General features: G+C 42.0%; 2 protein-coding genes across 8 annotated transcripts in view; one reads left to right on the top strand and one right to left on the bottom strand.

The window, feature by feature from the left end:
• Positions 1 to 4460, top strand: part of SLC15A2 (solute carrier family 15 member 2) — an 83880-nt gene extending 79420 nt beyond the window's left edge. The window contains exons 24-25 of the transcript XR_010155315.1: positions 2416 to 2508; positions 4008 to 4460. The gene's annotated coding sequence lies outside the window, so the exon portion shown is untranslated. The remainder of the gene's footprint in view (positions 1 to 2415; positions 2509 to 4007) is intronic.
• Positions 4461 to 12061: 7601 nt separating this feature from the next.
• ILDR1 (immunoglobulin like domain containing receptor 1) lies at positions 12062 to 60606 on the bottom strand. 7 transcript variants are annotated; one of them, XM_063806164.1, is made up of 8 exons: positions 60483 to 60606; positions 32038 to 32208; positions 30301 to 30450; positions 26804 to 26923; positions 26367 to 26513; positions 18927 to 19058; positions 17936 to 18715; positions 12062 to 13154 (listed from the first exon to the last, which is right to left on the bottom strand). In XM_063806164.1, the coding sequence occupies exons 1-8, from the start codon at positions 60490 to 60492 to the stop codon at positions 13135 to 13137; spliced, it is 1530 nt and encodes a 509-aa protein (XP_063662234.1). In that variant the 5' UTR covers positions 60493 to 60606; the 3' UTR covers positions 12062 to 13134. The 7 variants fall into 7 exon arrangements, with proteins under 7 accessions (XP_063662234.1, XP_024211381.1, XP_063662233.1 ...); XM_024355613.3 differs by having other exon boundaries at positions 17895 to 18715; positions 60483 to 60593; XM_063806163.1 differs by lacking the exon at positions 60483 to 60606 and adding an exon at positions 47778 to 48047.
• Between the last annotated feature and the right edge of the window lie 342 nt (positions 60607 to 60948).

The raw sequence follows: 60948 nt of genomic DNA on the forward strand, positions 1-60948 counted from the left end.
ATGCCTATCTTTTCAGAATTCAGGCCCCTTTCACAATCCCAACCTTCTGGACTTTCATTACTTTTATAAAGGCAGTTTAGTTTTCGAAAGGACTATTATAATCTTTGTTTTGGGTAAAACTATAAATCATTTCCAAAGTTAGCTTGGCCTATGCCCAGCAATGACCAAGGACAGCTTGGAGATCAGAAGCAAGATGGAGTCAACTATGTCAAATTTCTCTTACTGTCATGATTTTGCAAAGGCAGTTTCAATAAGAGCATAGAGAAAAGCATAAATGAAGGTAGTACCAAAATATTTGAAAAGCACCATTGTGGCTGATTTCTGTATGCCAGAGATGAAGTTGGAAAATACCAATATTGAAATAGTCTCTATGATTTCAATAAGAATGATGACATCTCAGGCGGCAGAGACTAATGAATTACACCAATATACCAGAAACAATTTGGCCTGCTTATTTTAATAGGAGAAAGGCTGGTAGGGTAATTATAATGATTTGACCCACAGGAATCTTTGTCATTGAATAATTGATCATAGAGCCCTGCATGCGGAAATTGGAGGGTAGTCATGTTTACCTGGGTAAAGAATGTTTTCTCTGCAATAAAAGTCATTTGGTGAGTATTTACATAGGACACAAATATTCTCACACTCTGAGTTTACTTTAAGAGATCCCTTCACATACCTCTTTCTTCAGGCCAACTTGTTATACATCCTTATATCTTACTCCTTGTGTATCTCTGACCTGCCAATCATTAGCCCCAATCCCTGCATTACTGTAGATCTGTTCCTTGGGTCATCTCTCTTTTAGGCAAAATGGGCAGTGAGATAGCCTGCTTAAAATTCTGCCCATTGGAAGGAATTCCACCCCTTGGTGGGGCTGCTGCACTGCAGAAGTTTATCTCCAGTTTTCATGGAGAACCATTTATAAACTAGTTTCACATGTTTTTCTTTTTCAATCAACTGATCATAGAGAACACTCCATGTGGCTCAGGTATAGATGAGAGTAAGATGGCAGTGTGATGGCAGTAGGCACACCAGGAATGATAGCCACCTGTCCATCCAATTTACTCTTGACTTTAGGACCTGCTTAAGGTCAATATACCACATGCTGGAGGAGTGTTGCTGCCATGCCGGACTCTATGGTGATAGATAAGACACCAAATTCATGTGGGGAACTGACTTGAGTGTCCTCCTGTCCTACAGTCAAGTAGGTGTTTGCTCTCTACTATGACCCAATAGCAAGCCAAATGCTATCTCTCAAAATGAGGGCAATTAATTTTCAAATCAGGCACGATTTTGCTCCAAAATGCTATGGGCCTCTCCTCTAATTCTCTTATCAGGGCTTCCACAGAATCCCCCAGCATCTTGATCAGCCATACATATTTTGAAAACCACTGGAATCACTGGTCATAAGTAGGGTGACCATATAATTGATCACTCCAACTAGAACAATTTTGAGAGTGAAAGGAGGCACTAGTAATAAACATGTTGGGAAAATGTACGGTCATCCAGTCATAAAAGCCAAGTGATTTATTTGTTCACTCTGCATCCTTTACCAGCTAGAGTACATATTCAAAGATGAATATAGAAAATTTTGATAAAGAGCTCTCAATTATATCCTGGATTAGGTTATTGAATTTCAAGGCAAAACTTCTGCAAGCACTCAGGCAGAAAAGGTAAATATTTAATTAGTTATCACACTTTAGTGTGCATGAGAAGTACCTGGATGTATTGTTAAAACAGGCTACTCAACTTTATACTCGGAATTTCTAATTCTGTAGCCATAAAATGGGCCTGAGAATTTGCATTTTAACAAATTCTTAGGTGATATTGATGTTGCTAATCCAGGGGTCATATTTTTAAGAACCATTGATCTACAGAAGAAGAAGAAAAAAAAAAACATAGACTGTCCTCAGTTTTTTTTCCACAGCAACATGTCATACTTTTAAGAACCATTGATCTACAGAAGAGAAGAAGAAAAAAATAGACTGTCCTCAGTTTTTTCCACAGCAACATGTAATACCAAATGATAATATTCTAAATAGAAACTTATACCGAGATGTAGTTGAAGTTTTAGGTCCACCAACAGCTTTTATAAACATGAACAGACTCTAGGAACATTGCCTTCTAGAGAACCTTTTGCAAAAGCCATAAGATGATAGTCACACATTTTTTTTTTCTGATAATAGGATCTAGGGGTTACAGTATATTTATGACCTGGCTGTCTAAAGAAAGGTTGTGATATGGTTTGGCTTTGTCCCTGCCCAGATCTCCCATCTTGAATTCCCACGTGTTGTGGGAGGGACCCAATTGGAGGTGATCGAATCACGGGGGCAGGTCTTTCCTGTGCTGTTCTCCTGATAGTGAATGAGTCTCATGAGATCTGATGGTTTTAAAAAGGGGCGTTTCCCTGCACAGCTCTCTCTTTGCCTGCTGCCATTTACATAAGATGTGACCTGCTCCTCCTTGCTTTCTGCCATGATTGTGAGGCTGCCCCAGCCATGTGGAACCGTAAGTCCAATTAAACCTCTTTCTTTTGTAAATTGCCCAGTCTTGGGTATGTATTTATCGGCAGCATGAAAACGGACTAATACAGTAAATTGGTACCAGTAGAGTTGCTGAAAAGATATCCAAAAGTGTGGAAGTAACTTTTGAACTGGGTAACAGGCAGAGGTTGGAACAGTTTGGAGAGCTCAGAAGAAGACAGGAAAATGTGGGAAAGTTTGGAGCTTCCTAGAGACTTGTTGAATGGCTTTAAGAAAAATACCTATAGTGATATGAACAATAAGGTCCAGGCTGAGGTGGTCTAGATAGAGATAAGGAATTTGTTGGGAACTGGAGCAAAGGTGACTCTTGTTCTGTTTTAGCACAGAGACTGGCGGCATTTTGCCACTGCCCTAAAGATTTGTGGAACTTTCAACTTGAGAGAGATGATTTAGGGTATCTGGAAGAAGAAATTTCTAAGCAGCAAAGAATTCAAGAGGTGACTTGGGTGCTGTTAAAGGCATTCAGTTTTATAAGGGAAGCAGAGCATAAAAGTTTGGAAAATTCGCAGCCTGACTATGCAATAGAAAATTTTTAAAAAACCAATTTCTGGGGAGAAATTCAAGCCGGTTGCAGAAATTTGCATAAGTAGCAAGAAGACTAATGTTAATCCCCAAGACTATGGGGAAAATCTCTCCTGGCCATGTCAGAGACCTTCATGGCAGCCCCTCCCATCACAGACATGGAGGCCCAGGAGGAAAAAGTGGTTTTGTGGGCCGGGGCCCAGGGTCCCCATGCTGTGTGCAGTCTAAGGACTTGGTGGCCTTTGTCCCAGCTGCTCCAGCTGTGGTTGAAAGGGGCCAACTTAGAGCTCAGGCCATGGCTTCAGAGGGTGCAAGCCCAAGCCTTGGCAGCTTCCATGTGGTATTGGGCATGTGGGTGCACAGAAGTCAATAATTGAGGTTTGGGAACCTCTGCCTAGGTTTCAGAAGATGTATGGAAATGCCTGGATGCCCAGGCAAAAGTTTGCTGCAGGGGCAAGGCCCTCATGCAGAACCTCTGCAAGGGCAGTGCAAAAGGGAAATGTGGGGTTGGAGCCCCCACAAAGAGTCCCTACTGAGGCACTGCCTAGTGGAGCTGTGAGAAGAGGGCCACTGTCCTCTAGACCCCAGAATGGTAGATCCACTGACAGCTTGCACCATGCACCTGGAAAAGCCACAGGCACTCAATGCCAGCCCATGAAATCAGCTAGGAGGGGGGCTGTATCCTGCAAAGCCACAGGGGTGGAGCTGCCCAAGACCATGGGAACCCATCTCTTGCATCAGTGTGACCTGGATGCAAGACGTGGAGTTAAAGGAGATCATTTTAGAACTTTAAGATTTGACTGCTCGGCTGGATTTCAGACTTGCATGGGGCCTGTACTCCTTTGTTTTAGCCAATTTCTCCCATTTGGAATGGCTGTATTTACCTAATGCCTGTATCTCCATTGTATCTAGGAAGTAACTAACTTGCTTTTGATTTTACAGGCTCATAGGTGAAGGGACCTGCCTTGTCTAGATGGGACTTTAAACTTGGACTTCTGGGTTAATGCTGAAATGAGCTGAGATTTTGGGGGACTGATGGGAAGGCATGACTGATTTTGAAATGTGAGGACATGAGATTTCAGAAGGGCCAGGGGCAGAATGATACAGTTTGGCTGTGGCCCCGCCCAAATCTCTGTCTTGAATTCCCACATGTTTTGAGAAGGACCAGGTGGGAGGTGATTGAATCATGGGGGCAGGTCTTTCCTGTGCTGTTCTCATGATAGTGAATGAGTTGCACGAAATGTGATGGTTTTAAAATGGGTGTTCCCCTGCACTGCTCTCTTTGCCTCCTGCCATCCACATAAGATGTGACCTGCTCCTCCTTGCTTTCTGCCATGATTGTGAGGCTTCCCCAGCCATGTGGAACTGTAAGTCCAATTAAACCTCTTTCTTTTGTAAATTGCCCAGTCTCAGGTATATCTTTATCAGCAGCATGAAAACAGACTTATACAGATTATATTTACTAACCTCAGGTTCAGATGAGGTTTCCAGTAATATAAAACTTGACAATGCTCTATCTTTATCTACTACTATATTTCTCTGCCTACTTTCCTTTCATTCAAGCTAAAGAAATTAAGGCTCTGGTGCTGTTAAACTGTCTGACTCATCTGAAATGTAAGCCTTTATGTTTGTCAAAAATTGTGAAATATGTTTGAGATGATTAAAATAAATCTGAAGGCTTGGCTAGTTCATGTATGTATGTACCTGAACTTCAAGTGAACTCTATGAACACTGTCCTCTATAAAAACTCCCACAAAAAAGTGCAGCTTTTTTTTCTGCAGAATCCTAAAAGATCAGAATAGCTTTGATTTTTAAGATGACCATCAGAATTCTTTGTTCCCCTTCTGTGGAAGTTGGAAAATAACTTTGAATAAAAATTATCTTTTTTGGGTTTTCTAAAATAAACATAACTAGTTTTGTTTACTGTAACAACAAAACTAAGTTGAGACATGCAGAGGTGTAATATTAGAGGAAGTGTGAGAGTGCCAGTATTTTCATTTTCAATACCAGGAAGTCCATTTGAAACCTGAGGGTTTAAAGTACAATGATTCTAACTTCATCATGTTTTCCTTTGTCTTCTTTCATAATCTAGGAGGGTTCCTTTAAGAAATAAAATCTCTTGAAATGAAAGATTTAAAGTTTAACAATTCCTCTAGTTTCCCTTCAATTTACTTTTCTTCTGTTAAAATCCAGCAAAACAGGTTTTATTTTGTATTTTTCTTAGACAAGGTCTCAATCTGTTGCCCAGGCTGGAGTGCAGTGACACGGTCATAGCTCACTGCAGCCTTGACCTCCTAGGCTCAAGCGATCCTCCCACCTCAGCCTCCCAAGTAGCTGGGAGTACAAGCACATGCCACCGTGACTGGCTAATTTTTAAAAATTTTTATTGTTAGTAGATACGAGGTCTTGCTGTGTTGCTGAGGCTAGTCTGTAATTCCTGAGCTCAAGTAATCCCCCGACCTCTGGCCCCCAAAGTGCTGGGATTACAGGTGTGAGCCACTACAGCCAGCAAAAGTTTTTTTTTTTTTGACTAAAATTAGTAGCATTCATATGAACACATTTTAAAAGGTTATCTATTGCTCTCATTCTGTATAAGCAGAGAAAAAAATACTTGGAATGATGTTCATTTACTATGCTTAAAATTTTCATTGAGGTGTAATATACAAATCAGAAAATTCGCTTCTTATGATTGTACAAGTTAACAATTTTTAGTAAATTTACAAGGTTGTTTGATCATCATAACAACCAATTTTAGAACATTTCTATCACTCTGAAAATAACCCTCATGTTCACTTACCATCTCTATTCCCACTCCAGTGCTGGGCAACCACTAATTTACTTTCTGTCTCTATAGATTTGCCTTTTCTGGACATTTCGTACAAATAGAATCACCTCATATGTGGTCTTTGTATCTGGCTTCTTTTCTTTAGTATAATGTTTTTGAACTCATCCATGTTGCAGCATGTCAGTAATTCCCTTTTATTACGGAAGTCCATGGATATGCCTACCACATCATGGAGTGAATTGTGTCCCTGTCCCCCAAATTCATATGTGGAAGCACTAACCCCTCAGTACCTCAGAATGTAACTATATTTGGAAATAAGTCTTTTAAGGAGGGCATTAAGTTAAAATGAGGATATTTAGGGTATGTCCTACTCCAATCTGACTGGTGTCCTAGAAAGAAAAGATCAGGACATATGAGAGAGAAAGTGAGAAGGCTACCATCTGCAAGCCAAGGAAAAGAGGCCTCAGGAGAAACCAAATCTGCAGGCACCTTAATCTTGGACTTCCAGTCTCCAGAACTGTGAGAAGTAAATTTCTGTTAAGCCACCCAGTCTGTGATATTTTGTTATGGCAACCCTAGCCAACTAACTCACCATTCTGGTGGCTATGAAGTGGTATCTCACTGTGGTTTTAATTTGCATTTCCCTAAGATGTATATCATCTTTGCATGTGCTTGTTGGCAATTTTTATATCTTCTTTGATGAAGTCTCTATTTAAACGTTGCCCATTTAAAACAAGTTGGGTTTGTCTTATTATTGAGTTGTAAGCCCTCCTGATATATTCTGGTTAGAAGTACTTTATCAGAAATATGATTTGCAAATATGTTCTCTAAGGTTGTAGTTTGTATTTTGTTTTCTTAATGGTGTTCTTTTGAAATAAAAAAGTTTTACATTTTGATGAAATTCAATTTATACATTTTTTCTTTTAAGGATTATGCTATTGGTGTCATATCTAAGGACTCTGCCTTACCTAAGGACAAAAAAGATTTTTCTATACTTTTTGGGGTTTAGCTCTTACATTTCGGTCTATTGTCCATTTGAAGTTAATTTTTGTATAAGGTGTAAGAGTCTAAATCCATCTTTTTGCATATGACTAAACAAGTGGTCCATCACCATTTATAGAAAATACTATCTTTCCCTCATTGAATTGCCTTAGCAGCTTTGTCAAAAATCAATTTATCCACAGGTATAGGAGTTTATTTCTGGACTCTTAATTTATGTCACATTGATCAATATGTCAATACTGCACTATCTTGATTATTTTATAGTACATTATAAAGTTGAGAAGTATGTAAATCCTCCAATTTTATTTTTCAAGATTTTTCAAGATTGTTAGGTCTATTCTGGGAACTAAGATTGCTTATTTGGAATAAATCCTACTTGTTCATGGTGTATTACAAGATTTGTTAATGCTCTATAAAGGATTTTTGCTTCTAATTTTAGGAGAGATGTTTGTTTTTTTGTCGTTGTTGTTGTTTTGTAATGTCTTTGGCTTTGTACTGGCCTTCTAAATAAATTAGGAAATATTTCCTCTTCTATTTTCTGGAGGAGATTATATAAAGTTGGTGTTAATTCCCCTTTAAAGGTTTAGTAGAATTAGTCAGTGAGACCATCTGGGTCTGGGCCTGGAGATTTTATTTTGGAGAGTTTTTGTTTTTTGTTTTTTTTTTTTTTTGAGACACAGTCTCATTCTGTCGCCAGGCTGGAGTGCAGTGGCATGATCTCAGCTCACTGCAACCTCTACCTCCTGGGTTCAAGTGATTCTCCTGCCTCAGCCTCCTGAGTAGCTGGGATTACAGGCGTGTGCCACCACACCCAGCTAATTTGTGCTTTTAGTAGAGATGAGGTTTCACCATGTTGGCCAGGATAGTTTCTATCTCCTGACCTTGTGATCCACCCGCCTCAGCCTCCCAAAGTGCTGGGATTACAGGCATGAGCCACCACACTCGGCCTTTGGAGAGATTTTTTATCAAAAATTCAATCTCCTTAATAATAATAGGGCTATTTAGATTGTCTATTTCATCTGAGTTTTTGTAGTTTGTGGTTCTCATGGAATTGGTCCATTTATTCTAAATTGTCAAATTTCTGAGCATAAAGCCATATGTAATACTATTTTTTTTAATGGTTGCAGTATTTGAAATGAGAGTTCTTGTTCAAGTCCTCACATTGGTGACTCATTTTCTATTTTTGTCAATGTTGCTAGAGGTTTATTGATTTTATTACAATTTTTTGAAGAACCATCTTTTCCTTTCATTGCATTTTTTGGTAAGATTCTCCTGTTTTCAATTTCATTGCTCTTTACTACTTTATTCCTTCTGCTTGCTTTGGATTTATTTTGCTCCTCTTTTTGAGGAAAAGTAGGAACTTAAATTATCGATATGACACCTTAATTTTTTTTGGGGGGGAGTGAAAGTTTATTAAAAAGCTTTAGAGAAGGAATGAAAGGAATTACATTTGGAAGAGGGCCAAGTGGGCAACATGAGAGATCAAGTGCCCCTTTCTTCATTTTTAATGTAAGTATATAGTGCTATGAATTTTCTTCTTAGTACTGCTTTAGCTGCATCCCACATACTTTGATATGTTTTCATTTATCCTTTTAATTTCCTTTGAGACTCCCTGTTTGACCCATAGATTATTTAGAAGTGTGTTATTTAATTTTCAAGTGTTTCAAGAGTTTCCTGTTGTCTTTGTTAGAGATTTTCAGTTTAATTCCATTATGGCCAGAGCACATGATTTCAATTCTTTTAAATTTGTCAAGTTTGTTTTATTATATATTTTATGTCTTTTTCTATTTGATGACTAGTGCATGGGCAATTGAGAAAAATGTATTGTTAGGTGGTATGTCTTATGAATGTTAATTAGACCCTGTTGATTGATTGTGTTGCTCAGATTTTCCATATCCTGGTGATTTTTCTACTTCATAGTTCTATTAGTTACTGGGGAAAGGGGAGAATGATGTTGAAGTTCCCAACCATAATACAGATTCTTCTATTTCTCATTTCAGCTTTATCAATTGCTGCTTCAGGTATTTAAGGCTCTGTGGTTTAGTTTGTACACATTTAGTATAATGCGTCTTCCTAATTGATCCTCTTATCATTATATAACATCCCCTTTGTCTCTGGCAATTTTCTTTGCTTTGCAGTCTACTTTATCAGACACTACTATTGCTACTCCTGTTTTTTTAAAAAAGTATTAATGTGTATGTGATATATCTTTTTCCACCCTTTTTTACTTTCAACTCACCTGTGTTTGAACTTGAAATGAGTTTCTTATATGCAGCACATAGGATTATGGATGGTTTTTAACTCACTCTACCAATGTTTGTCTTTTGATTGGTGTATTTAGACCATTTACATTTAAGGTCCAGTGTTTACTGATATTTTAGCACTTTAGTCTGTTATTTTGTTATTTATTTTCTATTTGTCTCCTCTGGTTCTCATTTATCTTTCTTGCCTTTCTGCCGCTTATTTAAACATGTTTTAGATTCCATCTTGATTTATTTGTAATACTTCTGAGTTTGTCACTTTGTATAGTTTTCATAGTGGTTGCTTTGGGTGTTACACATGCTACTACTTATAACAATGTACTGGTATCAATATTCACCACTTCAAATGAAGTGTGGAAACCTCACTTCCATTCAGGTCTCTTTGGCTTCCCCACCTTTAAATATCATTGTTTTAAGTATCAGATGGTGTTACAATTTTTGTTTCAAACATAAAATATATTCTCTAAAACCCATAAGGAAAAAATTGTCTATTGTATGAACAAGTATTTCTGCTCTATTGTTTCTTCTTCCTTCCTGATGTTCTAAGTTTCCTTCTTTTATAATTTGAAGAACTTCCTTTAGCTAGTCTTTTATGGGTAGATTGGCTAGTCACAAAATCTTTTAGTTTTCATTCATCTGTTAATGTTTTTATAATCCCTTCATTCCTAAGAATGTTTGGTTTGTTTTCAAAAGATAATTTTGCCAGATCTAGAATTATAGGAGATGACTCTTTTCTTTCAACCCTTAAAAAATATTTGGCCACTTCCTTATTTATGGTTTCAGATAAGAAATCCATTCAAATTGGTGTTCCCCTACAAGTAATGCACTGTTTCTCACTTGCTGCTTCCAGGACTTTGTTTTTAGTTTTCAAAAAATTATAATGTGCCTGGGCATGGATTTTTTTTTCTTCTGTGGGATTCATCCGGCTTCTTGAATCTCTAAGTTAGTGTCTTCTATCTAATTTGGAATGTTTTCAGCCTTATTTTTTCAAATATTCATGTCTACCCTTTTTCTCCTTTACTTTCTGTTACTCTGATAATATGAATGCTGGGTATTTTGTTATTGTTCCATAGGTCCCTGAGGTCTGTTTATTTTTTCCGGTTTATTTTCTCTCTATTGTTCAGATTGGGTAAATTCTATTGTTCTGTCCTCAAGTTCACAGATGTTATCCCCCATAATCTCTACTGTACCATTAAGCCTATCCAGTGAGTTTTCAGTTTTTGTATTTTTCAATTCTATAATTTTCATGTTTCCTTTTGATAAAACTTCTATTTCTATTTTTCTGAGGTTTTTCTGTTTTTTCATGTTTGAAGAGAATTTGTAATTGATTGTTGTAGCATTTTTATGATGTCTGCTTTAAAATTCTTATCAGATAATTTCCAATATCTGGTTCATCTCAATGCTGGAATCCATTGATTTCCTTTTTCACTCAAGTTGTGATTTTATTGTTTCTTGATTTGCACTCTGAACATTTTGCCTATTATGTTAGGAGACTGATTTCTATTTAAATATTTTATTTTGCAAGGAATCACTCTGTTTAGGTTTAGCATACAGTTTTAGCCTACTTTTGTGGGCTGTAATTCTAATGGCAGCTTAATTTTCAGAGCCCTTGCAGTGTTATTTTAGTTGCTTGGTTTATGTAGGGCTCCCACTGGTCTCTGTTAGTGCTGCCTGAAAGGGCAGGAGGAATTTCCCTGGCTGGGTTGCCAGGTGTCTCTTGGTGAGGGTGGGCTATGATAAATCCTGCAGATGCCTCTAGCTGCCCAGATTTCTCTGGGCCTGGGAGGAGAGTCTTGCTTCCACATCGTGGCTTCTGTGACCAGGTTGCTGGCTTCAGGGATGTTGTCTGTGACAGGTCCCTTTTCCTGGTTCTACCAGCCAATCCTAGTATCTCTGGGCAGGAGAGGACAGTCTTAGGCCTGTGCAAAAAGGCTTCCCCAACTGGACCACCTATTTTTCCTAGGTTTCTCTTACTAGCTCCTCCTGTCCACCTCAGTATCTTTCCTTGGAAAAGAGGAGTTTCTGACCCAGCAGGGAATAAGGGTGCTTCCCCTGGTCACTTATTTTTTTGTAGGACTCTCAATCAGTCCCCTTGCCTGAGGTTGCCAGAGGGACTCCATTAGGTTCAGGGGGAAGAATGAGCTACTGGGCTACCTTCTGCTGCTAGATGGAAAGTCAGGAAATACCTTCTGATAGTTAGGGGGATATAAAATGCCCTGCCTCTGTGCTGTTCTTCTGGTCCTGGGTTTTCAAACCAACCTGCTTTCTTCTTAACACCCTTTAGAATTCTCCTTTGGTTTTCTCTTGTACCATTTCCAAAATTTATTAAGTTGTGCTTAGCAGGGCATAGCAGGGGAAATGGGACAATGCCATCTTGTCCAGACCAGAAGTCTCTCACCTACTGAATGTTACGTCTACATTATCTGTAAATATATATATTTTTCGCTAATTTAGATCCAATTAAATATGAATAATCAAAAATCCCAGAGAAGTCTACCTAATGCAGAAATTTAACCTATTTTCTCCACATGTAATTAAATTAATGAGACTGGGGGAAAATGGATGTGTCAATAAATGGGATCTAAAGTGAGCACGTAAGGATATACTGTTAAAGAACATACACACATACTCTCCTCCACTCAGGCCACCTCCTTCCAATCTGCTCAGTGTGGATCTCTACGTCAAGCACAGATGGATTCATGAAGCCTCCAAAGGGGCTTCGAAAAATGGGAGGGGGTGGTAGAGCCTATTATAGTGAAAATACAGTCCTTTCTTCCTGGGGCCCTCTGAGTGGCAAGACCTGCCTGGATGCTTCTGCTTGGGAAATCTCAACTCTGAAAGGCTGAGTAGTGCCAGGAGAATGGTAGCTCCAGAACTCCCTAGGTTGGTCGGGGTCTTCTCTGAACTTTAGTGGTGAAGGTGGCTTAATCCAATCAAATGCACCAAAGTAGGAAAGCAGATATTTATTTGGAGCAGCATGCTCAGCTTGGCATGTTTTCTTTCTTCCTTATTTATATACTGTGTCATTCCCAAGAAGGATTTAAAGTGACTTCAATCAATACACAATATATATGAAAATATAAATTAGATATACAGGTAAAAAAAGAGCAAGAGGAAAACAAGGCACAGGAATAAGGCTGGTGCAAAACTGCTTCTCTGTGATTTTCTACACTTACAATAAATAGTCCATTTATGGGCTGGCAGGATAAACTCCTAACAAGAAAGGACCCTCAAGACATGCCATGGAGGAAGATACATTCCCATGGGAATATCCCTATAATACTCCATAGATTTCCTTTTCCTGAAACATGTTTGATTTCTTCTTAAACATTCCCAAGTTCTCATTTTGAGAATGGCCAGGGTTCTGGGCAGTGTAGTCTACTGAAAGACTCAGGCTACTAAGTTCCTGAGGGATCACATTCCAGTCAGGGTCCATTACAAGTCAGAGATTATATAAATATGCAAGAGAGCATGAACCAAGGCTAAAACTACAGTTGGTAATTCCTTGAACTCTAACTTTTTTGTTTTTTGGCCTTTTGGGTTTTTTAGTAATGGGGACTTGCTCTATTGCCCAGGCTGGAATACAGATGTGTGATCATGGGATCCTGGCTCATTGCAGCCTTGCACTCCTGGGCTCAAGGGATCCTTCTGCCTCAGCCTCTTGAGTAGCTGGGACTACAAGTGCATGCCACCACACCTAACTAATTTTTATATTTTTTGTAGAGACGGGGTCTCACTATGTTTCCCAGGCTGATCTTGAACTCCTAGTCTCAAGTGATTCTTTCACCTTAGCCTCCCAAAGTGCTGTGATTACAGGTGTGAGCCACTATACCCAATCTCAAACTCTTGTATTTAAAATTCTTCTATTTGATTCTCAGAATCTAAGCCAAAAACTGTTAGACTCAGACTTGCAGTTCCCAAGTCAGCTGGAAATCTAGGTGATGCTGATGACACACAGGAGCCGAGAAGTAGCCACAGAAGTTGTGCTGTGCTTGGTGACTAAATGACCACACTCCTTCCACTATGAGAGCTGTCTTTCTCCTGGGAAATAGAAGAATACACACACACAAAAAATCCAGTCAGTGCAATCCGTCTATGCATGTAACACATAATGTGCTCTTGATTTACAAATCCTAAGTGGGTGGTGGCTGCCAGGACAGCAGATCTGAACCTAAAAAGTATTTCTTTACTCTTCATGAAACCAATCTCTCTCCCCAGGCTTAGGTTTTTCTTGCTTACCTCTCTAGAGACTCCCTCAAATACCTTTAATTTCTGAAAATTTCTTCCAGTCTAATTCACTCTGCCTCTTGCTCTGTTTTCTAATACCTTCAAGTCTCCCTTAGACTGAAAAAGGGGTACCCTGTTCCATTCTTCAGTCCATCTCTCTCCTATTCATTCATGAAGACATTGCTCAGTTCTCTTTTTCCTTTTTATAATCTCCTGAATCATTCCTTCCCAGCCCTTTTCTAAAAAGTTTGGCTTCAAACCTTAGTATTTCTCTGAAGTTGTATTTCAGAGATCACTAATTACTTCTTCCTGACCAAACTCAGTGGCTTTTTTTCAGAAGTTATTCCACTCTACTTGGTCTTTGGGCTTTTTCCACTTCCTCGGTGAGGGTGAAGAACTGTGGTTTACATTTCTCATATTTCTCTAGCTATGGTAGGGGATCATTTTATTTAAGTTTTGAATACTTATACTTGTGGTCCATGAATGTAACCTTCCTCATCTTATTTGAAATAAGAAAACGAAGTATCTGTCCTAAAATATACTGCTCAAAAGGGATCACATATGTATGTACATTCATGTTGCTATAAAAAAAAGTTTCCAATTTATCAGGAAAGTGAGTTTTAGGGGTCATGATTTCTAATCAAAATACTGCAGGATAAATGTTCTCTGACATAACGGAAAACAATGAAATGTGGTAAAAGGAACTTGTCCAAGTTTGCTAAAAGAAAACCTAGACATGATCAAGGAGTAGACATTTTGTTGAAAGTAGGAGATTAAGAATGCCGACATAAAACTTTTTAAACATTAAATCAAAAAGTCAAGAAAAAAGCTGGGATTCTCTTTAGAAAGTTTGAATTTAGCTTGGAGAAGAAAGAACACAGTGGTTTTCTCTTGTATTAGAACAGGTGTATACTGGCCAAGTTTGGAAGAAGCCAGAAATACCTTGAGAATGTCTTAGGACAAGATTAGAAGGAAAGATAATTCACTGGAAGGAGTCCAGGAGCCTGGGCCACTCAAGTCTGTACTCACTGAAGGTAAAAGCTTGAAGTTTTTGCTCCTTATATTTCTGAGGTTATAGCTTCAGTGGAGTGAAAACGCCACCAGACCTGAATTGAGAAGATCTTGGCTGGAATCCTGGTTCTGAAGTTGGGTGGAAGATCCCTCAATATAACCTCCATTTTCTCATGGGCACTGTGTAACATATCGTTCCTATTTCAGGTTACCATGAAATCATCTGCATGGAAGCCCTTGTTTGTCAGTATCTATTTGTCAAACATTACTCTTGAGAGAGAAGGTTCCACATGAACAACAACAAAAAAAGTTGTTCCATTTATGTTTCTCTAAATGCCAAATGAAGTATTTTAAATAAGCATTTTATAAAAAGTTATGGTAAAGCTGTAGCTGCTGAAAGCCTGCTTTAGGAAAATAGTGATACATCTTATCAACTCAAGCAGTAAACCGGAACTTCCAGTGCTGCATAATGGAAGGTCACCATCTAGAGGCCCAATTGTATTATGATGTTTCACTACAAGCTCCAATGACTCCAGAGGCTAGGAAGGCAGCCTGTGTAAGAAGCAGCAGCCAGCCCCAAGGAGAGGAGGGAACAGCAAGACTTTGGCCCTGCAGACTTTGCCTCAGTAAATGCATTCAAAATTCCAGTTACAAACAAAACAAACTAAACACAGTGCCTTCAAACTGAGCAATCTGCCAAATCAAGCTTTGATCCTGGGCCTCTGCTCACTGTCAGAATATGAATGGAAAGTTGAATGTGATAAGTAAAGTGATAACTCCTTGGGAGATAAGCTCAAAGAGATTCCAAACAATGGAGGCTTTTACAATTTCTTGTACAAAATCTTTGCTTCTTGGGAGTAACTTTACAATTGAAAATTTGGTTTGGTTGTGGTAGGTGGTAAAGGAAGCTGTGATATTTTCAGAAAATTAGGAAGAAATAAAGTCACCAGAAGATATCATTGACTTCAAATGATAATCTCTTTCTCCTTCCTTTTTTTTCTGAGTCAAGGTCGCATTCTGTTGCTCAGGCTGGAGTGCAGTGGTGCAATCATGGCTCACTGAGCCTAGAACCTGGGCTCAAGTGATCCTCCTATACTCCTGAGTAGCTGGGACTACGGGTACATGCCACTGCACTTGACTATACTTCTCTCTAAGGAGGCAGCATGAATTATTGAAAGGGCACAGGCTTGAGAATCAAAGCGCAATTCAAACCTGAGCTTCACTCCCTATTGGCTGTGTGGCTTTGAGCATGCTACTCAACCTCTCAGAGGCTCCCATAGTTGTGAGGATTAAATGAAATAAAGCTTGGAGGCCAGGCACAGTGGCTCATGCCTGTAATCCCAGCACTTTGGGAGGCCGAGGCGGGCGGATCACGAGGTCAAGAGATCGAGACCATCCTGGCCAACATGGTGAAACCCCATCTGTACTAAAAATACAAAAGTTAGCTGGGTGTGCTGGCATATGCCTGTAGTCCCAGCTAATCACGAGGCTGAGGCTGGAGAATCGCTTGAACTGGGGAGGCAGAGGTTGCAGAGAGCCGAGATTGCACCACTGCCCTCCAGCCTGGTGACAGAACGAGACTCTGTCTCAAAAAGAAAAAAAAAAGAAAGCCTGGAAAGGGCTTAAAGGGCTTATCCAGTGTCTGGAATGTAACTGGTGTTCCTCACCCTTTTCTCACTTACAAGAAGTCACATAATTTAACTTACAGAAAATAAAGAAAAGAAAATAATTTAACTTAGAAGAAGATAGCATGTAGATTTGGGGCCCAAAACTGGATCTTAACTTTTTTTTTTGTTGTTGTTATAATGAAGAGACCTGGTTTAGTCACTACATGAGTAAAGGAAGTGTGATTGTGTTTTCTTTCAGGACGTAATTTTCTTACTGGTAACACAGAAGAAATAGTTGTATCATCTGTAAATGAGGATAATAGTACAAAACATACAGGGTTGTTGTGAGGATTAAGTAAGATGTTATATAAGATGTCTATAACTCAGTACCGCTTAGCAAGGGGTAGCTATTTTCACTATTTTGTTGATCCTTGTCACTCAAGGGACATCTGTGAGAAGATGACATAATTGCCATTAATTATTACAGAAATGTCTGCTGGTCTTTGCTACCTTCCTCACAAATCACTCTCTCACCAAGGCTCTGCTCTAGAAAGAGCAGCACTGTGGCTCTCCTAAGAGGCCTGCTCCTTTGCACACACCATGTATGTGATTGAGTTTTTAAAAAACTCACAGCAGAACATGTACTTCCAAATGGGAGTTGTATCCTTCAAAGCCTGTGACAGACTACACTTCTTCTTTTATAATCTCTCTCTGCTCCGGGAACTTATTTCCGAGTTACTGCATATACCTTTGACTATCTCAACAGAAGCAAAAGAGAAAAGGATTTTGGTCAAATAGAGAAAAGATCTTCATGGGTAGCCTGTAAGTTGGCTCTGAGGCAGTTTATTAATGTTTTTGTGCAATGGCAACATATCTTTGCAAAGTGGCAATATTAAAGGACTGCTGTCATTTGGATGTATTAATTATATATATTTTTTTTGAGACAGAGTTTTGCTCTTGTCACCCAGGCTGGAGTGCAATGGCACGATCTCAGCTCACTGCAACCTCCTCTTCCCAGATTCAAGTGATTCTCTTGCCTCAGCCGCCCGAGTAACTGGGATTACAGGCACCCGCCACCACACCCAGCTAATTTTTTGTATTTTTAGTAGAGACACAGTTTCACCATGTTGGCCAGACTGGTCTTGAACTCCTGACCTCAGGTGATCCACCCGCCTCGGCCTCCCAGAGTGCTGGGATTACAGGCATGAACCACCACACCCAGCCCCAAATAATTTTTAAAGTCACTTCTTTAAAAAAATACAAAAGATCTGTGTCTAGGGGCCCTAAAGGCCTACTTCCTTCTGTGTTCCCCTTTTAACTGTGTCTGGCACCCATTGGCATCTTGCCTGTTCACAGAATCTTAATGTTTTGGCCCATATATGGAATATCAGGGTTTTAAAAATCAGTTTAATGGTCCTTTCCAGGGGATGTCTCAGAGGGTCCCAACCTCATATATACCAGGGCCTTGCAATGCTGACTTAACAAGCGTCTTCTGTCAGGCCCAGTGTTCTAATTTGGGGTATGGAAATGGGTTGCTAAGTAAAGAAAGCAAAGCAGCTGTGAAGGAAGGTGAGGCTCTAGCCACAACAGCCTGCATTCAAGTCCTAGCTCATGGCTTGCAAGGTGCTTAATCATGCTGAGCCTCATTTTCTCCTGTGACCTCGCTTGGCCTGCCCCACAGGACTGCGATGACAGCCGAAGCGACGGTGAGAAGGCCCTTCACAGGCAGCGAACTCTCCCCTGCCCTCTGCACTCGCTTGATTTCTTTAGCTCTGACAAGAGGTAGTCCACCTAGCCCACAGTGTAATTTGGGCAAAACAGGGAGGAGGCACCCTCTGTGGCGGAATGAGAGGCAGCCTGTGTTGGCTGTGGTCATGCCTGGCTGGAGGCTCCTCTCTGCCCATGCCCAACCCTCAGCAGGATGCCCCAGGCTCACCGAGCGCCTCTCCACACTCCCTTTTTTCCTGCTATTCTTGCCTGGAGTGATATCCAGTGAGCGGTAGCTAGGCGGCTTCTCCTCGGGCCAGTGTGGGGAGTGCGAGCCGCGGCGGTGGGCCCGCCAGCTCTGGGGCTGCCTCTCCTTGTCCTCTTCAGAGCTCCAGGAACTGAGGCCGGAGGGCAAGGGAGGAGAGTAGCTGCGGTGCCTGCGTCGTCTCCCGTGCCTCTGAGTGCTCTCCCGGGGGCTGGGCCTGCGGGGCCTCTCCTGACAGCGGCTCCTGAAAGGAGGGTGGCTCGGCCGCCAGCGTGCCTCACTGGACGAGGGGACATCGCTTAGGCTGTCCCTGTCTGACCAGTGTATGGGTGACCCATTCAGCCTAGAGCTACGGTGCCTTCCACTCCACGACGGGTCCAACTCCCTTCTTTCCAATGCCCAAGACTTTGGCCCCCGGTCCTGGAGCTCCTGGTGGAAATCAGGGTAATGGTGGTGGCTTCTCCCCTCCCTCAGATCCCAGGGCCTGGAGGGAATTGGGGTGAGCCACTGCTGGTGCAGGGAGTCACTGGTCCTCCTTGAGGATGACAGGTCTCTGATCAGTGGGGGCAGGTGGATGATTCTGCGTTCCACGACCTCAGAGCCCAGGGAGGACAGCATGCTGCAGGGATGGCCAAATCTGCCTTTGAGGTCAGGGGGCAGAGGCTGGGCCAGGTTGAGGTTCCGCAGTTCTTTCTCCAAATACTCCAGGACACCATTGGCGATGGGAGGCTGATTGGTGGTCTGGGTCATTGGCATCTGCGGGAGGCTGGACCGCAGGGACAAATCTGAATGGAAACAAGGACAGGACAATAGAACAAATGGCCCAAAACATACACCTCAGAATCAGGACATCAAAATGTGACATTGGTTAGCATGAATCCCTCCCATCTCCATCATGAAGATGCCTGCCGCATTGGTCACAGAGGTCTTGATGTAGCCCATGTTCCTGCCCTTGCCCTCTGCCCTCCCCTATCCCAAATCTCTGGAAGAGTTTACCTCGCTGCAGCAGCGGGTGCATTGGATAAGATGAAACCTGGGAGCTCCTGTCCGCCCCCCAGTACAGGGGTTTTTCCATCATCTGAGGACCTAGGGCCTGGGCCTGCTTCATGTAGCGGTGGCGGGCCAGGGCTGCAGGGGAAGAAGGAGAAATGCAGACCCTCAGCCAGGGCAAGCCCCACACCTCCCACTTCACTTCTTTCCACCTAGGGGACTTGCAAGAGGCCAGCTTCTCTTGTCCATTCTTACCTATTTTGCATGGGAGTAAGGGTTAAGGGGGTAATAAATTAACTGTCCCCCTGGCGAGGAGCTGGAATTAAATTATCTTCAAGACTGCAACTTCTGTACCCCAGTAAAGTATATTCTTAAAACTTGACTTCCTAGCCTCAAAATCATTTCATCATCTTGCCCATTCCTAAGGTCACCCAAAATGCATAGGTAGATTCATGGATACTAGCATACAATGAATAATTGGGCCACAGGCCAATAAAACTAGAAGCCAAAGGCCGGAAACAGAAGGTCCAGATGCAAAGGACTTAGAGGATGCTGTGAGTCAGGGGCTGGGGGCATCTGCTCAGAGTGAAGGAAAAAGGGAAGGGCATGATACTGAAGATAATGGGCAGAATTACTTGGCAATTGCATGGAAGAGTGTTTCTAGCTGGCATGCCAACCCTGGGTGGAAGAAAGTTTGTGGGAAGAAGGCAAGGGCATGCAAAAAGCTCAAGTAGATTCCAGTGAGTCCTTTCTACTCTTCCCGCCTTATTAAGTATTGAGATTGTCCCTAAGTAGGGGAATTTCTAAGGGGTGGGGTGGAAGCAGGGAAGGGAGATGAGAAATACTATTTCCTTTTATGGCAAAGAAAATCGTATAAAAAAAGTAGTGCAAGGGATCCATAAAAATGTCACTCCAGCCCCTTAGGTGGGGCTGGTCTGAGGCATACAACCCGCAGTGAGTACAAATTAAAAACAAAAGCATTTCGTTGTTTTTGTTCATGCTTTTCTATTTTGGGGTAGTTGTGGCTGAGTGCCTCATGTTTCCTGAGGGCTCTGCCTATCCACGCGTGTTGGACGTGTGCCTGTACGTCAAGTGCAGGAAGTGCCAGCCTCAGTGTGAACGAGGTTAGGCCCCAGCCTGGCATTCTCAGTTCCTCCTTGCTTCCCTGGGCCCTGTGGCCACCCCTAAAACAGCAGGGCCACGCACAGTAGAAGGGGGCAGAAAGCTGGCATCCTGAACACAGCCACATAGGGTGTAGGGTTTGCCAAGGCCAGCAGCAAAGGGGTCATCCAGTGGGCTGCCCAGTGATTCCAGTATGAAACTTCCAGCACAACAGGAAATGGTTGTAACAGAGTCCCCAGAAATGTCCGGAGCTCCAACCCTCAGTGTGAGTCACAGCCTAGCCTGGAAGAAATCAGAGGCAAACTTGCAGCAGCTCCCCCAGCAGCTACACCTTCATGCCAACTGATCACCTGGAGCCTCCCTGAAGACAGGTCCACGGGCTCAGCACTGCCCTCTCCCTCTGCAGAGATGCCTCTCCCTAGCTCCCTCTTCTGGCCACCACCAACACACATACTGGAATGCCCAGCCTTATACATGTAATTTACTTTACATAAGCTAACTAGTTCTCTGAAAAATCTCTTCACGTGGGAATCCAATGAGGAAGCTGGGCTCAGAGAGATTACCTTCCCAGCCTAAGGTCCTACAGCTAGCGACTGGCAGAGCCAGGGTGTGAACCTGTGTGACGCTCAAGCCTACACTCTTTGTGTGCCACACCGCCAAGTCCCCAGACTCCTTTATTTTCTGTGATGAAGCAAAAAACCTTCCCTGCAGGCACCTCCTCAATTTACCTCTCTCTAACTCAGCTCCAGACCTTTCAAAGTCCACTCCAGACTAGTCTCTCCTTCCATAGCCTGGGGACATCTGATTCCAAGGAGAACAACCCTACCCACTGTGCCCCTTTAATGGAATCCTCGCTTCTTCCAGATGGTCCTATTCCCATTTAGCCACTCCTGCTTCCTTCAATCAGGGAGAAAGGCAGAGTTGTGCTTCCTCTTTGCTCCTCAAATGATTTTTTCACTAATGGGACTCCTTCCACAAATAACTCTCTAACAACCCTTCCAGATCCTCCATGAGTGTTTCTGACATTTCCCTGAGTTTTTTCACACAGTCCAGAGATTAATTCACCTGCTCCCTTAGCTGCCACACCGTTTTTCCAGGGTCTCACCCTTCCTTCTTGCACTAAAACTAATGAAACAGGATGGAAGACACAGCCTTTGAGCTTTTCTCTTGCGTGCCTTCCCCCACATCCCTGAAAATAGCCTCACGGGATGTCTAGGCTATCAGGGGTATCTGTTGCTCACCTAACGGGGAATCAGATAGGCAATAAAAGTAGGAAACCTGGACAAGGCAACAAAGCTGCAAAAGACTCCCAATAAGTTATCTTTTAACCTCAGTGGAGTAAAATCTGCCTTAGTCACCCTTAATGAGCTTGTTAAAAATACAGCTTTCTGAGTCTCACTCCCAGGGACTCTCCTTCAGCTGGTCTAATGCAAGGCAAGAAAATTTGTATTTTCAACAAGCTCCCTGTTCCAATAATGTAGGAGTCAACTTGGAATTGACTGCTGAGGATTCTCAACAACCCTTTGGTCACCATTCCTTACCATCCCCTCTCCACTCTTACAGAACCCATTCTTGCCCTTGTTTTGTTTTTTTTGTTGTTGTTGTTTTGTTTTGTTTGAGATGGAGTCTCGCTATGTCACCCAGGCTGGAGTGCAATGGCACGATCTCGGCTCACTGCAAACTTCGCCTCTGGGGTTCAAGCGATTCTTCTGTCTCAGCCTCCCGAGTAGCTGGGATTACAGGCGCCCACCACCATGCTCAGTTAATTTTTGTATTTTTAGTAGAGATAGGGTTTCACCATGTTGGCCAGGCTGGTCTTGAACTCCTGACCTCAGGTGATCCGCCTGCCTCGGCCTCCCAAAGTACTGGGATTACAGGCATGAGCCACCATGCCCAGCCCTTGCCCTTCTTTTAACCTATGATCACTTAGTCTACTTGCTTTCTCCAAAACTACCAGTCCTCCCTGATTTGACTGACCAGTCATTTCTGGGACATCCTCAGGTGTTTCCTAGAATCTGATGCCCCTTTGAACTCTTGTCATTTTAGCTTTAGGAAACTACCAGCAGATGCTTCTGGGTCCCAACCAGGCAATTGACCTCAAATAGCCCTCCTCCCAATAGGGCTTTCCTTCTTGACCTCTGAAACATGCATTCCCTCCTCTATAGCAGCAGGTTAAACATTCCCCATCTCTTAGGTCTTCCCCTGCCTGTGAACTTTCTGCTGATGACTTCATCTCTATTGATGAAGAGGAACCAGCCCTGAACGTGGAGCCAAGAAACCTAGGTTTAGTCCAGGGCCCACTGCTAACAGGCTGTAACAAGTAATTGTGGAAAAATCTCCCTCGACTTCACTTCCCTCAGCTGTGAGGCGGAAGGAGATGGGGCAGGAGAGATCAGAGAGTCTCATTGTGGCTGTGGCCTACTGCTGGGCATGCCTGGAGGTTCTCCAGTAAGGAGGGCCAGTAACTGCTCTAGGGATGAAAGCCGTTTCTCCAGTTCTTAGGGAAAAAATATGTTTCCATTTCAAAAATGTCTATCTTTAAGTCCTACCGAGGGCTGTTTACCACTATTAGGTGAACTATCAAGGGTTACTAAAATTTGGTCTTATTTTCATTTTTCTCCTCTCTAATCCTTTTTTAACTCTCACTAGAAAGTGGGAGCAGGTTGGGGAGGTGGGATGTGATCAAAGAAGTTCAAGAATCACTGACATGTTTCTTGAAGCTTCCTTCTGCATCTAGAATTTTGATTTGCTGAAATCGAGTCAGGCAGATGTGAGCTCCCTCAGCTTCCTCCCTTACATCTTAATCATCCTCCACATTTTAATGACTTCCTTTCTGTCTTCAGAGGCCAGGCTGCTTCCCTTTCCCTTCTGCTCCCTTTCTAAGGCCAGTTCTTTCCTTGTAGGGCTGAGGCCACTCCTACCAGCTTCATCACTCATCAGTGACCTTACTTCTTAATGCTTCACTTTACTCATTTGATATTAACCTTGGTTCTTTGCTTATAAACATGTTTAGGATTACCTTATTCTACAAACACCAACAATAACTCCTTACTCCTCTAACCAAAGAGCTTTCTTTAATAACTCATGCCCTTCCATGCAATTCTTCTTGTCAACAAACTTCTCAGGACAGTCTACCCCAGTGACTCACTTTGAAAGTGACCTCATCGGCCCAAGTTCAGGGATCTTTGTAATCTACATTTCTTGATTTTACTAGTTTTTTAAAATGAACCTAATCCCTCAGGAGAAACAACTCTCCCCCAGAACCTCCATTTATTAGTTTACTAATAAGTGGTGCACTTATCATTTGTGTTAGCTTTGTCTCCAGTCTTGCCTGCTTTTAGTGCCCCACGAACCTAGGGAGTCTAAGCAGGCATCTTAGGTGGGTTTTTCTTATCTCATCCTGCATATTATTACTCCAGTGACAGTGACTTCTCCATGGCCTCCTCCCTAAGATCCCTGAAAGGTAGGGGGCCCCACAGTCCAATGCTGCATCCTCCACGACTTTTCCCCTCCTACGGTGTCTTAGCCAATCCCACAGTGATCCACCTACAGAGGCTGTGGCAGTCTCTGCTGTAGGAGTGCAGACTCTCACAAGTCAGATGAACATGGATTCAACTCTGCAAAGCCACTGCTACTTCCTAGCTGTGGGGCTTTTCTGACCTTTGGTCTCCCATCTTTTAAACAGGGATGACTTCTGCCTTCTAGGGTGGTTGTGAGGATTCAGTGAGGAAATGTATGCAAGGGGACTACACATCAGACATCCAATAAAAGTTAGTTCTCTTTTCCTGTAAGACAGCAACCTCAGAGCACAGGCCTGAAACCAGACTCAGGCCACCGACTTTCTTCACATTGTAGATCAGGTTTTGTTTCTATCTTAATAGGTCATTCATTATTTTTCCCTTAAAAAATTTCCTTTCAAATGGATCAAACTGATAAAGGTGGTTATCTCTGGGTACTCAGATGAGTCATTACATTTTCCTGAATTTCTCAAATTTCCTACAATATAGTACTTTATTTAGATCATCTGGAAGAGGAAATGTTATTGAAAATAGAAGCCAAAAAAAAATTAAAAACCTTCTATTTAAAGCAGTTGGTGCTATTCCATCTATTTGACCAAGAAAATAACTTTATAGAATAATTTTGTATTATTTTGCCTTTACCATGTATTCTGTAGCCAACATTTTTTAGGGCATAATTCTGTTACAGCTCTGTTTTAAAGGATCAGATGTTAGTCCAAAGGAAGTTCACATTGAAAGCAAGATCATCTGCTCCCTCTTCCCTTGCCCTAACTCAAGGATTCTCAAAGTGTGGCTCCTCTACCAGCAGCAGCACATCACCTGGAAACTTTTGAGATAAGAAATACAAATAAAGTTCTAAGCCCCCAAATGACTAACAGACCCCCTCTTGGCCAGGGGGACCCCAGAGAAACCTTGGAAGCTAAGTTCATGGCCATGACGGGATGGGAGGTCAGACTCACCTCATTATATCCCCTCTCACAGTGACCAGCCCTTTCAAAAGACTCCACGTGGATAATGTCAATTACTAGTTTATCTTCCCAGGTACAGAACAAAGGCAAGATAAGGTCTAATTCTTCTTTTCCCCTTTTCTAATATTCACCTTGTCTTACGTAAAATATAGATTTGCTGGGCACTAACTAAAGTTTCACAAGTATATAATCATTTGTTTCATTGCTGCCTCCCTTTTTTTTTTTTTTTTTTTTTTTTTTGAGACGGAGTCTCGCTCTGTCGCCCAGGCTGGAGTGCAATGGCACAATCTCGGCTCACTGCAAGCTCTGCCTCCCAGGTTCAAGCCATTCTCCTGCCTCAGCCTCCAAAGCAGCTGGGACTACAGGCACCTGCCACCACACCCGGCTAATTTTTTTGTATTTTTAGTAGAGATGGGGTTTCACCATGTTAGCCAGGATGGTCTCAATCTCCTGACCTCATGATCCGCCCGCCTCGGCCTCCCAAAGTGCTGGGATTACAGGCGTGAGCCACCGCGCCCGGCCTGCCTCCTACTTCTTAAGGAAAATGTATAAATACTAAACCTCCTGGGAACCTCTTTGAAAAAAAAAACAGCCACAGATGCATCTGTGACTTATGTTTTTTCCCTGGGTATGCCCTCAAGCTAGCTCAATAAACCTCAATGATCTGAGACTTATGCCTCAGTCACTCATTTTGATTGCCAGAGAAATAAAAATTCTCAGGTCCTGCCCCAGACAGGTTGAGTCAGAAAACGGAGGTGGCAGCCAAAAATTAAGTTAAGGAGGAAAAAAAAAAAGAAAAAACAGAAATCATCCCTACCTCCTGACCTCTGGAGAGGGGAGAGTGGCTGAAGGTGACTTGATCACTGATAGCCAATGACTTAATCAATCATGCCTATGTAATGAAGTCTCCATAAAAACCCAAAAGGACTAGGTTCAAGGAGCTTCCTGGCTGCTGAAGACGGAGGTCCTGGGAGGGTGGCACACCTGGAGAGGACATGGAAGCCCCTCCCCGCTCCCACATACCTTGCTCTATACATCTCTTCATTTGGCTGTTCACTTGTATTCTTTTAAATATTCTTTGTAATAAGTGGGTAAACATAAGTAAACTGTTTCCTTAAATTCTGTGAACTGCTCTAGCAAATTAATTGAACTGGAGGAAAGGGTCATTGTAACTCCCAGTTTATAGCCATTTGCTCAGAACCACAGGTGACAACCTACTAGTTGCAACTGCAATTAGCATCTGAAGTAGGGGGCAGTCTTGTGGGACTAAGCCTTCCACCTGTGGGGTCTGGTGCTATTTCCAGGTAAATAGCATCAGAATTGAGTTAAATTATACGACATTCAGTTGGTGTGCGCTGAGTAATTCCTTTTTGTGTGGGGAAAACACACACACACTTGGTGTCAGAAGTATCGAGTGGCATGTGAGAATAGGAAAAAACAGTTTTGTTTTCCTTTACAAGTGGCCTTCTCTCTTACTGGCTTATTTAAACCACTCGCTCCAGCCCACCTTATGTCCAAATGAGGTCAGTGCTAGGAATGAAGATCGAAGCACAGACACATCAGGGCTGCAGAGGAAATGCCATCAGTAGGCAGAGCTATCTGAGAGATGCTTTAGGCAGCCTGAGGAGTAGACAGGCAAATGTCCTTCCATGTGGCTACCTAGCCTCCCCAGGCATCATTTTCAGGGCTGGGCTGAGGCTAATGTCCTCTGTCCCTATGATGGGAGAAGGGCATGGAGGAGAACCTGGAAGAATCTTTGACCTGGCACTTGAAGCTGATCTGCTTGAGGTCCTGGTCCCTAATCCACTCCATTCCACTGCTTGTCTGTCCCCTCTCACCTTCCTCAGGACAGCAGCAGTGGGCAGGACAGCAGGGACAGCGGATATAGCAGCAGCAATACTGAGGACAGCACTGGCACCAGCACACTCCAATCAGCAGCAGGAGGAGGAGGGCTCCCAGGATGATGAAGATCACTGTCAGCCAGTCTGCAGGGGAGAAGCCAAGCAGGGGTTGAACTAAATATTCAGGGGGAGGGAATACTTCCAGTTCTGATATCCTAGAGGTCTCATAAACACAGCTCTTGACCTACAGGTTAAAGTTGAGCAATATACTGGCAAAAAGGTAAAAGTTTAGCTTTGATAAGGGAACTTTAGAGGTTGATAATCCAATGACAAGAACTTAGGCTTGCTTATTTCTGTTTTTTTTTTTTTTTTCCTGTGAGTAAAAGTGTTACGGCAGTGAGGGTGACTGAATAGAAAGCTCCAGTAGCACTTACGTAGGACGATGAGCTTTACTTCCTTATCGGGGTCTCCTGATGTGTCCCCTGGAGCCTCAATGGTGCAGTAATACACTCCATGGTCCCACCACATCACTTCATTTATCACGAGATCTGCTCCTACACAGTAAGGAGGGAGAAAGTGCCAGTGTTAGAGGAGAGAGCACTGGTTTCTAACCCATGACACCCTCAAGACCTGGGCAGCATGGCAAGACCTTGTATTTACAAAAAATAATAAAAAAAAAATTATCCAGGCATGGTGGCATGTGCCTATAGTCCCAGCTTCTCTGGAGACCGAGGTGGGAGGATCGCTTGAGCCCAGGAAGTTGAAGCTGCAGTGAGCTATGAGTGTGCTAATGCACTCCAGCCTGGGCAACACAGTGAGACCCTATCTCAAAAAAAAGTTAAAAATAAAATACTGTTTAAGTTGCCAGTATATGGGGCTTTTACTTACTCGCAATCAAACCTAATCGTAACTGGTACACTGGAAATGATTATTTAGCTGCATTTCAGATGAAGAAAATCAAGACTCAAAGGAACTGGCCTAATAACATGGAGACAATGCTCATCAGAGGTAGGTTCAAACCCACATCTCTCTGCCTCAAAGCTGGTACTCTTAACCACCAAGCTTTCCTGTCTTCTCTAAATTGGGTGGAAAAACTCCACATTCTGGGTCCCTTATCAGCGTAAAATGAGCAGTTATCTCTGGATCCTGAAGGACAGGTATGAGATGAACTTGAATAAAGATAAAATGCCAGTATTTTAAAAGTAAATGTAACTCAAGAAGAGTTTCAGTTCTAGTGGGCACTCAGGTTTTTTGTGTACCTCCATTAGGATAGATGAATGGTTTATATATATATATTTGCTGTACATTCATTTTTTTTTAAATTTTAAGGTCAGGGGTATATGTGCAGGTTTGTTACACAGGTAAACGTGTGCCATGGTGGTTTGCTGCACAGATCATCCCATCACCTAGGTATAAAGCCAAGCATCCATTAGCTGTTCTTCCTGACGCTCTCCCTCCTACATCCCCACACCCTCCAACAGGCCGCGGTGTGTATTGTTCCCCCCATGTGTCCATGCATTCTCGTCATCCAGCTTCCACTTATAAGATCATCAGGGTGGACAGACAACCTACAGAATGCGAGAAAACTTTTGCAATCTATCCATCTGACAAATGTCTAATATCCAGCATCTACAAGGAATTTAAAATGAATGGTTAATATTTATGTTCAAGTTTAGCAAAGTCAATAAATATTCACTAAAGCCCTTTTGTGGGTCCAGCATTATGTCAGGCACCGAGGAGATGTAAAGAGAAACAAGACCCTCTTCTGTCCTGAAAGGGTTTAAAATCCAGTCAAAGGCATCAGGGCAGCCTCCGTGTGAAGTGCAGCGGCAGTTCCAGCTCCCCCACCCACAGTAAGTGCCACGGAACCTTAGCATTACAGACTTGCTCCTGCTAGGTTGGTGGTAATATCTGCAATTCTTTATTATCTGTTTGTCAAGAAATGTTTATTGAGGAAATGAAACAAAAATGCAAGGTCACGCACCAGTGGACCTAACTTTGACTTCTGTTTCCTTCTCTTTCTACGTCAATATCTACAATTTTTTCCTACCCGCTATTTTCCAAACCCACTACCTTTCCCAGAAATAAGCTTACCCCAGACTTGGAAAAATGGTGAAAGTGCTTTTAAAAAACTCCCCCTCAGGGCATGATGTGTATTGTAAATCTGCTCTAATTTTTATTGGCGACATAAAGAGTATTTTAGGGATGTCAGAGTAAGAAGAGTTTTCAGATATGTTAATATTTTAAAGGATCTAAGGACTGATTTGACAGGGTCATCTCAAATGATGCAGGCATAGGCAAAAAAGTGTCAGAAAACAAGGGCTTCAGGAAGTCCCAACAAGCCTGGAGACAGAAATAAAAACAGAGGAGAATACTAATGCATTCCTGTGGTAGTAAGAATGAAGCAGGGTTTGAGCCAAAGGTGGCTGGGAGTGGGAGTAGTGGAAGGTATTTACCTTCACGTTTTTAGAAAAAAAAAAATAATAAGAGCAGGGACTAGCTACTATGGGGATTTCCATCCTTCAGAAACTGTTCAGGTAATTTGCTAATTAAAGAGGCTTGAAACTTTGAGGTCAGATAAGAACAAATTCTGCTGGCTTTGGAAAAGGCAGAACCACCTTGGATCTTCAAAGATGCCCCTGAAGACTAGAAAAGAAGGACAGATGTACCCTAAAACTGAGGGCTGGCTTGGGGAAAATCAGATGCCGAATGTAAAAAAAAAAAAAAAACAGACTTAAGTGTTATAGACAAAACTGAAAGCAATTATTAAACTGGTTTCCATTAAGTGACCTACCTTTAAACAGTCAGAATATTCACTGATTCCTTGATATTGTAGCGATGGCCACCATGAGTGGCCCACTGGGTGTATTCTTCCCTTTTTCCCCTTTTAACTAACAAATATTTATTTAACACAGCACATAAAGCCCATTGAAATAGGCTCTGAATTCTGTGCTAATCTATGGCAGCAACTGTGGATTACACAATAGAAATATGAGGAGCTAAGCTAAGCCATTTATCCAAAAGTACACGGAGTGATAACTAATGCTTACTGCCCAATTCCTGTTTGCTAAATGCTTTATACATATTACCTTAGTCCCCACAAATCTCCATGAGCTAGGTACTATGGCAAGTCCCATTTTATAGAAATTGAGGCTGAAAAAATTGGAGAGGCTTGCCCAGGTTCATATACCCTGTAAATGCAGAATTGGGATGCACACCCGCACCTGACTCCAGAGTCAGGGCTCTCACCACTACTCCCTGCACTGGGCACAGAGAATAGATAGGCTTTAGACACAGCTCTCACATAGCGCGCTAGATATTCACTTTGGAGTAGGGAGGAAGATACCATGATGCCTGTCGTTCAGATGAAGAAACAGAAGCCAAAGAAAATAACTGATCACTGGTCACTGAGCTAGTGAGAGGAAGCACTAGGACTCTCACTTGGGGCTTTTTAGTCCAAGCCCAGTGTTCTTTCTTCTATCAGTGGAGGACAGTGGTCTCAAGGTGGTCATCTGCTCAGAGGACCCTATTTCCTTCCATATGAACAACAGGAATAGCCAGAAGGAAACTCAGGGACCTGGGGTTTCAGTAGGCCCTGAGAGCAATTTGTGGAAGGAATCAAAGAAACCTGATCCACACCTTAGCCCTGAATCTCAGGAAAGCAAAGGGAACCATTCACCCCTAGACCTTTAGCCAAAGCTATAGATAGCAACAGAACAACCTCTGGTCCAGAGACCAACTTCCAGGGAAGTCACTTCAGCTGGTGCAGCACATTCTATGAAGCTGGCACTTTCCTCAAACAATGACAGTGACCAAGTAGACCAACAGGCAGCAGAAAGAAATGGGAAATCCCATGCTGACTCAGCCTGCCAGGCCTGGTGTCTGCACCTCCCCCCACCCCCAGTTCCCCTGACACCTCCCCCGCACTCACGGTTCTGGATGGTGATCTTGCGCTGCCGGTAATCTACCCCCAGCACGGGCTCATTCTGCCCCCGCCGCTGGGCCACGATGCGGACTTCCCGCTGGTTGTCGTTGCAGTCATTGGATGGGTCCTGGCCCAGGGATAAAGCTGCCTGGTATGCTGAGGAGAGAGGGCACACTAGAGTCACACAGCAATAGGGGGTTCCCACAAAAAAAGATTCCCTTCCTGCTCCGGGCGTGAGACACAGTGAAGTGTCTCGATTTTTCCCAAGATTATTCATCCCTTGGGACTCTTGTTAATCATGAAGATCCTGATTCTGCAGGTCTAGAGTGGGGTCTGAGATTCTCATTTCTAATGAGAATCTGTGTGATCCAGACACCACATTTTGAGCAGCCAGACTCCTGACCATCATTTTCATGCCGGCTCTACTCCCCATCTCCTATTCCAACTTCCTTTGTCTCATTTTCAGAGTCACCCCAGCCTCTCTATGCTCCCATGGAATTCATCCACCTGCCCTTAAAACATAAGGTCACATGCCTGTAGTCCCAGCTACTCGGGAGGCTAAGGCAGGAGAGTCACTTGAACCCAGGAGGCAGAGGTTGCGATGAGTTGAGATCACGCCATTGCACTCCAGCCTGGGCAACAAGAGCGAAACTCCATCTCAAAACAAAAACAAAAACAAACCAAAAAAAAAAAAAAAAACCAAAACAGAAAATATAGGGTCTCAGAGCTGTTAAATCTGCCCCTGGCAAATGCCTGCTACCCTAGCCTCTCCTCCCTGGCCACTTAACCCAGGCATTTTAAGAGTAACCCCCAGGAAACAATGCCTCAATTTAGAGAGGAGTCTTTTGGGGACAATGGCAGACTCAGTGGGTGGCTCAGACAGCTCTTGAGGTTCTACTCAAATCATATTGTGAGACATTAGCTCAAGGGCTTAAAAAGGTGAAGACTAATGCCTCCCTCTCCCTTTGCTTCTTCTCAGGAGGCTCACTTTTTCCTATGAACAGGGTGTCTACTTCTATTCTCAAAATCTCCAAAAAATTAATTGTCTTGGTGCTAACAGTGGGGTGGTTCTAGGTTCCTTTGTTCTTTGAGAGAAGGCAGAAATGGGCAACTAGGAAAGGGCTCTGATCCAGACAGCACAACCCATATGCCTGGGGCAGTTGTTACTGAAAGGCAGGACTGGCCAACTCTAAGGCGGAGTTGTGTAGCACTAAGAGACTTCCCACAGTTAAAGGGCTGCTTGGGGGGGCACTGGAGGGCTTAGTCAGCAGAGGAATGACCATCTTCCCAAAGGCAGAATGAAGAAGGGAATATAGCAAGGAGCAAGAGACTTCACAAATGACCACTCATCATTTGTGCTGAGTGTAGAGTCTTCTTGCCTGCATTCTAAGGTGGTGGCGGTGAGGGGAGGTGGGCCTGCATCATCAGCTCAGCACATTGGCATGGAACCAGGAATGGACAGGGAGGCAGGACTTTTCCCTAATGTTTAAGTTTCTTTAAATTTTTTTGAGAACAAAGCAGGAAAAAATTTTAAAATAAACTAGTATGTGACCTTGAATACATTATTTCATCTACCTGGGCTCCGTTTGTTTATCTATAAAACAGAGGAACTGCATTAGGTGATCTTTGTGTCTTCTCCTCACTACCAAGATTTGTAATCCTAAATAATCCCTCAACCCTAACCGCAGTATGTCACAGAGGTGTCTGGGACCCACAGAGGGCCAAGGGGGTAAGGATACTCACACGCTGAGTAGTAGTCAAAGATAGGGTCCTTGCAGAAGGACTTGAAGCGCCATGTCACCACCACGTCCTGGAGCTGGGCAGAGGTGGTGTAGTCACATTTGAGGATGATAGAGGCAAACAGGGTGACATAGCGTTCTGTGTGCTGGACCGTCACAAGCAAGGACAGGCACCCTAAAGCCAAGAGCAGGAGAAAATGCTGAAGGTGACCTACATCTGCTCATGGGTAAGAAAAGCAATGCAAATGGGCAAAAGATATTGCCTGCCATCCTGCCTGACCCTGGCTAGGAGCTCACAGACAGACTCTGGGTTCTTACTCACCTGGGCAGGCTATGGGTGGGGTGGGGTGAGAACGCACTCAGCAGCCTCAGAGGGACATAAGAAGAAAGGAGTGAGGAAAACTCCCAGGAATTTACAGTGCATTAACAGTGATGACATATCCAACAACAATATAAGGATTGTATCAAAATAAAGCCACATTTGTACTGAAGTGACACTGCTAATATATTTTTTTCCTCACATCACGTCTCTTCTTAAAATGGTTTCCTGTTTCCTAAGGATAAAGTTCAAGCTCCCTAACCAGGCCTACGAAACCCGTTAGGTCAGCCTACTGCCCTTCTCGTCTGCCCCGTGTCCCTTCACGTCCCATCTCCCACTCGAGGGGTCAGCCATTCTGAGCTTTCTTCAGTCCTTCCCATGCTAAGACCATTCTCTTCTCCAGGTGCAGCTCTTTTAGCCTGGAGCACTCTTCCACATCACCTGCCACTGCTCCACTCTCTTCCCTGGGCTAATTATGACTCGTGCCTTGGGACCTCAGCTGAACAGGGTTTCTACTTCTGTCTACCCCATAGGCAGGGTTCTGTGTCTGGAACCCTACCTTCTCCAGCAGCCCTCCTGTCTGCAAGTCTGGGAGAGGGGCCTCCCTATTTTTTTCCTAAGTGCGCCATCCTACCCCTAGGCAGCACTTTTCATGCTTCTTGTTGATGGTCTGCTAACTGTGGGCTCAGAGAAAAACGCAGTCGGCCTTCTCAAAGTCATTGCTCAAATACCAGTGCCCAGTACTGTGCCTGTCACCTACTTGGCACCCAACAAATGCTTGTTGAATAAATGATGGAATGAATGACTAAGAATATATTAACCAGTGGAAATTCAGCAGTACAGGCAGTCAGCATAAGCGTAGAGCAAATAAAACAGTCAGATGTGACAAACTGGATCAAGAAAGACTTGAAGAAATTAAGAGGAGATTTTTCCTTTTAAAAAATGTCCTCTCCCTACCCTCCAAACCTACAGGCATACTTAAAGCTCCCGATGTGCCTTGATAAGGGATTAGGTAGCACCAAAATGTCAGGTGGGACTTTGGCACAGTCAGGGGTCCAGACATAACCAGCACCTTGGAACATTCCTATGTTAGTTTGGTTTCTAGGCCAAGTTGTGAAGGGGTTCTCTAGTGGGAGGTTTAGTGTGGAGCAGTAGTACTCAAACTTGAGTATGCATCACCAGAGGACTTGTGACAGCCCAGATCACTGAGCCCTTTGCTAGGAGTTTCTAGTTCCGTAGGACTTGGGTGAGGCCCAGAGACACGCATTTTTTATTTCTTTTCTTTTTTTTTTTTTTTTTTTTTTTTTTTGAGATAGAGTCTCGCTCTGTCGCTCAGGCTGGAGTGCAATGGCACGATCTCAGCTCACTGCCACCTCCACCTCTCGGGTTCATGGGATTCTCCTGCCTCAGCCTCCCAAGTAGCTGGGATCACAGGCGCCTACCATCACACCTGGCTAATTTTTGTATTTTTAGTAGATGCAGGGTTTCACCATGTTGGCCAGGCTAGGCTCAAACTCCTGACCTGAAATGATCCACCCGCCTCAGCCTCCCAAAGTGCTGGGATTACAGGTGTGAGCCACTGCGCCCGGCCTGAGCCACTGCACCTGGCCTTCTTTTTTTCTTTCTTTTTTTCTTTTTTTTCTTTTTTTTTGAGATACTGTCTTGCTCTGTTGCCCAGGCTAGAGTGCAGTGGCGCAATCATGGCTCACTGCAACCTTGACCTCCTGGGTTCAAGTGATCCTCCCATCTCAGCCTCCCAAGTAGCTGAGACTACAGGCATGCAACACCATGCCTGACTTTTTAAATTTTTAGTAGAGATGAAGTCTTGCTATGTTGCCCAGGCTGGTCTTGAACTCCTAACCTCAAGCAATCCTCCAGCCTCAGCCTCCCAAAGTACTGGGGTTATAGGCGTGAGCCACTGCACACAGCAATTGATATAAATTTCTAACTAATTTCCAGGAGATGCTGATGCTACTGCTCTAAGGACCATACTCTGAGAACCACTGGTGTAGACTCAATTTAAAACACACACACACACACACACACACACATGCTTTAGATTCAGATACAGCTGGGTTCAAATTAAACTTTAATATTTACTTGAATTTTGGACAAGTTATTTACTCTCTCTGAGCTAGTTTCTCAGCCATGAATGAAGATGATGATAGTGCTAGCCTCATCAGGTCCTTGCAAGAATGCAATGAGATAATCTACTGTCCTTGGCATGAAGCCTTGCACATACACTGCCACATTAGTGTCAGTATGTGAGTCTCTTCCCTTTTTTCCCCTTATTACGAGGGCCAAGGAGAAAGAGGTTGGAGTTGGGGTTTTCTCCAACAGAGTTTTCAAACGGAGCCACCTTCATTTTGACCAAGGTACTCTCACAAACAAAACAAATGCAGTTATTATCTTACGGAGCAGCTAGGTGGGCCTGTCTTGAACACTAGAGCACATGATTCTTGGGTCCTGCCTGACCTACTGGTCACAGCCCTTGTAAGACTGTCCTCTTAAACTTCTGATAGGCACCTGCATCTGGGTTTCTCACATCCATAGACAGACAGCAGAATGCTGCTCAGGACAGGCACTCACAGAAATGACCTGACCACCTATCTCCAGGACTGGGCTGTGATGCAGTTGCCCCATGGCAGATGTGCTGGATAGAGACTCTGCGGCAGTGCAGGCAAGAGCTGTGGGCAGGAAGACTTCATGAAAGGAAATGATTTAACCTAGGCTCCAAGAAGCAGGTAGAACTAAGATCACGCATGAGAAGTAGGAAGAAGGCAGAGAAACTCATTGTTTCAGTAAGCAAGAAAGGAGGGAGCAAAGAGCCTTATCAGGAAGGGGCAGTTACTTGGGTAACCTGGGGGAAGCCAATCTAGCTGTGTCTCCAGCTTTATGGAAAACAGAGAAGATAAATAAGGCGGGGCTGGTGGTGGTGAGTGGGAGGTGTGGCGATGGGGTGAAGTCTAAATCACAATCCAGTGTCAATTTCTTGTCCATGGATCATCACTGAAGTCTTTTCTGAAGAACAGTAATACAGTGAAAGTGGTGTTTTTAGGAAGATAGATGACTTCCCCACTCAGCTGTAAATGAAAAAAAAATATCATTTAAAAAATAAACCTTGAGTGGTTTTGGGAAAAAAAGCTGCTGTCTCCATAAGCTGTAGAGTCCCAGAAATCAGGCCAATTAGAATGGAAGGGCCGGTGACCAGCATCTCAAGCCTAACATGGCTTTCTTAATCTAATTTTTGGTTCTTGTTCTTTCTCTGTGACTACCCCTTTGTGTATTTTTTGGTTTTTGTTTGTTTGTTTCTTTTCTTCCAGAACTGACCTGAAATAGACCTTGGAGATCTCACCAACCACAGTTTTATCTGAATAGTAGAAGCAGCCAAAGATAAGATTTTCACAATGAATAGGTTGCCATTGTCAACACTGGCTTATTTTGTTCCATAACACGCATACCGATGAGAAGAGAGAGGAAAACACTGATATTGGTCTAAATAAAATCTTAGGTTCAACAGCATCTTCAAATATATTCTTTTATATACTAAATGTGATACCTGGGAGAAGATTAGCTGTGCTCACTTCCTGTACAACAAATCTGAGGCTTGGAAATTTAAGGGACTTGTCTGTGGTCATTCGTTTTTTCTAAGGGGGTCAGAGTCGAGATTCTGTCCCTGAGCAGTGCTCCTGCCTCTCAGCTTGGCTAATCTTTAAATAAAAGATAATTGGTATTCACAAGTTTGCAAATAATTTGAGCTGGGGGCCAGGCTATGTGAGCAATAATTAAAATATAACTGGTGCAGTCACTCTGACACAGTAAAATAAAGAACATGTAGGCTCCTTATTTGGCTGAATGTAATTTGATATAAATAGCCGTTTATTCAACACTCTAGTCAATATCACCTGTATAGAGGTAGAGCATTTGGGAGCAGGGAGACCAGGTTTGCTGGGGGTCAGAAAAAGGAATTTGGTTAGAGTCAGAAATTGCTGTGGGGTAGCTTTGAAGATTGCAGAATCTGACACCCTTGAGGAGGGGAAATGGGGAGAAAGGTGATCACTCAGCTCCCCTTCCATGAATGCCCTTATTGTGGACAAACCACATTTGGGGTGACAAAACTCACCTTTACCAACGTCAGCACTGACTTTGCTGCTTGGGTACTCTTTTATCTTCTCTTCTATTTCATCCCTGTGTGAATATCAAGCCTTGATATCTGCCAGGTTCAACAAGTTCTGGCCATCTTGAGCTCATTCACACTCTCTCCAGGCGTCTGCCAGCCAGCCCCACAGCATCCTGCGCAGACCTCAAACGTCCACCCCCTGCCCTGTCTCTCTCTCTCTCTCTCTTTCACACACACACACACACACACACACGAAGAGTCCCAGGAGAAGAGGTACTGAACAACCCAGCAAACTCTTCTCCCATATCTCAGTTGTTGCTGTGGGTCCTTAGCATCTATTATGCACCGGGTGATGTACATTCTTGGTCTCTAAATCTCACAAACCCCCTCAGCCAGGCAACAGCCCTGCTCATATAGGTGGGCAGAAGTTCAGTTCAGAGTATCAGCCACACCCCCACGTGTCCAACATCACATACCTAAAAAGTGTCAGCATCAGGATTTGAGCTTGGGCCTTGCTGACAACAAATCCCAATTTTTCCCAAGCAAGCAAGCTTGATCTTCCAAAGTAGAAGTCAGGCACCAGGCTCTTAAAAAGCAGTCGGATTTTCCAGATTGGGAAGGAAAGGCAGTAGCAAGACAGTCCATCTCAAAGGCAAAAATCACCCACTTTCTTTTCCTATATCCTCTAACTTCTCTGTAAACCTAACCACACTGGGCATGCACAGAACTAAGCAGGTGGAGTTTTCAAGAAAGGACCCAAAGCAGCAAATCAGGCTGAAAATGTGAACAGGATCAAAAAAGAGAAACGTCCTGATTGTAGTCATCCTGGTTGCAACTTTGCTCTTTCAGGCTTACTACAAGTTTTCAAATTCTTAATTTTTTTTCTATTCTTAAAATTCCTTTATCCTGTGGCATTTTCTCCTCCCCAGTTCATTGACTCCTCATTTCCTAGCTGTCTCTATCATTTTCTCTCAAAAATGTTAATTCTAGAACCTGACTCCCTGAGTTCAGATTCTGTCTCCAATCCCTAACAGCTGAATGGTAATGTAATATAAACAGCAGTTTATTAAACACTCTAGTCAACATTAGTTGCTGGGGGTCAGAAAAGGGAATTTGGTTAGAGTCAGAAGTTGACCTAGCAAGTTATTTCCAAACTATTGTTTTCCTTTGTATGCAAAACTGAGATGAAGATAATACCTGCCTCAGAGGGTTGTGGTGAGCATAAAAAAATGTCCCCCATTTAGCAAAGAGCCTGGCACATATAGACATTCAACAAACCTAAGCTATCATTTGTATCATTTGTACTTATCTTGACTACTTCAGGAGTTCCAGATCCACTGAGACTAGCATGTAAAAGCATTTCGAAAAAATGATACAAATGTAAACTATCATGATTGTCTTCTCTTTGCAAAATGAGTTGGTGCCTCAAAAGCTTCAAAAGTTTCATAGCTTTGTACCCTGGTGGACTCATTCACAGCTTGCCAGGCTCTGTGAAAGAAGGGAAGGAGACCTGTCACATGGGTAGAAAGGAAACTTCAGATGAGATATCAGAGCTCATGGGAAGGAGAGAAGGGGAAGGGGATTCTCTGATTCCCGCCATCAGGTACTTTCCAAGGCCAGGCTGCTGTGCTGAGTGGGGACTACCATCCTACACTAAAACAGAAGGAAACACACCAACCAGGGCAGAGTATCTTTACAACTAAATGTCATCTGTTCCTAAATACATGCACATCTTTGCACATTTTTTTATTCCTCATTTCCTGTGTAGTATTAGATTTGGCAAGAAGGAGTTTTAGTTTGTAGAAGATACACAGTATAGGAATACAGGTATATATTTTAAAATATTTTTAAAATTAAGAACTATTTTGAAGGACTAGATGACACTTCCCCTCCTTTCCTATGAACAGGCCTGCTTGGAAGGGATGGTAGGCAGGAGGGTGAAGGCAGGTCTTTGCCGGCAAGGGGCAGTGGCCTGGGACTGACAGGAATTGATTCCTGAGTGTTTTTCAGGTATACAAGCACCCTGACTCCATGTGGCAGGTTAACAAAATGCACACAGGTTCAATACTATCAGAGTTTATGGCTGAGCAGGCTATCTCACCAAGCATATTTACCATCAGTGCCTGTTACATTTCCTCAGATAACAGTGCAAATATGAGCGGAATCAAGGAGAAGAGGGACTAGCTATGAACAAGAAGGAGCAAGACAAGAAGTGACTAGCTATGGACAAGAAGAGACAAAGACAAGAGGGAGTGGTCACGAACAAGAAGGAAAGGATAGGGAGAGCAGAGAGAGAAGGAGACCAGGAAAGCAGATGGGTGGGGAGTGGAGTGATGTCTAGGTACTGTGTGTTTACCCAAGGTCTGGCATGCAACACTCAACAGTGCAGCACCGCCTGAGAAGGAAAGTGCTATGTGCTGAGCACTTACTATGTTGTTTGACACGGTATTGTGTGTTTTATTATACATTATCTCATTTAACCTTTGCAAGAAACTGATGAGATAAGCTTTACTTTCTCTCAATTTCATTGATGAGGAAAATTCTGAGAGATTAAGTAATCTGCTTAAGGCCACACAGCTAGAAAGTAGCAAAGCTGGATTTAAGCTTAGACCTCCACTACACTACCATGTCTTCTGGATAAGTTTTCTAAATGGTTGAGATTTAACGCTTTGAGGAATATTCACGCACTTAAGGGACATTCACAAATTTATTTTAATCATTTTGTACAGAAGCTCTTCTTCCTTTTTGTTTGTTAATACAAAATAAATAAGTGAGAAACTTCAAACAGTGGAGGGGGTATCAAGTAAAAAGTTCCTCCTTGCTCACCATGAATTCCACTTTCCAGAGGTACTGCTGTTGACAATTTGGTCTACATCCCTTCACATCTTTTCCTATGTTGTTTTTTTTTAAATTAATCATATTATGTACATTGATTTGTGACTTTTTCTTCAAACTAATGATATATTGTATATCAGTATATGCAGATCCATTTTTTTTTAGTAACTGCATGAACTTTTCACTCCATCAATGAGCCACTTTAATTTACACATTTTCCAAATTATGGACATTTAGGTTGTTTCTGACTTTTAAGTATTATAAGCAATGCTGACATTAATTACTGAAATGAATATGATTATATAAGTACGTCTTCACATGCGTTCTTTTATTCCAGTAGAATATATATCTCAAAGTGAGCTAAAGGGAATAAACCTTTTCTATTCGAATAGATACTTCAGGAAAGAAATGTATATTCCCATAAATAGCAAGTGACAGTCCCATGTTTCACCACAACCTATTCAAAAGAGGAAAATATCAATCTTTAAAATTTTTTTTGATAAACTACTAAGTGAAATAAATAGCCACTCAGGTGGTTTGAACTTAACATCCTTTTGGTTACCGGGGGAGAGGCCAAGACCTGGTTGAGGGGCAGATGCTTGGGGTTTCCCAAAGTCATTCACCCAGGTTAGTGACTCATGTCTCCACACACTAATCTCAGAGCACATGCAAATTTAGGCATGACCAGAACACACATATTCATTCATTTATTAAGTACACACTCTGAGCCAGTCACTAGTAGAAAATAAGAGATACAGGTCCCTGCACTCTTGGAACTTGTGCTCCTGGTAGGAGAGTCAATGATAAACAAGTAAACACACAGACAAAGTAGTTCCTGTCATGGACGAGTTTTAAAGCATTGATCAGAAACTACGAGAGCATTGAATATTAAATCTTACTCCTGTACAATAAGGGACTAAAACAGACACATGTATCCAAATGCTCCTGATAGTTCTTCTTGGTTGTTTCAAGTTCTAAATCAAGCCCAAAATCTAAATCATCATCCTTCCATACAAACTTGGGCCTCTCCCACATTTCCCATCTCAGTGAATGGAAAAGACCAAAAACTAGCAAGGAATCATCCTGGTATCTTTTTTTCCTTTGCTCTTCATATACAGTCTGACATGGTTTGGCTGTGTCCCCACCCAAATCTCATCTTGAATTGTAGTTCCCATAATCCATATGTGTTGTTGGAGGGACCAGGTGGAGACAATTGAATCTTGGGGTGGTTTCCCCATTCTATTTTCATGATAGTGAGTTCTCACAAGATCCAGTGGTTTTATAAGGAGCTTCCCCCTTCACTGGGCAATCATTTCTCCTGCCACCATGTGAAGAAGGAAATGTTTGTTTCCCCTTCTGCCATGATTATAAGTTTCCTGAGGCCTCCCCAGCCCTGCAGAACTGTAAGTGAATTAAACCTCTTTCCTTTATAAATTACGCAATCTCAGGCAGTTCTTTATAGCAGCATGAGAACGGACTAATACACAGTCTATCATCAGATTGGGCTTATTTATCGCCGAAATATTTCCAGAATCTCTCTCTCTCTCCAATTTCACTACTATCCTAGCACAAGCTACTATTATGTCCAGCCTCCATATCACCTGTGCTTACCTAGTACTGTATTCATGCATGCTCTGGTTCCCCCTGCTAGGTGGATTCCACATTGCTGTTAGTCTCCCAATTCCTCCTCCTTAAAAACCTCTAACAGCTGTCCATTTCTGTTAAGATAAACACAAAACCTCCTACCATGACCCATGCAGCCATGCACATCTGGTCCTACCCACTTCTCTGGCCTCAACTCCACCACTCTTCCTGTGGCTTCCTTCACTCAGTCCCGCTAACATTCTTCTCATCTCTCATACACACTAAGCTCCTATCCAGCAGTCTTGCAGATGCTATTACTTTGGTTTGAATTCATCGTTCCTCAGTACTCATGCATCATCCCTTCAGGGAGGGCCTCCTGACTGAGCAAAATCCATCTACTAAGTGCTGTTGTGGTACCTTGTATCCTTCTTTCCTGGCCTTGTCACAGTTGTATTTCTACATTCACTTGAATTCCCTTTAGACAATAAGCACCACGGGGGCCAGGGCCATGATGGCTTTTGTTTGCCAGCACGAGGTCTTGCACCAAGTGCACATTAAACATTTGCTAAACAAAAGAACAGACACATTCATGCAAGATAGACTAAATTGCTTGGAACAAATTTTAAGTGCCCTAAAAGTTCAAAAAAATGGTTAACATTAACCATGTCTAGTACGGCCAGACAAAAAGCAAGAAAAAAGGGTGTGTGTTGAGGAGAAAGGTTATACAATAAGACCATGCCTGTATCTGTGGGGACAAGGCTTCCCAAAGTAGTGAGCCCAGAATTAGTTGGCCTTGAATTTCAAACAAAGACCTTTAGCCCAGTCTCATAAGCTATAGGGATCTAATGGAGCTTCTTTGGATGGAAGATTAAAATGAAAGTGGGAATGATTAACTCAGGTAGGTTTAACCTATCATCTGCATAGAGAATGGTTGGAAGTAGACAGAAGTAGCAGGACTAGAGGCAAGAAGATGCTTAAAGTAGGCTAGTATAAGAATTGTCACCCAAAATAGAAAAGAAGGGGCAGATCCTGGGACTAAGTAACAGAACTCAGTGATTACCTGGTTATGAGAAATAAAGAAAGTGTCAAAATTGCTTTCCTCTGATCCCACCTTATCCCAAGAGTTGCAGATTGGGAGATCTAGAAAGAACTGGGGACATGGCCAGAGTCTTCTCAATTCTTTATTTTATTTTATTTATTTATTTTTGAGAAGGAGTCTCTTTTGCCCAGGCTGGAGTGAAATGGCGCGATCTCGGCTCACTGCAACCTCTGCCCCACCAGGTTCAATTGATTCTCCTGCCTCAGCCTCCCGAGTAGCTTGGATTACAGGCACCTGCCACCACGCTGGGCTAATTTTTGTATTTTTTGTAGAGAAGGGATTTCGCCATGTTGGCCAGGCTGGTCTTGAACTCCCGACTTCAAATGATCCACCTGCCTTGGCCTCCCAAAGTGTTAGGATTACAGGCGTGAGCCACCGTGCCCGGCCAGAGTCTTCTCAATTCTTAAAACACACAATTTTATTTTCCCCCAAGGACTTCAAATAATGAAATAAATTATTATGGTAAAAGAAACCCAGGTAGACTGTACACTAATCACCCAACGGCTTGTTTCACTGCATTGTTGTTGGGGCAAGATGTTTAAACATTAGCATTTAGTTAGACATCCAAGAAGCAGACACCTGTTTCTATTTCTGTATACTAGAATTCAATTAAACAAGACAAACTTAAACTATCATCAGAGTGAACAGGCAGCCTAAAGAATGGGAGAAAATTTTGCAATCTATCCATCTGACAAAGGGCTAATATCCAGAATCTACAAAGAACTTAAACAAATTTACAAGAAAAAAGCAAACAACCCCATCAAAAAATGGGCAAAGGATATGAACAGACACTTCTCCAAAGAAGACATTTATGCAGCCAACAGACATATGAAAAAATACTCATCATCACTGGTCACTAGAGAAAAGCAAATCAAATCCACAATGAGATACCATCTCATGCCAGTTAGAATGGTGATCATTAAAAATCAGGAAACAACAGATGCGGGAGAGGTTGTGGAAAAATAGGAACGCTTTTACACTGTTGGTGGGAGTGTAAATTAGTTCAACCATTGTGGAAGACAGTATGGTGATTCCTCAAGGATCTAGAACTAGAAATACCATTTGACCCAGCCATCCCACCACTGGGCATATATCCAAAGGATTATAAATCATTCTACGATAGAGACACATGCACACATACGTCTATTGCAGCACTATTCACAAGAGCAAAGACTTGGAACCAACCCAAATGTCCATCAATGATAGACTGGATTAAGAAAATGTGGCACATATACACCATGGAATACTATGCATCCATAAAAAAGGATGAGTTCATGTCCTTTGCAGGGACATTGATGAAGCTGGGAACCATCATTCTCAGCAAACTATCACAAGGACAAAAAACCAAATACCGCATGTTCTCACTCATAAGTGGGAGTTGAATAATGAGAACACATGGACACAGGGAGGGGAACATCACACACCAGGGCCTGTTGGGGTGGGGGGGTAGGGGAGGGATAACATTAGGAGAAATACCTAATGTAGGTGATGGGTTGATGGGTGCAGCAAACCACTATGGCACGTGTATACCTATGTAACAAAAGTACACGTTCTGCACATGTAACCCAGTATAATTAAAACAAACAAACAAACAAACAAAAAACCTGCTCCACAGTATGAAATAGGAGAGAGAGCAATGAAGAAAGGGTGAAGACACCAGGGTTCTGGTCCCAGTTCTCAAACTAACTCCACTCTGTCAACCTGAGACACATGACTTGGGTCCAGATTTCCTTATCTGTAAAACTGGCTGGGAGGGGAAGATAAAGGCTGGGAGTGATTTCTACCTGTATTCAACAGAGCTCTGGGATTCTGGGGAGGTATTCAGGAACTCCCAAGGAGACAAGGGAGCAGCTGAGTGGACAGTCTCCCATCCATCACCCATACCCCCTCACCCTGAGATATATCAGGGAACTTTGTAAGATTTCATTAAGTCTACGGTATGGTCCATACGTCCACCCCCACCACCCAGGAAAAATTACTGTTCTAGATGCTGTCTCTCTAAGGATATTCTTACTTAGGGGTCGGTTGTCTGATTTCCCAAAGAATGATAATACAAGTTGATAGCTGTGTGGATCTGCAAGTTAACACCACACTATGATGTTAAAAAAAATTCACTAAAGCAGAAATGACACACATCCTTTTAGAGTTTGGGGGATCGGCGGGAACACTAAACTTTCATTCTGAGAATAAACTTTGACATTGGATGAAGGCAACTAGAGCTATTAGCCAACAATGGTACTTACTTTAGCCTTATTTTAATGTTTTAAGGAGCAGATATTCACATATCACTTGTGCGTTAAAAGTGTATTTCTTTCTGTTTTTTTTTTTGTTTTTTTGGTTTTTGTTTTTTTTTTTTTGAGACACAGTCTCACTCTGTCGCCCAAACTAGAGTGAAGTGGCGTGATCTCAGCTCACTGCAACCTCCACCTCCCGGATTCAAGTGCCTGAGCCTCCCAAGTAGCTGGCACTACAGGTGCATGCTACCACGCTCAGCTAATTTTTATACTTTTAGTAGAGATGGGGTTTCACCATGTTGGCCAGGCTGGTCTTGAACTCCTGACCTTAGGTGATCCGCTCACCTTGGCCTCCCAAAGTGCTGGGATTACAGGCGTGAGCCACTGCACCCAGCCCCAAAAGTGTATTTATTTCTGAAGAAAAAACTTTCAGAGAATTACACACCTACCCCCCAACACACCCCTCTGGCAACTGATCTCTACATAGCTCAGAGCACAAGGACTGTGATAATATCACAAGACTCCTTGACCCCAGAAGTTTCATTAGGGGCCCCAAGCCACAATGACTAGCAAGTACCTAAATATGACACAATTTTAATACTGCCTCACACTTTGCAATTGTGGGAACTTGGAGGCTAATTTGAGAATTGGGTTGACTCTTCTTTAGAGACAGGAGGGATCAAGGTGATGGACCAAAATGAACACACTTTAGTACAGGGTTTTCCAAAGTGCATATTGCAGTTTGCAGCGGGTTTTGAGAAAATCAACTTACAGGGTGTTTATATTTAATATTGTTAATGTGGGGATGATTTTTTAAATGAATTTTAATATCAGTAAGATAATATGTAATATCAATTGTTATTATTTTATTCAACTTAGTAATAAAATTTTTGTGATCATTTTGCTTCCATTTTATAAACTGTATATGTGTGCATACATGTCACAATGTACTTGGATCTTTCTGGGAGCTGTGAAAAAAAATCAGAAACCACTGCTTTGATAGATATTGAGAGCAAGAGAGGACGCTTGATCTTCAGTTTGATCTTGACAGACACTTTGGGAAGTTTGGCTTAAAAATTAAGGAAAAGGTGGGGGAGTAGAGAAGGACTTATGCCCAGTATTTCCTGAGTGAAGACCACACACACCTACTTCTGACAAGTGATCTCTACACAGCTCAGAGCACAAGGACTGTGATAATATCACAAGACTCCCTGGCCTCAGAAGCTTCATTAGGGGCCCCAAGCCACAGTGACCAGCAAATACCTAAATATGACACAATTTTACTACTGCCTCACACTTTGCAATTGTGGGAACTTGGAGGCTAATCAGAGAATTGGGTTGACTCTTCTTTAGAGACAGGAGAGAACAAGGTGATGGACCAAAACGAACACACTGTAGTACAGGGTTTTCCAAAGTGCATATCACAGTTGCAGCGTGTCATTGACACTGTGCTTGACCTTAATCCACCCAACAATAATTGGCCTTATTGAGAGGGCACAGGGAGTTGGCTTGTCAGGAATTTCACCTGTTTTCCAGGCAAAGGCAGTTTAAGTAATCCATCCAAAGTCACAACTAGTAAGAGGGAGATTCAGAATTCCAAACTGATAATCACCTGTTACTATAGCTCACATTTCTTAGCCATAGGGGAAGGAGGAATAGAGAAACTTGTTTCCTTAAAGTTAGCTTTAAACAATCCTACCTGGCTCTAATTCCTGACTACTATTATCACCCTAGCTAATATTGATTAAGCTTTCCCTCACTTTGTTCAGGGACTCTGTTAAGCACTTTAAAACCTTAATTTCACTTAATCCTCACAAAAGCTGTATGAGATATGTACTATAATAATTGCTATTTACTGGAAGCTTTGAATAGTTTAATAACTTGCCCAGTGTCACATAAACATCATTGACACAAACCACATTAAATAGCTGAATGTAGTTTATTTACATTTCTACACATAGGAAAACTATCTGCTAAAATAGCTATTTCCCCTCCAAGTGTTGGAGTCAAACAGTTGAAATATCAATTTCTCATCTATAAAGTGAACGTGAGTTTAGAGGTTTGCTTAGGATTACAAAGTCTTAATTCTGGGGATAGAATACCCAGGGGCAGAGGTGGGAGCAGAACTCTATTTTTTCTAAAAAGGTAGCTCAAGCAGCTTCAGAAATCCCCAGCTGCTGTGGAGTTTGAGATGAGCAGGGGAGCCACAGGAGAGAAGACTGTGCAAAGCTGTGGGATTTTTATAAATTTGCATTCATAGCCTAAGATGGTGTTTGGTGAAATTTTGGACACAAATTGAGGTGAGGTTTAGTTATTTCCCTGTGCATCGTGGGTGTCCAACATCTAGTCTTGTCAACTTCAGACAGTTTCTAGGGTCTATATCCTGTAGAAAATCTTGTAAGCCAGAGGGCCTTGGGGGATATCAATTTTCTAGTTTCCCTACCCTTTTGCAAGCCTCTCTCCCTTTTATTCTCAGCATTACGCTTAAGTTATGGTAGAATCCTGTCTGAATAAGATTTGATTATACCTGAGAAATTCGTTATGTCTTACGGAGCTTGTAGAAAGAACATTCTGCCAACACACCTTCATATTGCATCTGTTCCCAGCCTAAAAATACAAGACTCAAATTGGTCTGTGAGCAAACTCTAAGTTGACCTTCCACTGACAACTTAGAGGTAAGAGGGCAGCTATTCCGAAAGGGAGGGGAGGGGTAAAATGAAATAAAACAGGGTGGAGCTTCCAAGGGAACTTATAAATTCTTTGCAAGGTCACACCTACATCCTAATTGGAAAAGAGCTGAAAGAGCCTGCCCATTCCGTCCCTCAGCTACCCTTTCCTCCCTGGTTTCACTCGTGGAGATACACACTTCTGTCAGATTTCCAGGACACACACACAGATACACAAAATCATGTTTTCCAAAACAGAGAGGAGATTGGTGTGGAGGGTAAGAGAATGAAGCCTGAGAGGGTAGATGGTTGGACACCTGATGCGGGATGAGCAAGGGGTAAAGTTAGGGCAGTGACTGGATACAAAGAAAGTAGAAAAGTGACATTGAACATGGTTAGCCCAGAAGTACACGTTGTGGTCCTGCACAATAGATTCAGATTCTGGCCAAACATTGCTTTACATACTGAGGACACATTATAACCTCCCAGAAATGAAATATATGCACTTCTGGGCCAATATGGTTGTCACCATATCAGATGAAAGGAAAAAGTAATTAGGAATTTTAAAGAACGGTGCTTTTGCCCCTATCAGTTCAGCTTCAGAGATCAAGAACTGCCTAATGACTGCAGGAACGAAAGTTCAAAGGCTCCAGGTTTCTCAGTTGCACCTGTTTGGGAAGGGCCTGGACTAACAAAAGAGAAAAGCAACAGGTTCCCACAGGCAGAAACTCGATCCAGTCCCCGCACCTCCTGGCGCCCATGCCAAGCGCCACCAGAGCGCGGCCCAGGCCTCCACTGCCCTGCCCGCGGCCAGCTCTGCAAGGCCACGCCACAATGGCTTCCTGTCTCCTTGGGTCCAGGGTGGGTACCATTTTTCCACGGCTCACCTGCTGGGAGCCAGGTGCAGAGCAGCAGCCAAGGTGCGGGCAGTTTGGGCCATGCCATGCCGCCCCCTTTCTGGCCCTTTTCAGCTCAGGGGCTTCGGGGCACTGCGTCTTTCTTCCTCAGCTGCCGCCCCAGGACGCACCACCTTCTCCAAGGAACCCCTCGGGTTTCCCCTCACTCGGCGCAGCGGGGAGGGAGCGTCCGCTCTGGTCCCGGGGCAGGTGCCGCCCGGCTCGTCCCCACCTGCGGCGCTCCCCACGGCTCCGCCTCCCGCCCCTCGCGCCGCCGTTTCCTGCTCCGCCCCCGCCTCCCGGGGGACTGCGGCCACCTTCCCTACCTGCCGCCGCCTCCTGCTCGCTGAAACACCGTCCCCCACCCCGCTGACGGAGAAGATTCCCACTTTCCTCCAGAAGTTCTCGGGAAATCTCATCCCCTGCAAATGTATCCCCCTCTCCTTCTAGAATTATGTGGATATAACTTTCTAGGGTGTGTTTCCTGCGTTATATTTCCATTCCCTTATAAATACTTGCAAAACATTGTTTGTTTTACTAAAAACACAGTAATATGAAGTTTACACGTAATGTCTCTTCAGATTTTCTAGGAACTAAAGATTCGTATCTAGGCCAGGAGCAGTGTATCACGCCTGTAATCCCAGCACTTTGGGAGGCCGAGGCGGGTGGATCATCCGAGGTCAGGAGTTCGAGACCAGCCTGGCCTATATGGCGAAACCCTGTCTCTAATAAAAATACAAAACAGCCGTGCGTGGTGGCACGCCCCTGTAATCTCAGCTACTCGGGACGCTGAGGCCCGAGAATTACTTGAACCTGGGAGGCGGAGGTTGCAGTGAGCGGAGATCGCGCCACTGCACTCCAGCCTGGGCGACAGAGCGAAACTCGGTCTCGAAAATAAATAAATAAATAAATAGATAGATAGATAGATAAATATTTGTTTCTTGAAGGTAGAGATAAACTAGAGAAGTTCACTCAAGTTTCTACAACTATAAAAGTAAAATATTATAGAAAAATAAAAAGTTATGGGAGTTTAAAAAAATCCCGCTGCTGCTTTCCATAGCTAGGCACTGTTCAAATAGGTATATTTATTTATTTATTCTAATATTCTAATGTTTATTTATTTTTTCTTATAAAAATATTATAAGTAGGTATATGTTTATTTTATTTTTTCTTATCCTTCATTGTCACTGAGAAGCCACTCACAGACCTCAGCCCCCACCAAGGTTTTGACCTTGCCAGATCAAGGTTTTGACCTTTTGCTTTGCAAAGACTTTAGGTCTCTTTGCACCAGGCCACGTAGCATGTAATCTCAGTCTCTCCTTCCACGGCAGGAAGCCCACCAGCCATCACATTTTTCTTCAAGAAAAATAAATGAATAAAAATTCATTAAATTCATCAAACACAGTTTCAGGAAGCTCCCATTCTGGTCACTAACCTTAGAAGTCGATATTTTTTCTCCTGAGCGCATGTCATGCCCTGCTCTGCTGTGAGGGGGCCCCTTACCCTGCGTTGCTGATATCTTTCATTTCGCCTCTACCCAGAGGAGCATCCTTGTCCTAGATCTGATGCTGGATCTTAACCCAGTCTCTTCTCCCTGTCTTTCCTTCTTCCGGTTCTCTCCTGGATCTGACTTCTCTTTTCCCCAGTGGGCCTCTTCTCTTCCAGAGAGTAAATTCAGGAAGTAAGTGGCCAAAGATAGATGGTAAAATGTTTAGGAGCCTCATAGGTCTTCCGTGGAGGGATCCTAGCACAGCAGCAGCAGCAGCAGCAGGAGGAAGCTGCAGTGTGAGGGTTGAGGGTCAGGTCCCTCAACCCCCTCTAAAGACCCTGTACATGCTCCCAGCAACACTGTGTATGTTTGGATGTCTGTGATCCTGAGGGATTTGCATAGTTTCCGGGTTTGTGAATAGTCTTCGGCAAATGCTCAATTCCAGTCTAAAAAGACATGTGAGCCCTGTCTTTCCCACACCTCCCCCCATACCCCTCAGCCCCCGCTTTGGTATAAAGGCCATTTTAATATTCATCTAAGCCAGCATTTCTCCCATGTTTGTTCCGTTGAACAGTAGTTCCCTGGAATGTTAATACACAGTATATGAAAAAAGGGCTCTATTATTAAGTCAATTCAAGAAATGCTGGATTAAACTAAATGAAACAATTTTTCAGGACATATTAAACCTTAGAGTGTTAATGTACATTTGAATATAGAAATAAATATGGCACTCAGCATTCCCCCAAAGTCATTCAGCCACAAAACCCTTTTTTCTCACATATGGTTTAGGGCAGATGCTCCACGGAGCATATTTTGGGAAATACTGGTGCTGTAAACCAAACATAATAGGGAAGATAAGTTGGAGACTTCTATGTAAACAAATGAAAAATAGCTTTAATAAAGTTTATCTCAAGTGCATTAGAATTAGAATTTCCTTATTTTTCCCTTGGGAATTACTTATCCAGTTAAACATCTACCTTCATTGCTTCTCTTGAAGTGAACACTTAGATGATTTATTTTCACCCGCTTCTCTGTCTACTGTGTGCATCTTTTTTCTTCATCATTTATTATGTACTATGTACCAAGCAATGTTCTTAGTGCTTCACATGCTTTATTTAATTAAAGTCTTACAATAACTGCATGAAATAAGGGCTATTATTATCAATCCCATTTTATAGATGTGGAAACTGAGGTACAAAGAGATAACTTGCTCAATGTTACGATGCTGGTAAATGGCAGAATAATGAGCCTAGGTGAGGTGATCTGACTCCAGAGTTTGTGCTCTTAGCTGAAACACTATAGACCCTCACATAGCTATTAATGTATTTCCATCTGTCTGTGTTTACAGCTAGCTGGCTCTGTCAATGTGTGCTAATACAATTTCTTTCCACATATGTTATTCAGCTCTACATAAGGGAAAACTGAATCCCACAGCTCTGGGCTCTCTTGGGCCAGTCATTCTTCCCACATGTGCCATTCGTCCAATAAAGATTAGATAAGAGTATGTACTTGGCTCAGAACAACTGCAGCTCTTTCATTGCTAGATATAAAGTAAAAATCACTTGACTTGCTGATAGTGACTTCCTCCTATACAAAGTTATGATAATAGCTACCATGTATTAAACACATTGTCTTAGGCACTATTCTAGGCACTTTTTAAAAAATGCTAGCTAAGTGTGCTAGTGAGAATGGGGGAAAGACAACAAGGAGTTCCATCTGTAGCTGACTGGGAACAACCAATTGAGATAACTCACTACGCTCAAACTAGCTTCCAAGCACTTTCATTATTGAAGTAAATACAAATTCAATAATTTGTATTGAACAGCACTATGACTCAGGGATCATCATTGTCCCCATTTTACAGATGAGGTGCAAAGGTTCATTAACTTACCCAAGGCTACCCAGCTTGTAAGTAGCAGAGCTGAGATGCAAATTTAGGCAATCTATTTTCAGAACACAATACCCTTCACCACCCTAGCTGTACAATGCTTCTGTGTGTTGACTGAGCTAGGATCTGACCACAAAGTACTAAGCTGTTATCTCATCATTTATAATCATACTTCCTAGTTGAAACTGTGTCTATGAATGTTTCTGAACACTGTGTGTTCTCTGAATACTATATATGTGCATCTGTATTTGAGAATAATGTAATATTTGTACATTTATATGTGTACAGTATTTATCAAGAATGGAGAAGATTTTGTAGACATACAGGGAAAAGAATGAAGAATCAGGTAAGTAAAAATCATGCACCAGCTACTTAAAGCTAAAGGGAGGTAAGAAGTGTAAGTAGCTGATTGACACTAGAAGATTCAGACTATGTCTTATGCATTTTGTATTCCCAGCATCTAGCATAGTATCTGAAATATAGATATACTCAATAAATATTTGTTGCACTCTTTATCAATAATTCCTGGAGGAAGGGACATCTACTCTAGGTTTGAAAATGAATATGACTTTGCCAGAGCAATCCAAGCAGAGAGACCAGCCTATACAAAAATCACAGCACCAATAAACAGCATAGCTGAACAATAAGCACTTAAGTTTTGCTAGGCTGGTGTGTTAGAGAGCTAGCCAGAATAAATAAAGAGTTTGTATGACCAGCTGGAGAACTAAGACTTCATGCAGGAGACAATGGAGAGCCAATGAAGAATTTTGAATCCGGAGAGGCATAATGAGAATTGTATTTTCGAAAGATAAACTTGGCAGCAGTGAGAAGAATGGTGTTCAGGAATTTAGATGAAAGACAGGGAGACTAGTTAGGAAACTGTTACTATAGTTAAGGTGGGAGAACTGAGGGCCCAAGCCAATAACTGGTGTTGGAAATGGAGAAGAGAGAATATTTTGACAGTTATGTAGAATGTGGAACTGACATAATTGATGATCAATTAGTGTAGGGGTTGAGAGAAGGATATAGGTTTCTGACTATTGACCCTAGATAGATAGTGATTCCTTTAATGAACATAAACATATAGAAAGAATAAAATGTTTTCAAGCACCTCAGACACATTGCACTAGAGAGTAGTGAACCACCAAAATAAAACTCCTAAGGATGGTTGGACACCTTTATTAAGCACAACTGGCTGAATGAGGTTTGTAGGAGCTGCATGCCTGTACAGGGAAGTCTGGGTCAGCAGGGACTGAGAGACTTACTTCTTGGCTAGTGGCCTAGAACAAAACAATCTTGGAGTAAGGATAAAAGCAGGAGGTGGTGGAAGCTAATGAAAGGGGTCTGGGAACAAATATGTTTATTATTACAACTCTTATTCAACATCATACTGGATATTCTAGCCAACACAATTATAAAGTAGAATTAAAAGGCTGAAAATGAAGAGTAAAAATATTATTGATAATATTACGTTATCTACACAGAATATAAAGAGAATCTATACATTATATATAAGGACTAACAAGAGTGGTTGCTGGAAACAAGATCAATATATTAATGTCACTGACATTTGAATATACCAGCAACATATATTTGGAAGATATGACTTTAAAATACACAATAAATATATTAAGTAACTAGAAATAAGTCCAACAAAATATGTGGAATAGCTTAATGAAGAAAATTGTAAACAGTTACTGAAAACATTTTTTTCTTTTTTTGTTACTGTTTTAAGTTAGTATCAAGCCAGCATTCTCAATGAAAACATTATTTTTGTTTTGTTTTTTGAGACGGAGTTTCACTCTTGTCATCCAGGCTGGAGTGCAGTGGCGCAGTCTCAGCTCACTGCAACCTCCACCTCCCAGGTTCAAGAGATTCTCCTGCCTCAGCCTCGTGAGTAATTGGGATTACCTGTGCCCACCACTACGTCCAGCTAATTTTTGTGTTTTTAGTAGAGATGGGGTTTCACCATGTTGGCCAGGCTGGTCTTGAACTCCTGACCTCAGGTGGTCCACCTGCCTTGGACCCCCAAAGTGCTGGGATTACAGGAGTGAGCCACTGGTCCTGGCCTGAAACGTTTTTTTAAAGACCTAAATAAATGCAAAGATATATTGTGTTCTTGGATAAGAACCCTCAGTATCATTAAGGATGACAATTCTTCCCAAATTAACAAATTCTACGTATTTCTAATAAGAATCTGAAAGTTTTTCAGAATTTTACAAACTGTTTCTAAAATTAACTGGAAATTATAAGGTAGTAAATAGACAAGACAATTTAGAAGAAGAAGAAAGAGATAATTTGCATTATCCATCTGGCTGTTCCTGAGTTGTATGCTTTATAATAAACTAGTAATCTAGGAAGTAAACTGTTTACCTGAGTTCTGTTAGCAATTCTAGAAAATTATTGAACCTGACAAGGGGGTTGTGAGTACCTCCAATTTATAGCCAGATGGTCAGAGACATAGGTAATAACCTTGACTCGCAATTAGCATCTGAAATTGGAAAGGACAGTCTCATGGGGCTGAACCCTTAATCTTTGGGATCTGATGCTATCTCCAGGTAATTGTATTAGAATTGAGTAAAATTGTAGGATGTTCACTTGATGTCCACCAAGAAGTGGAAAACTGGCCGGGCGTGGTGGCTCACCCCTGTAATCCCATCACTTTGGGAGGCCGAGGCTGGCAGATCACTAGGTCAGGAGATCGAGAGCATCCTGGCTAACATGGTGAAACCCTGTCTTACTAAAAATACAAAAAAAAAAAAAAATTAGCTGGGCGTGGTGGCGGGCGCCCGTAGTCCCAGCTACTCGGGAGGCTGAGGCAGGAGAATAGCGTGAACCCGGGAGGTGGAGCTTGCAGTGAGCCGCGATCACACCACTGCACTCCAGCCTGGGCAACAGAGCGAGACTCCATCTCAAAAAAAAAAAAAAAGAAGAGGAAAACTGCTTGTTATGGGAAAAATACCCTCATATCTTGTGTCAGAAGTGAAGTATTGTGTGAAAGGAAAAACAGTTTGTTATTCTCATTCAACTATATTAAATTAAAAAGTTCTATAACCAAAAGACTACATAAAAATTTTTTTAAAAGTCACAAACTAGGAAAAGATATTTGCTGTGCATGAAAAAGGCAAAAAAGTTATAATTGGAAATGTATAAAGAACTCCTTAAAAATCAGTAGAAGACAACCCTCTGCTAAGGCAGATAAACATGTAATTCACGTAAGAAGCAATCTGATTCACTATTAAACATTAGAAGACACTCAACTTGTACCGGTAATCAGGACAATGGAAACCAAAATAACAAATGGTATTTCATATCCATCAAATTGGTCAAAATGTGAAAGTCTGAGCTAGCTAAGTATTGGCAAACATGTGAGAAGTGTAAATTGAGTCAACCACTTTGTTGAACAATTTGACAATATCTTGTAGAATTAAAGGTGTACATATCCTAGGACCCTGTAATTTCCCTTCAAGGTCTTTACTCTATAGAAACTCATTCTTGGACACAGGAACCTGTGCAAGGATGTTCATTGCAAAGTGATTTGTGCAAAACTTGGGAACAACTTTACAATGGAGGAATAATAGACAAATAGGGTGGTGTTTATTCACGAATGAGATAATATGCAGCTGTTAAAATGAATTAACTAGATTTACAACATGGGTGAATATTAAAAATATAATGTGTGAATAAAGAAGCTGTAAAAGACTAAAGCATTATGCTAATTAAGACACAAAACAATATCGTATAGTATTATGGAAGATACGCATGTATGTAGAACAAAGTATAAAAATATACAGGGGGGCCAGGTGTGGTGGCTCATGCCTGTAATCCCAGCACTTTGGGAGGCAGAGGTGGGTGGATCACTTGAGGTCAGGAGTTCATGAACAGCCTGGCCAACATGGTGAAACCCCGTTTCTACTAAAAATACAAAAATTAGCCAGGCGTGGTGGTGCACACCTGTAATCCCAACTACTCAGGAGGCTGAGGCAGGAAAATCACTTTAACCAAGGTAGCGGAGTTTGCAGTGAGCCAAGATCCAGCTACTGCAACAGGTGACACTTCGTCTAAAAAAAAAAAAAATATATATATATATATATATATTTAGGGGAATGGGACTCACCAGTCTTAAATGTTGTTACTCCTGAGGAGGGAGAGAGGAGAGAGATGGATTAGCGGGTGCTTTAGCTGAATCCTTAACATTTTATTTTTTTACAAACATATGAAACACACTAGACACGCAAAATCATTTAAATTTAGGTGATATAGATGGTGCCTATTATTTTATGTAGTTTTATGTATCTTTGGCAAATTTTATCATTATAAATATTTTAAAGACAAAAACTAGTGACCTTTTACTATAGAATTAAACCAAGTATGTTTGTGCCTTGACATTTCCCCTGACATACTGGGTAACCTTACATAAATCACTTTTGTTCAAGTGTGTTTTTAATCTACAAAATGGAAACTGGATGTAATAATCTCTTTGGTTCTTTTCACTTCTGGCATTCTACACTTCAAAGGGGAGAAGAATCCAGGTTAGGAAGATGTCAGGCTTCCTTAGCTGGAAAAAGGAATGGAGAACTAAAGTATCTTTAAGGGTGACCTCTCTCAGAGAAAAGTCTTGCTAGGATCCACCCATTCTAAGTAGAAGTGTAGACTCCATGGTCTGCCAAAAGCCACTTATAAAACCAAGGAACTTTAATTGCACTTGCCATTAACAGCCTAAGAATCTAATTCTTTCAACATTTTATTATAAGGGGAGAAACCAAGGACAAATGGGGGCTGCATTCCTAGGACTAGAGCCACAGAGAAGAGGTTCAAGTCCTCAAGTCATAGCAACAAAGGTAGAGTGTCTGAAGTTTGCCACCACCTCCTTTGACAACATGAAGCAGGGGGAGGGGAGGGAGAGAGAGAAAATTATTAATCAGTATGGAAACAGACACAATACCACTCAGCCACATGCTTCTTCCCTTCCCTGTCATTGCCAGTTGCCACTGTCCCCACATCCCCCCATCTCTTTGCAACCTCTTCTTGACCAAAATGCAAGAGGCTGTGATTGGTGGATGTGAATTCCTTCTGCTGAATCATGCCACCACTCTGCAGCCAACTATGGATGGTTTTAATGGTTTCCCTTTCATTATCTCTGTGAGCTCAGTCCCAGAACAAAGAGGCAAGGGTTTTCTCTCTCTCTCTCTCTCTCTCTCTCTCTCTGTTTCTTACTCTTCTGGCAAGGTTCAGTTTGATGTTCAGAGTCAGAACTACTCTGAAATTATGAGGTCAGTCCACATACATCTCGGTTAAGCTCAATGAGGATCAAAATATCCTATTCTTTCCAGCTCACTCCAGAAAGTCTGTTTCAATTAGTATTTGGGGAGGCCCAGGAAGCAGTAGCTTATTAAAGTTCCCAGGTGGTTCTAATCTGCAGCCAGAGCTGAGAAGCTAGTTAAAGCATGAGTTGAATGAGAGAATGTCTTGCATCTTGGTGACAAAATAGGGCATTCCCCAGGGCAGCCCCTAAATGGAACACTTTCTAACATGTTTTCTATCTCAGCTTCTCTTTGCTAACTTTCTCTTTTTCGTTGCCTAGAGTGACAGACTAGGAGAGTATCTACTCCAAAGCTCATGGCCCTGAGATGTGTAACATTTCCCCTTTCTTCCTTCTCCACCAGAACAGCATAACATGTGATATTACATTCAGATGGGAATGAATCTCCAGACATTGCCACAAGTAGCTGCATAACTCTAAACAAGTAACAGTCTCTCTAAATATTAGTTTCTTTATTTGTAGCACCAGGGAGTTAGCTAGATCAGTAGTTTTCACTCTGTGTTCTGAGAATTTCTGACATCCTGTGGAGTACCTAAGGGGTTGTCTCTGCCAGGGAGGTCAGTTTGAAAAATCACTGGACCAAATGATCCAGAAGGTCTTTTCAGAACCAACATTCTACAACTCAGACTTTGTGGGAATAGACTGATGCTTACCACCAAAGTCTACCACAACTATATGCTTTGAGGCCTGCCACAGATTACATTTATCAACTGCTAGAGACTGAATATTTCTGTGCCCCCAAATTCATATGTTGAAACCTAGTCCCCAAGGTGATGGTATTTGGAGATGGGATCTTTGGGAAGTGATTAGGTCATGAGGTTGGAGCCCTCATGAATGGGATTAGTGCCCTTATAAGAGAGACCCCCAAAGAACTCTCTGACCATTTCTGCCATGTAAGAACTCAGAGAGAAGATAGCCATCTATGAACCAGGAAGTCTGCCCTCACCAGACATTGAATCTGCCAGAATCTTGATCTTGGACTTCACAGCCTTCAGAACTATGAGAAACAAATTTCTGTTGTTTATAAACCATCCAGTCTATAGTAGTTTTTTATAGCAGCCCAAATGCAATAGGACACCAACCCCGGGTCTAAAGCAGACATTACACACTGGCTACTTTCAAGCCAAACTGCACACATACTTGTTTTCTTTCTTGCTGGATAAGCACTGTTTATTTCCTTGATATCTTAACAATTTTTAAAAATTGAAGTATAAGGCAATTCTGAAATATGCACAAATCAGTAATGCATGGCTGAACAAGCTATCACAATGTAAATATACCTTTCCAACCACCACTCAGGACAAAATATAGAACAGAAGCTCCCTCTTGTAACTCTCTTGTAACCCTGCTTAATTATTCCCTCCTTGCTTCTCCCCAGAGGTAACCACCATTTTGACTTCTTATATTTTAGATTGGCTTTGCCTCCTTTTAACATTTATATAAAACAACAATGTAGTACACATTCTGGGGGTTTATCTCTTTTGCTTAATAATATGTTGGTGAGATTCTTCTGTGTTTTTGCATATATTTGTAGTTTATTTTCATTTCTGAATAGTATTCCATTGTATTAGAATATACTGCAATGTGTTTATCCATTCTATTATTGACAGACATTTGATTTCTGCTAATTGGCTATTATGAATAATGATGCTATAAACATTCTTTGACATGTTACATTGTTTTGAGGGTCACCCATCCATCCATTTTTGCTTCTATAGTTCGGGGTAAAATTGTTTGGTCATAGGATATGTATGGTGATCTTAAGATATGTCCATAAATTCTTCAACCCTCCTCCCTTGAAAAGGAGGAGACTAAATCCATGACCCTCAAGTGTGGGCTGGACTTAGTGACTTACTTCTAGTATATAGAATAGCAGAAGTGGTAGTGTATTACCTCCAGGCCTAGGTCATAAAAGGCATTATAGCATCTTCCTCGTCCACTCTGGGAAAAGTCAGTTGCCATGTCATGAGAATGCTCAAGCAGTACTATGGAAAGTCCACATGGTGAGAAAGGATGGCTCACTCCCATCTGAGGAACCAAGAATTTCTGCCAATAATCAAGGGAGTGAGCCATCTTAAAAAGGAATGTTCCAGCTGCAGTCCAGTCTTCGGAAGAATTGCCACCTTGACTTCTAACTCATGAGAGACACTAAGTTAAAAACCATACAGCCAAGCTGCTGTCAAATTCCTGACACACAGAAACAGTGAGGAAACATGTTTGTTGTTTTAAATCATTAAGTCTTAGGGTACTTTGTTATGTGGCAATAGATAACCAATGTAGTATGCATATGTTCAAACTTAGTAGGATATGCCAAAGATTTTTACAAATTTACCTACACATTTTCAGTGTTTGAGATTTTTAGTTGTTCCACATCCTTGGCAACATTTGGAGCTAACAGTCTTTTCAATTATAGCTCTGCTGGTGGGTGTGAGATGGTATTTTGCTGTGGTTTAATTTGCATTTCCCTAATGACTAATAGCATTGAACACTTCTTCATGTTTATTGGACTCTTGAACTTTTGGATATCCTTTCTTGAGTCTCAGTGGAATCTTTTGTTTTTTTATTTATTCACTTTCCTTTTTCTTACTGGAGTTTGTAGAAGTTTCTTATGTATCCTGGATATAGTGCCTTTGTGATTTTACAAGTTCAAAGTACCTTCTTTCAATTAGTGACTTGCCATTTTGCTCTCTTAATGCTATTGTTTGATAAACAGATATTTTTATTATTTATTTTAATAAAGTTTAATTTATCAATCTTTTCCTTTAAAGTCCTCAAGATTTTTGTGTTTTATATAAGGAATGCTGTATTCCCCAGGTCATGAAGATTTTTTTCTTTAGTATCTCCTAATACTATTATATTTTGCCTCTTACATTTAGATCTACAATCCCCGTGGAACTGAGCTGTGAGATAGGGGTTAAGTTTAATTATTGTTTCTCTTATGGATAAACAATTTTCTGAGCACATTTTCATTGAAAATGAAATTTATTCCCTGCTGCCCAGCAGTGTCATCTTTACCCCAAATCAAGTGACCATACACATGTGTAAATCTGATTCTGGATTCTCTTCCATTGGTCTATTTGCCTGTCCTTGTGCCAGTATCACACTCTTTTAACTATTATGACTCTACAAAAGTCTTGATATCTACCAGAACAAGTCCTTCCACCTCATTTTTCTTCTTTAAGAATGACTTAACTATTCTTGGTTCTTTGCATTTCTACATAGATTTTAGAATTGGCTTGTCAATTTCCATAAAAATCTGCTAGGGTTTTCATTGGGATTGCATTAAATCAATAGACCAATTTGGGAAGAATTGGAATTTTTATGTTATTAAGCCTTCCAATGTAAGAACTTAAAAGAAATTTCACATACCCTTTATGTTAAATAGTATTATTTAATTTTTAACATTTTATTTGTTGTTGGTATATAGAGGTACAGTTGATTTTTAAATATATTGACCACAAGGTTAAATCCAGCAACTTCTTGTGTCTGGTTAATTTTCATTGAGTTCTAGAAATTATATATTAAAAGTTATAGATATTAGTTCTGATTTCACTTCAGAGATGTAGAGAGCTAGAAAGAGAGTTATTTTCATCCATATGACAAGAAAATCCTGGACAAACTGCAAACAAATGAAATTTCTTGAATCTCTAAGAGAACTGAGGTCACAGGGCAAAAATTCAACAAAATCTGGAAAAAGCAAGCTCATATACAGAAAAACACGACCAGAGCATTTTATTACCTTAGCTGATGCTTCCAGATGCCATGTAAGCCAGTAACAAGAATCAAGCTAGAAAACTTTAATAAATTGTTAAATGCTAAGTATGGGCTAGTGTGATACAGTAAACCCCTTAGAGTTCACACTTTCTCGCAGGTTTGTTGTTGTTGTTGTTGTTGTTTTTTCTATAAGAACCCTGTATTAGTCTGTTTTCATGCTGCTGATAAAGACATACCCGAGACTGGGGAATTTACAAAAGAAAGAGGCTTAATTGGACTTACAGTTCCACATGGCTGGGGAAGCCTCACAATCATGGCAGAAAGCAAGGAGGAGCAGGTCACATCTTATGAGGATGGCAGCAGGCAAAGAGAGAGCTGTGCAGGGGAACACCCCTTTTTGAAACCATCAGATGTTGTGAGACTCATTCACTGTCATGAGAACAGCATGGGAAAGACCTGCCCCCATGATTCAATCACCTCCCACTGGGTCCCTCCCACAATGTGTGGGAATTCAAGATGAGATTTTGGTAGGGACACAGCCAAACCATATCAAATCCCACTAGGAGCTCAACAGAAAAATTGGAAAAAATTCTTAGAAAGTTTTCATCACCAGGCTGGCTTGGTGAGGGGACAGCAACTACTGCCAAAACTCTGCCCAGACTCATCTACTCTATCTTCCCTATGGAACAGAACACTTACTCTGTAGGCATAAAGGAAACAAAAATTTCGTTCTTAGGGTGCTTGTGGC

Source organism: Pan troglodytes, chromosome 2, assembly GCF_028858775.2.
Source record: "Pan troglodytes isolate AG18354 chromosome 2, NHGRI_mPanTro3-v2.0_pri, whole genome shotgun sequence".
NCBI classification, from domain to species: Eukaryota; Metazoa; Chordata; class Mammalia; order Primates; family Hominidae; genus Pan; species Pan troglodytes.

Excerpts from the sequence above, each read along its gene's own strand:
- ILDR1 (XM_526282.6), bottom strand. The coding sequence starts at position 47,835 with ATGGCATGGCCCAAACTGCCCGCACCTTGGCTGCTGCTCTGCACCTGG. Across the intron at positions 30,451-32,037 it reads CTTTGACTACTACTCAGCGT|CATACCAGGCAGCTTTATCC; the intron begins GTGAGTATCCTT and ends CTCTCTCCTCAG. Across the intron at positions 13,155-17,894 it reads GGAGTGTGGAGAGGCGCTCG|GAGAAAGACAGCTCTCATAG; the intron begins GTGAGCCTGGGG and ends TCTATTTCCCAG.